Raw genomic sequence first — 72089 nt, 5'->3', positions numbered from 1 at the left:
GCATCAGGTTACTTTGCCAATGGCCACATATTTGGCCATTGGCATGCTGCCTGACACATATGCACCCTTTATTTGGAGCTGACATGGCTCCATTGCAGTTTTTGCAGAAATGTACTCAGTTGTCAACTGAGTACATTTCTGCAGCTAAAATGGCTCTTACACGGGCTGTTCTGGGCTTCCTAGATCGCTAATCATCCTCATTTGCATGCTATTCGGCTACAAGTGAGGTGATTAGCTTATCCACGCCCACTCCATGTAAGAGCCGTTTTAGCTTGTCTCTTACATGGACTTTGGGCTGTTCCTGGATCACAAAGGCTGCACGGAGTCTTACACTACTCTTAGACTCCGTGCAAGCCTTCGTGAATCCAGCCCAATGTTTAAATATTGCTCTTATAAACTTAGAAAGATAATAGAATAGTAGTAGGTTTTGCATTAGTATGAATTTTTGAAGGTATGAAATCTGAAACTCAAATGTCTGCCATTATTTTCTAACTTCAGTCCTTAATGATTTGCTACTAATTTGCCAGAAAACCACAATTTTATGAAAAACAGACCAAAAATGTTATGCAAAGATATAAAATTGCCACCCAATACAACTGGGAACATGTCAAAGAAGGGACACCTTTTTAAAATTAGTACTGTTAACTTGAGCTGCTGACAAAATAAGATCATCTACATGCATTTCTGAAATAAAAGTAATCTATAACTCTGATCATTACAGTTATTTATAATTGTAAACCCTTCACTTTATCTTCCAAAATTGCCATTTTGCAGAGGGATTATTAGGAGAAGAGAAACATTTTGAGCCAAAATTGGGGACAGTTGAGAGGTTTGGATATTCCTAATTCTATAAAGCAATTTATTTGCACATACCTCTCAACCTCTTAATGCAGGAAATCTGGACAAGGCCAAATATATTGGGGAAACATGCAAACAGTACTAAATATTGCTCTTGTATAAACTTAAGACAGTTGACAGAATAACAGGTCTTGCTTTAGCATGCATTTTTCTGAAGGTTATGATGTCTGAAACTCAATGTCTGTAATTTTTTAGTGACTTCATTCTTAAATGATTTGGCAGAAAACCACAAATTTTATGAGGAACAAATCAAAAATAAGAAGCAAAAATCTATTAATTCTGCAAAATTCTGGACAGTTGAGTGGTATAGTTCAGCCGGGGCTGTCTGAGTTTGCTGCCCCCCCCTCACAAAATCATGGTCGAATGGAGCGTCCCCCCCTGCAGCCATTTCAATGTCCCATTCCTTGGTTACTTTGCCCCATTTGCCATAAACACTGTAATGTGCATACTGCTTTACTTCTGCGATGATTATGGATTTCATTTGAACGTTTTATTTTATATTTTACAGCATAAACCCTAACAGATATCTGCTAAACAAAGCAATGCAGTCTCACAATGAAAAGAGACTTAGCATTAAAACTTCTCTGCCTTTGAAACTCACATTCATTGAAACAGCATTGAAACCCACATTCAAAAAAAATACATTTTGTCAGTGGCAGATAAAGATTAATTTTGGGCTGTTTTCAAATCATAGGCCCCTTGAACACGAAACATACACATGCTCTTTGATACACCATCCTGACTGTATTAATTTATATTCCTTGTACAATACAGTACAGTTGAACTGCCCAATTCAGAACATTTCCATCATAAAAGTCTACTCAAACTTCAACAGTCCACCAGTATCAGTAAATATGCACAATCTCTGAAGAAGTAAAAGCCATCTAAATAATTCCACATTAAAGAAATATGTTAACTAATGAAGAGGTTACTGCTAGCAAACAACTTTATATGTCATTGTTTCATCTACAAATAAACTGCCTGTTGCCCTTGAGGAATAAATTGCTTATGTTGCATTAAAAAATTATAATGCTAGTAATATCGCAATAGGAAATGGATGGCAAACTGATAATAGGTTCATAGTTACTAGGTATCTTCGCCAAAGAGGACTGCAGCATCCATCCCCTTTGCAACAGAGTACAGTATCAGCAATGGATCTATCTACTATGGGAGTAGAACCCACAGCCTTCTGCATCAAAAGCAAGTATACTACCTGTTGTGCTATTTACACTGCAAGCAGACTTGGCATAAGCAGCACTAAACCTTTGTTCCCCTGCAGCTCTCAGCTCCTTGTAAAATCTGCTTGACACTCATCTGTATCTCTGAACTTTGCAGCACAAGAAATCTGGACAAAGCCAATATTTATTTGGGGGGCGGAGCAAAAGCCCGAAAACCAGGGACACGTTTTAAACATTGCTGGTATAATGTTGGAAAGTTGCTAGAATAAAATGCTGTGCTACCACCATACATTTCACTGCCAAGTATTGAACCCAGGTCCCTGTGCAAAACAGCCAGAGCAACATACCACTATGCAAAATCATCTATTTTTATGAAAGAAAGGAAGACTGAAACTTAAATGGCTACCATTTAGTGAATTCAGTTCTCACCATAGCTGTCAACATCTTAGCACAAAACACCTGAACAAAGCAAATAATGGGGGAATACAGCCCCCAAACATATTCAGTGAGTTCAGTTATCACCATAGCTCTCAACATTGGCACAGAAAACCTGGACGGAACCAATAATGGGGGAATACAGTCCAAAAAATAGGGACAAATATCCACTGAGGACATCAGAGCTAACCCACACAAACACAGGGAGAACATGCAGACTCCACATAGAAGGCACCCCAGCCAAGAATCAAATCTGACAACCCACAGCTGTCAGGCAACACTGCTACCACTGCACCATTGCACTACTGTCAGTTTTAAGTAACAAAAATACAGAAACCACAGATTTTATGAGGAACAGAACAAATATGAGGCAAAAATCCACAAATGCTTTAGAAATGGTGGTGGGTAGGGAATTCAGGCTCTTGTCACTTGGGCCCAAGGTACAGGGTTCAAGCCTTATTCTCTACCCACCACCATGAAGCATTTTACACACACCTCCACATGAATGCGATCCTGTCTTATCCTCCATACTAGCCCGCGCATGCTGTGGTCTCGGTCTCCCACGAGATGTGAGGAGGCTGGAGCCTCCTGCTATTGGTCCAGCCTGTGGGCAATGCAGTCCGGTGTCCTTCCGGTTTGTGCGGTCATCACTGCACAGATCTCTGGGTTGAAAGGGTGGAGTTAACTCCCTTCCCTATACGGACTGCCTAACTGAGCATTCTGGGGCTCAGGAATGCTTGAGCATGCGTGCTTGGAGTTCTGGTCTGCCTAACACAGCATCCAAGAACTAAGCACGCATGTGCGGAGTCAGAGATATTATTTTATTTTTATATGTCCTACGGTGGACAGTGGGGGGACTGGGGACTTTATTTTATGCACAAGTGGGGGACCCATTTTACAGGTGGGAGGGCTACAGTCCTGCAGTCCTTTAACACGAGCCACCCCTGGTGCCCTTAACAGTAATGTACCTTAAAGATCAAATCTCAGAGCCTTGCTGTTCTCATTCATTAATGATCTAAATCATGATTTGCTGCAACTTAATATAGCAATGTATTGTATATAATTGACTTATGATAATTACACCTAGACTACCGATCACTGTCCGATCGCACAAACTTATGAGTACGACCTCTATGATGTAATGTAAACCAAAGAATTTCAAGAAAATACTGCAACTGACTGTTTCTCACTCTCTTTTTCCATAGGAAGAGAGTGAGAACAAGTCAGTAGCCACTAGCTCTCCAGCCATCCAGGCATGTCACGTACATGACTGCGGACGTGGCAGTCTGATCTCCTTCCATTTCTATGTGGTTACAAACCGCATAGACTTCTGGACATCACACTGATGCCTTCCCTCCTTAATCTGGACTGCTTTTACAGCAGTATGGATTTCAGAAACTAGTTTAGTTTTTTTTTTAAACCTGGAACTCACCAAGCAGGTGCAGTTTGACTACTGGGACTTCAGCAAGTCAATCGGAATTGCAGCTATGCAGCTAGCCAGCAGTGCATGCACCAGTAACATAATTTAGACAAATATAAATGTTTTATTTTTTAAAAATGTTCTTCTTTTTTCTTTTTCTTTCCACAGCTGGGAGGGGGGGGGTGCTGCAGTCCTGCAGTCCAATGGCATGAGTCGCCACTTGTTAAAGACTGAATTGTCATTTTCAACATTTAGTGATGTCTAAAAGTCATACTGTCACTGATGTTATTTGTGTGAATGATGGCTAAGTGTTTTCGCATGCAAAATAAAATTGAGAGTTTTCACCACAGGATGGAATATGCCATTTCCTACATGGTATTGATGACTGGCACCAATATGCAATGCAACTATCAGGGAAGGATGAAGTCAGAAAAGAGTTATTCATAAACCAGTGTAGTGATTTCTCAAATGTCTGGTTTTCCACAAGCAAACTGTTTGCAATTATGATATCTATTGTCATCTGCATGACACCTTCACTGAACACTGCACTTATGATATTACAAAGAGGCATTCCCATGATGAACTTGTGCTACCTGAATACAAAAAGCAGAGGAAGTCAAATACATGCTAAGCACTGTACTTTTGAAATGTACATTTATTTTTCCCTCTACCCATGCAATCAGAACTGTGCTATTTTTCCTGACAGAGAACAATTGCTTGGCTGTGATCATTGGAAACAGGAGGATGTGAGGGATGAAATAACTGTCGACAAGGCAAGGGTTATTGATAACATTTGCTGTGCATTATTTCATTGTAGTACCTCTGTACATGGAATGTCTTAAATGTTGCCAAATATTTAATCAATTGCTTTTGCACTGTATATATGCAGTAGGTTTCAGACATATTATTAGCAATCTTCATTTCCATGTGGGAGATGTTTATATAGGCACCTCACATATTCTTTCAGAATGTTGACAAAAAAATACATCAAGGTTCAGTCCTAATAAATAAATTTCACTTAAAACATCTTTGTAAGCTTCTCGTCTGTTACACGCTGTCAAAGTATAATTCTTATTAGCAGGGATGATTAACACATTACTAACTGACCAGTATTGGTAAAGAGACACACTTGCAAGACATTAAATAGCCAAAACTCTTAATCCATGCCCTTGCACTGCTCAGAAGTATGTACTTCATTGAGAAAACCAATACAATGTTTATCTCCACAACATTTCAAGCAAATTGAGTGATTCAGAATTGATAATGAGCTGAGATCTAATTAACATTTTTCATATGCCCAGAGAGGTTATTCTATGCCTTATAAACAGGACACAGAGATAAGGATATTCTATCATGCCAGGAAAATTGCCTATGTTTCTTAAGTGTTGCCATACAAGAAACTGACAGTGGTTTCAATCAGAAATGCATAGGAATGTGTGTGGAATCATTCAAGATATGCATTCTTCCAGACAACTAATGATTCTTAGTATATGTTCATAAATATTTGCACAGTATACCTGCACTGATTTTGAATATGTTCTGTTTAAGGCATCTCAAATGTGTTTCTTGGGGGTTGGGCAATATACGCATTCATGAGTTAACAATTCTTTAACATTTTTGTAGCATCCTTAAAATTTAGATTGTCTCTGACTTAAATGGCTTCTGTTGCTTTTGTCACATTAACCACTGTTTCTCTGCTAATAGTTGTATATTCTTGCATTTGCTATTGTTTGTTGTCTTCTGCAGTTTAGATTGTCTTTTTATTTGGGAAGTAAATGCATGTAGCATATTACAGTGTTTGCATTGCTGTTTATACTGTTGTTTCTATGATGCTAATCACCGACAGCATACTGATATGTATCCTGCCATAAGTATAAAACCCTGCATTGCCCACAAAGTTTATTAAGTTATTTTTTTTCCTGATATAGTCTTCTTAATCTATCAGAATTGGGATATGCACCCAAACTCAAAAAATAAGATGTGATCATCCTCATGTTAGCCTTCTTTCTCAGATGAAATTGAGGTCATAATATAGGTCCTCTGTCTCCATGGTGCATGGCTCCTTAATACGTGTTCTGTCAACAAGTCTTTCCATGACAGTGTCTCTCAGCAGGTGGTTAAAAATGTCAGAGCTGTTGTGGACAGGGTTGGGTATACCACATGATCCAAAAGAGCACCAATGACATGACTATAAAACAAGTGACAGAGCAAATGCACTGGAGTGAAGCACTATTGGTGGTTGCCCATTTACTGAATTACCATTCACTGAGACAGAAGAGTTCCTGCCAACTATTAATGATCCAGCAGCTCAGAAGTGTTTCACAGTGTGGTGCTGGATTTTGAGGCTGAGGTGGAGCAGACCAAGAGGATGTCCACTATTGGTGCAACAGATATGCCATTTAATTATTTATTATGGCCACCTTTACAAACAATAAATAAACTGTATAGTTATAATACCTCTATCAACTATTGTGACAAGGTACATCTGGCATTAATGTAAAATGATCATGGTATGGGCATACTTTGTATAAGTTACATGTCTTGCTTTCTGAGATTATAGCATTTTATTGTGTAGTTGAATTGTTTTGGCCTAGTTATGACATTACATGTTTATTTTTCTTGTAGTTTTGTCTTTCTTGGTGTATTCACAGGTCAGGCCAGTAGATGTCTATTATTTCCTATATGGTGCCTATGTCTACCATGTAGTGGTCAAGTATTTCAATTTCATCTAGCCCATGGTAAGTCAAGCATGATCTAAAAACCCTACAGCTTGGAGAGTGATGTCTGACAATAGTAGGGATACCTTCTGTTAGAACTTGTTATATATACAGGTTTATACTGGCTGCAGCAACCTTCAACATTTTTTAAAGCTTTCTTCTGACTCTACTCCAGCATGTGTTGAGTTTCGAACCTAATGTGAGCACAACATGTGTATGCTTGTTTGATATATATTGAGCACATGATTGTGTTTGTTTTATTTAAATTGAACACAAAATGTTTGTGCTTGCTTGATCTAAAATGAGCACGGCGTGTTTGTGTTTGTTTCTGAATTGATCTTCCATGTTTTTTTGCTTAATTAGCATAAATCACAGCTAATTATACAATCATTAGCATATTGTTTTGCAGCTGGCCTCAGTGTGCACTGCTGTTTCCTGAATTGCAAACTCCTTGGTTGCAGCAACGTGTGGCATACATGGACCTATTGAAATAAGCAGACATTCATAAATTTTAGCTTATGTCTCATTCTGCATTTGTTAAATCTCAGGCTAATGTTTGTTTTTATTTGTTTCTTACTACCAGTGAATGCTCCATGATTTAGATCCACTGACATTATCCATTTTATAAAGTTTATCCTAATTTTCATTAGCCTCTAAGCTGATTGTCCATGCAATAAAATATTCGTTCTAGCATCCAGAAAGAATGAATTCACTTGTGGTGTCATCACATTTAGCAAAGCTTGACACACATAAGGGAATTTCACAAATTGAGAGACAGGCATTTGTTTAAAAACTCAAAAGCAATGTTTGCCTAAAGTGTTAGAATAACCTCCCTCAGGTCTAATTCCTGCCAGGTCTTTATTCATACTACATTGGCTCCTGATTCATTTGATTTTGCAGAGGAAGTCAGGTTTTTGTACCAGTATCACAGTGGGATTATCCATTCTACCAAATTCACTAGTGAAACCAGTTATATTACCCCCTGGGCTCTGAGAATACTTCAAAAGACAAGGTTTCAGAGCATAATTATTCCATATTTGTCATGCCATAAGATGTGTTTTCAGTACTCTTATCCCAAAGCCCTCAAGCATAATAAATAGTTCATTTTTTGTGAAATCCTTTAGGAGAACATTCATGCTTTAGTTCTTTTTTTTTTTTTTTTTTTTTGCTTCTTCTTTTTCTTCCTGCTGTTCCCATAAATTCAGCATTTTGATTTTGCCATACAAAGCTGAACTGAATCATTTGCTGGCTATATGAATATAGATATCTTACTGTTGTGGTTTTTCTTTCTGCTTTTCACGGTTAGGGGTCGCCACAGTGGAACTCCGGTCCACTAATGATTGGCAGTAGATTTTTACAATGCCGAGGTACCAGCTTGATGCCCAACCTTCAACAAAGGCATGCCCATTTACACATGTCCACAGCGGCTTCAATATAGATATCTTACTGTAAAAGTCTTCATTTTTTATTAATCTATGAACAATTTTCTTTCTTATTTGCATTCTCAAACTATTTTGTCAAGGTGCTGGGTATGTTGCTAACTGAAGCCAATCCTGTGGAGCTGTCTTCTGGTGAATGACGCATACACACTTCTGTAGTTAATTGATACAGCTGTAAAGTGAGTCAACAAGCAAATAATTATTTTGAATGGTTCTGGTTTCTTTTTCAAAGTCTGTTTTGAAAGCAGTTTAGTCAGAGAGAAAAAAAAGCAAACACTCACATTCTGTGCAACATGAAATGATGAATACAGATGAAAAATCACCATTTATAATTATTTAGGTCTGAATACTGACAGACAGGTAAGAAAATATGTGTTATAAGCTAACAACTGACTACTTTGCATGTTTTTCTGTAAGCATCACTTTCAATGAGAAATAAAAACAGACACAAACGTATGCTGATCAGAGCAAGGAAAGTACAGCTGAGAAATAAAGTACGAAAAGGGTGCAGGTATTATATACCTCAATTTAGGACATTGTGAACATACAGTAACAGGAAAGAGAAGACTGGGAAATGTTTTATTGAGTCTTACTGGGGACCTGGAGGGAGACAGATATAGAGAAATCCATACCCCAGGCTGACTGTGTCCCTGTGTGCACTTAAGGGAAATTGTGCTTGATGCAGAGAGGTCTGCATCTGAAAATACAGAGTGCATCCATCTGTATTCCAAGTGAGCGCCTCTCTCCAGTATCAGTGGTGAGGATTCAGGCTCCTTGATTACTGGTCCAGAGTGTGAACATCACAGCATCTATCAGGGATGTTATATCCAACTGGGGTAAGGTGCATATTGTGAAAGTGTGCAAACTGATTTGCCTGACAATGAGTGTAATCTCAGCAGAGTTCTCCGCAAGTGGGTCACAGGTAAAGGCTCATGGACAACATTAAAAGAAGCAAGCACAATTATGAACAATATCAGAATAATACCACCAGTAATCCTGAGTCTCTGATATAACATATGTTATTTAGAGTGATCAGAGATGATTCTGCACAAACACACTTGTACAACTATTATGACATGTCTGCACTCTATGAGGGTAATCACGCACACTGTCCTGACACTGTAATATCTGCTGGAAGTGTTAGGAGGGGCACTATGATCAATAGAGGGTCTATATTGAAACTCTGAATGCTGAAAACAGAGAACAATGTTTCATTGACACATTTACAGCAAAAGCTGAAAATGTCGAAACCACAGAACAGCGATTTCTTTCCTAGGAAAAAAAAATCACTGTTCCAACCCCCCCCCAAAAAAAACATTAAACACTTCCAAACACATGCACACATAATCTAATCCTAATTATATCCCCCCAAAAAACAGCAAACAACTAAATACACATATGCACGTAACACAACCATACACCTAACGAAAAAAAATTGTAAACATTTTAAAACATATGCACTTACCTTAACCTGCACCCTAACCCTAAGTTCAGTAACTCTTGCACATTTACATAAACAGTTCCAAACACATACACACTTACTTTAACCCTAATTCTACCCCCAAAACAAAAGTAAACAGCTGAAAACACATACACATGTAACTCAACCATACATCTAATGCAAAATAAAAAACAGTAAACACTTTCATACATATGCACTTACCTTAACCCGCACCCTAACCCTAAGGTCAGTAACTGTTGCACATTCACACTTGGGACCTTTACCGAACAAGGGACCATACTACATTTCAGAATACGGCAAAGCAATGAAGCAGTAAAGCGACTTCTTTTCCAGGGAAAGAATTTGCTGAACAGCCACTTCGCTGTTTTGCCTGTTCGACCTACATGTGTCGACAAAAACGCATTTGACAAATTGCGTTTCCGTTGTTCTAATAGGAACCCTCAATAGAGGCTAGTTGACTGGTGTGCATGGTATATACATATATATATATATATATATATATATATATATATATATATATATATATATATATATATATATATATATATATACATATATATGTATATATATATATATATATATATATATATATATATATATATATATATATACATATACACACACATTGTCACAAATGTTACCCATGCCATTAATGTCAAACAGCTATGTATGCGCTTTGTGCATCACCAGAACACGTAGTACACATGCTTCTGGAGTAACAACTTCATGGGAGTTCTGCACCATCACACAGTAATGTTTGTGCCACAAAAATAATACCTAGGTATGGCCAATAAGATGAGTGACAGCTCACTGTGACAAAAGTGGTACACTTCAGTTACACATCACTAAAAGATGTGTATGGAGGTACATGAAGGAGGGTGCATTGTTCTCAATTATTTGTGTGATGAAGGCTGTGAACTATGGAGGCATTATGGACTCTGATGTGGATGTCCTTCACATACTCAGTAGTTGTATTACATACAAGGAAATAGTCAGCACTGTGACCATATGCTGGTGAACATTCCACTTACCATCTACCCCAAGACATGGGTGACATGCTGATTAGTCTGATTATATGGGAGTGTTGTCTACATTATTCTTGGGTTGTGTGTTTGTTTTCCTGACGTAACAAATCCCCCATGTTTTGTGTTATTGCAGGTGTTTTCATGGCTGCGGCAGCAATCTTTGGTGCGTGTTGATACTTCTGTACTATACTAATATCACAGTTGGAGTCAATGATTGACTACAATCTGTAGTCCTTCAGACATCTGTTTGGACACAGGATGTGTATGTCATCTGTGATGTCTGTCACATAAATAATGGACAGGAGAGTACCTAGCAGACAGACTTGATGTACAGACCTGATCACTAGACTTGAAATATAGGTCAGTATACACATTTCAACATATTTAGATGCCACACATGTGATACAGTGGTCTACCCACTTGGTGATGTAGGTGTATATGGCTATGTCTGACAGTGCTGAGTGAATACCTCAGTGTAGATTTGTGTCAAATGCTTTGGGTTTGTCAAGGTCAAAAAGATGATAGTGTTCTCATCATGCATGCCCTCAATGACCTATTTGAGGACATCTAGCAGATGTAACAGACACAATGTAGCATTAATAACTCACACAGGTTTGTTGCACACATCTGGGATATTATTAGTGTCCATTTAAAAAAGGTTCATGATGACATGTCAGTCTACCTCACAGATGAGGAGAGTCAGGATTTGCATATATATACTTGCATTGGGTGCTGACCCCCACAGCTCAGATGGATGCATATTGATGAACACTCTTCTACATGAACATAGTCTGTGTGGAGGGTGTGCTGAAGTGTGTATTCAACCATGTCAGGAAGGTGTATGCGATGAATCACGTGATAGGAGATCTGTGATATTGTCACAGCCAGTTGGTTCTGTGTGATAGGCTTGGATGAAGGTAAGGCAGTGCATACTGCCTATCCTCAAGTGGCCTAGGGTTTGAACACAATCTTCCTTGCAGATATCATTGAGAAACTCTCCCAGCTGGCGATTAAACCTTACGTCACTACATGGATAACCAACTGGCTCACTGACAGAAAATGTTTATTTATTTATTTGTGATACATTAATTGCAAGATACAGAAATGCAGTCTACATAACAGTTAAAGACAAAGCAGCATATGTGTATACATTGCTAACTGTAACTGAGTGCAGAATCAATATAGCCTTCAGCAGTTAATAGTTGTAGCTGTGAGAATGAGTTAGTTTAGGATAATATAAGGGAGTAGTAGGTAGCTTAACCAGGAGTATGGCAGAAGCAGAGCCAGTGTTTTGCTAGATGTTCCTTAAGGAGGTTTTTAACCTCATGAATGCTGGGGTTTTTAGCCATAGGCTGAGGAAGAGTGTTCCACAGTTTGGCAATTTTATGGGAAAAAAGGGCAGTGCCCTGTGTATTGTGGGCTTGGGTAATCTTTAACAATAGTTTATTTTAGGATCATAGAGCTCTGGAATTGCTGTTGGTTTGGACTAGATTTGTGAGTGTTGGGCAATTGTTAGGTTTGTGAATTATATTGTGGGCTATGGACAGTCGGTTAAATGTTAGAAGGTGTGATAGTTCTAACCATTTAAGTTGGGAGAGTACAGAGCAGTGTTGGGTTCTGTAAGAGAGGCCTGTGGAAAACTTGGTGATTTTATTGTAGCATGATTCCAGATTATTTAGGTCAGATTTACGAATGTTTGTAAATACTTGGGAGCCGTAGTGGAGGGTGGAGAGTAGATGTGTGCAGGCAGTGGCTAGTCTGGCATTGTCTGTAAGGTAAGGTTTAATTCTGTAAAGGGTGCCAAGTTTGGAGTGGACTTTTTTGATGGTGAGGGACATGTGGGTATCAAACCTTAGGTTATCATTGATTGTGACACCTAGAAGTTTGGTTTGGCTGGTAGGATCTATTTTGGTTCAGTTTCTGGAAAGGATAGGAAGTGGAATCAGACATGTTTTGGGTTTATTGTAATTGAAGACAATTAACTTGGTTTTGTTGGGGTTAAGTATGAGCTGATGGCTAGTGAGGTAGTTTTCTATGTCCTGGAAAGATTTTTGCATTTTTGTTTGTAGGTCCTAGGGTTGGGGGCTGTGCAGATTAATGCAGAGTCATTGGTGTATTGGACTATGAAGGCTAGTTGAGTTGAAGAGCTGAGGTTGTTAGTAAAAATTGTAAAGAGAAGCGGACCAAGTATAGATCCCTGGGGTACACCAACAGTGATGGATAGAAGGGGGGACAGGGTGTTCTCCCATTTGGTGGCTTGCTGACAGAGAGATAACTATGGAATCAGGACAGAGCTGTTTTGTTGAGGCCATGGGATGATAGTTTATTTAATAGGATTTGGTGGGAAACAGTGTCAAAGGCTTTTGACATATCAACGGATATGGAGGAGACCATTTGGCCACTGTTTATAAGATCTTGAATGGTGTTTGTGAAAGATAACATGGCAGTACTGGTACTACGTTTTAGCTTAAAGCCATGCTGTGTGGGGTAGAGGAGTTTGTGATTAAGGAGGTGGGCAAGGAGGTGGGAGTGAATGCATTTTTCTAAGATTTTGGCTAGAGGAGAGAGTATGGCTATGGGACGGTAGTTAGTTAGATCCTTAGAGGGGCCGCATTTGTGTAGGGGAATGATGTGGGATATTTTCCATAGATGGGGTACATATTGTTCAGAGATAGAATGGTTGATTAGAATTGATATGGGATATGTGATTGAGGGGGCAAGAATTTTAAGGAATTCATTAGGTAATTTATCAGCTGTTAGACAGCAGGGTATGAGTTTGGAAAGGAGAGAGTTTGTTTGGATTTGGGTGAAAGAGAAGGGGACAGGGGAGTCAGAAGAAGAAAGGGGAACAGTGAGAGGTTGATTAGTCGGATTACCAAGAAAAGATGTGATTGAGTTAATGAAGTGTGTATTAAATTAAAAACATACTGTGAAAGTTGGTGAATCAATTTGTACCAGTAGAGCTGTCACCACTGGCATAGCCCAGGGATTTCTGCTTAGCCCTCTACTGTTTGGACTCTATTTCTCGACACTTCAGGCTAAAGTATACAGCCTTTGGCTTACCACATTTGCTGATTCTTGAATACTAGGTGCAATCACTGAGCCGATCTTTGATGATAACATACTACAGGAGGGGCTAACACAGATAAAAGAGTGTTGACAAAGCTGCATGGTCTACAAATAAATGCAAAAATGTGTCTTTATTTTGTCCTTCTGCAAAGTGGAATTTCCCACTTATTACAGCATTAAGAACAGTCCTGCTATACTGAAACCCAGTAATGCAAGCACTGGGAACACACATACATAACAATATGAACTTAGACCACCAAATGTCCACACCAGTATTGAAAGCCTGTGTTGACTATATCATAAGTCATGCCATTGTATTCCGATCTCAGATTTATATTACAGCATCATATCTCAACCTCAGCAGAACACTAATATAGAGTATGGTGCTGTCTTTTGCATGTACCTCACCAGACACATGCATCGGCTGGAGAGACCTCAGATTACTCACCAAGAAATCACTGATCCTACAAACCATGCCATGATATATGTGGATATACAGAAATCCATGTCACTGTAATCTGTATCATAAAGGATGAGGCAACTTCTGCCTGGCCTCCACATTAGTCTCTGACCCTGCCCTAGTGAGAATAATGCACATCTACAAATCAGATATAGATGATGACATAGGTAGTTTCTGGTGAGGAGAATATGGCAATGACAGTGTCCCACATGCTGATGTAAAAGGCTCTGTGTAATATCAAGCAAGTCAACACACACACACGCACACACACAAACACACACACACACACACACACACACACACACACACACACGCACACACGCACATGCACACATGCACACACACACACACACACACACACACACACACACACACACACACACACACACACACACACACACACACACACACACGTGCGCACGCACACACGCACACACACAAGTTGACTGCAGTGAGAATAGAACCCCTACCTATCTAAGTACTTAGACTACATAACTATATGTTTAAAGCATGCAGCACAGTTCAAGTCTGACCTAGAGTGTCTCAGACAACACTTTATAACTAATGACATCAGCAGTGCCTGGTGAGGAGAACATGGCAGTAACATTGTCCCACATGCTGATATAAGAGGCTTTCTGTAATGTCAATCAGTTGCACATACACACACCCCAGTTGACTGCAGTGAGAACAGAACCCCTTCTTAGCTAAGCACACAGGCTACAGAACTCAGTACTTTACACAAACACCATGGCACAAGCCTCACTTTTGCAACACTGCAAGTCAACTTACAGTGAATGACATCAGTAGGGCATGCTTGAGAGATGATGTTGGAAGGCCTGCGTGAAATGGGTGTGTAGGCATGAGCAAGTATCAAAATGCTATCAATCCATGGCATTGGAGCAGTAAACTGTAGCACACACCCTTCTGTTCTTATGTCAAGAGACACACACAGTTGACTACAGTAAGAACAGAACCCCTACCTAAGTGCACAGTCTCCAAAACACACTATTGTACACAAGCATCACTGCACAAGTCTGATTTTTACATGGCTGCAGGACACGTTATAGTGAATGGCATATGCAATGGATGTAGGAGAGAAGATGATAGGAGGCCTGCATAGGTTCAAAGCTACATAGGTTCCTAGGAGGTTACTTGGCTCATGGCCCTAGGGCCTTTGCAAGCCTTGCTATGTAAAAAATTCAAGTACTCTTACTGAGCATAGTTAGATGTTCATTGTATATTGAGCATAGTTAGATGTTCATTCTTACTAGACTGATTTTTGTGATCAGCACTGACTGGCCCTGTCCATGAGGGACATAGCTGGCACCCCTAGGGTGAATTTATAATCACTCATCCAGTGGTCAAATTTGTGCTTGAATAGGGTCATTGAGAAGTGCTGCTTTATAGGCAGTGGGAGCCTAATACAGAGGAGTGTCAATCACAGGGAATATATATTTGTCTTTCCAGCATGTTCTGTTTATGTGGTCCACAAGTATAATAACCTCTGTTTATGTCACTGGCTAGGTTGTGATCTCTGGAACAAGTTATTCTTGTCTCAGTTGATTTTCACATGTCCAGCATTTTGCAGTAGGGCAGAGCCTAGACTGCTGTGTAGGCCAGGCACAGATCACCTCTCAGCAGCCTGTAAGATACTGAGTACAGTGAAAGGGATTTCAGTATTTCCATATATGTCATGTTATGGAGGGCCTATCTTCTCTTAGTTAGAAACCTCTGTTGCCTCTCCATTTGCTGCAGGTGTCTGGATGGATACATAAAGAAGGGAGTATTGTACTCAATGAATGGTCTGATATGAGTCAAGTACAGCAGAGCTATGACCTCCCTAGTCATGGATGCAATACCTTAGTTATGAGTTGGGCAATATAGATTGGGTGTCTAACCACTAGGGACACATAGTGATTGAAGTTTAGATTGTAATCAACCTGTGTTCTCAAGTCTTGCAACAGTGACTTGGAGCCTGCAAAAGTACTATCCATAGCATAACTAGCAGGGCTACTTTTTTGCCAAAGTGGACAATGAGGCATTTTCTTGTGTTAAGTTTCAGTCTGTGAGTTTGGCACCAGTCATTTGTCCATCAGGCCTTTCTATAATATGTTAACATCATTGAGGGACTCTGAATGATTGCACCCGGTTGACAGTCATTTGCAAATAGGCCATCTTCCTTCACCTGGACTTCAGAAAAATAGTTTCCAAACAGTAAAAGTCCCAGCACAGATCATTGTGGCATCCACTGTTAACTGGTATACTAGTGGAGGTGGACTCCCCAACTTTGACAGTGTGCATTCTGTCCATGAGCCAGGTGGCTACCCATCTAGTAATGCATTTGTTAATTCCCAGATGGAAGAGTTTCTATATGATACCTGAATGGGGGATTGTGTAAAAGGGCTTGACTAAAGCAAGATAGGCGATATGTCCAGTAGGGTTAATAAGCAAGAAGATGTCCTATGGCAGGAATGTATCATCATGGAACTTATAAACAAAGACATTGGTAATCTCCAAACTCTGGACCCCACCCAGTTTGGGTTTGTAAAAGGCAGATCATGTCTCCTAAATCTGATAGACTTCTTTGAAGTAGTAAATAAGGGTAAGGTGGTTCACACAGCCTATCTAGATCTTGCCAAGTCTTTCAACACCATCCTCCACTCTGGAATTATAGATAAATTCACTAAACTAGGTATAAATCCCTATGTCACAAGATGGTTTGCCAACTGGCTCACTGACAGAACCCACACTGTGAAAGTAGCAGACTCCAAATCTGACTTCAGACTAGTGACAAGTGGAGTACCACAGGGTTCAGTCCTGGGTCCTCTCCTGTTTATCTGCTTCCCTGAAGTACAGGCTAACACAGAAGGTCTTTGGCTAATGAGGTGTGCAGATGATTGCAAACAAGGAGCCATAATGGAAACTCCTGACGATGTGGACATCAAAAGGGCTTCAGTGAGACAGATACCTGGTGTCAAAGCCATGGCCTCAAGCTCAATGCCAAAACGTGCATTGTCATCTCCTTTGGTAAAAACTCTGTACCCATGAACTACCACATAAGTGGTAGTCTACTTAACACTGAACATGTGATGAGACCTTGGGACACAGGTGGACAGTAGTCTCCCCTTTGAGAATCACATCACCACAGTAGTCAGGAAATCCTTCTACATGGCATGCCTCATCATATAAGGTTTCTCATCCAGGAAAAAAGAGGTCATTGTGCCCCTCTACTCATCACTCGTTATACCCATTATAGAGTGCAGTGCCACTTTTGGTATGTACCTCAAAAGCCATCTACAGCAACTGGAAAGGCCACAGAAATACCTCACAAAGAGGATTACTGGCCTCAAAGAGATTCCCTATGCAGACTGTCTCAAAAAAACTCCAGCTTTACTCCATCACATATGGCCTACTCAGAGGTGATCTCTGCCTAATATACAAAGCTATGTCAAACTCAAAGCTGTTGGACATGCTCCACTTAAAGAAATCCCAATCCCTTCAAGCTACACGCTTTAGGGACCTAAACCTTGCCACAATAAACAGAACATGCTGGAGGGATAGATTCCTGTCCCAGAGACTTCCCATACTCTGGAACAAACTACCTATCTATATTACATAAAGCTCCACATTAGCACACTTCAAGAAAAATCTTGATGATTGGATGGGAAATAGGAAATTCACCCCAGGGATCACCTCTGTGGCACTGTTCGACAGGGGCACAGGAAAATAACTTTCTTGGGTGATGAAAGCCAGGGTACCTTTTTGGGTAGGCTTATATAGGCCCTAGGACCAATAGCCTAGTACCTACCTATGAACCTATGAACTGACGAAAAATGTGGTGATCCTGTTAAGCATTTAATGTGTTTTGTTTGTGGATGGTTTTAATCTAATATTAAATGTTTGTCTCATACATTGAGTGTCATTTCAAGGTTTATACCTGGTAGCTTTGTAGTGCCTTCTTTTCATGGTTAGTGGGCTACAAGCATTTGCTTAGAGTTTTGGCACTTGTTGCTTTTAGTCTTTTAGTTAAAATGAAAAAGCAATCTATGAAATTAACTTTACAAAATGGTTGTTAGTACACATTACAAATTTCTACATAGGTCTGGATTTTAACTCACACTCCAATGAACTTTAAGAACACAGTAAGGGTGCCTTATCCATCTTTGCCACACAAACAGCTTTGTAGCAAGGAGCTGGAACTTAAATAAAAGGGAAATTAGTTCAAATGAAGAAAAGCAATGTATCAAATAAACAATACAAAATGTCTGTTAGTATACATGAAGTATTTCTACATAAATCTGGATTTGAACTCTCACTCACTTCAAAGAACCTTCAGAACACAGTAAGGGTGCCATATGCATGTTTGCCACAAAAAGAGCTTTGCAGCAGGGAAGTGAAATCATTCTGCATACAGCCAACTGCAACATCATCCATGGTACTAACAAACCATCTAACAGTTATTTGTACATGTACTAATTTTGGATGTAGTGCACTAAGTGATCATACAACCATTTAAGACTATAGCTTGCAAAAATGCAGCTCTGCCTTACCTCTTTGTGTTTGTTGCACATTCTTGCCTTATCTGACCAGAAATCTGAGACATGCAGTCTGTAAGGCATTCTATAGCCTTGTCCTTAAAATGTGTGAGAATATTACATGGCAATAATATACAATTGTGAACAAATGAAGGGGAGGTTGGATGTTAATGAACAAAACCTGTGAATTGTGTGCTACTTACTTACATTTCCAGCATTGATAAAATTACTTTAATATTGTAACTCTAACTTGACACACCCACTGGAGATAGGGCAGTCTGCATTGCTGTTCTGTTTTCATTCTCCAAATGAGTAATCATTCACAGTTGCAATCCATCAACAACAAACACTGAGGAAATTCTTGCACTATGTTTACATCTCCTATATGGAGCCAAATATTTGGGACCCAGCAATTCCAGTGAGTTCATACCTCATTTCCATCCTCATTTTTCTGACAGCCATGAATCTACATCATAAAAAGGCAACTGGGTAGATAGGGAACCTGAAGGTGAGGAGACTTGTTTACATGGAGAACACAGAAAAGATGCTAGTACCTTGGGATATATCTGCACAGAAAATTACAGAGCTTGAGAAGGTATGCTTGCGTTATTCAGCTATATACTGCATATGCTGAAATGTCATTCAGAAAAATCTGTTTGATATGTTATATATATATATATATATATATATATATATATATATATATATATATATATATATATATATATATATATATATATATATATATTAGCAAATGCTACACTTTTATCTGTATGCATTAGTTAGAAGTATACTGATGGCATGTGTATGTTTGTCAGGACATTTCACAGGTATACATGATTGGAATTACCTTAAAATGGAAAGTTCTGTGGAAAATTGGTAGACATGTTACAGGAACATTTTATTTGATAACACTTTTAGCATTTCAATTAATGTTTGCTAGCAAAATATGTAATTTGCCTGTTCTTTTGGGGTGGGAGAGCAAAGCTGCATTTCAGTTATGGAACAAACAAGGATATGTTGCTATTGTCCCTCTCCCTTTGTTTGTTATCCAGTCTGTTGTTAAAATTTCAAATTTCTAGACTGTTCCATGTTTCTGCAGTAGGTAATACTGAAATTCTGCTTCTTCTGTTTTATCTAGGAACAGTTATTTTTTAGTTATGTGATGCATATCTGTATTATCTTTCTGTTGTGTTTTAGGACACCTAAGACTATGATACCAAGGTGACACATTCCCTGAAAACCAGCCTTCAGTGACCCTGAAAATCAGGCTGATGTGGAAGCTTTTAGGGAACGTGTTGCCTTTCTGCTTAAGAAGGGATGCGAGTTGGAATTGTGGATAAATGCTCTGAATTGTGGCAGGCTCTCCAACAGGAGGTCAAATTTATAACAACAACAAATAAATTAATTAAAGATTTAAAATTCCAGGATAAAATTATGCCTTGTGGTTTTACCGAGTTTATCTGTTTTGTTTGTTTGAAAGTTACGTGGATGGCGACCGGATGCCTTGTGGTTTTACCGAGTTTATCTGTTTTGTTTGTTATAAAATTATGTTGTCAGGGTACTGGGTAAACAAAATGACAGTAGCAGATAATCAGGTATTAAAAGAAATTGATTTAACAATAAAATCGGTCTCTTTTCAAAAGTTGATGTATACGCAGTTGATGATTTGGAATAATGCTTATTATACTCATCTTAGGTTACATAAATTTAATCCTAGGAATTCTCCAACTTGTCTATATTGCACAAATCAAACGGCAGATCTTCTTCATATGTTCTGGAGCTGCAAGTGTATATATAAACGTTGGAACTCTCTTAGAACACAACTACAAAAGATGGGTTATCAAAGTTCAACGTTATCATGGAAATTTATGATTCTACACGTTCCTCCAAGAGAGCTCTCTAGGTCACAAAGTATAATATGTATGAATATTTTTTTGCTGATGAAGTTATATATAGCTACAAATTGGTTAGAACCAGATAAGACATCATGGGATAATTTCAAGCTTGTAGCTATAAAGCATATATTAGCACATAAATTACTCTTGAAGCAAAGTAACAAAAATATTAATAACCCGAAAATATGGGAAAAGGTTTTTAACATTATATTAGCATAATACTGTTATTAGGAATATATTAAAGTTTGGATGTATATGTGGAGGAAACAAGGTTTTGAAAATATGTATGATATGTATGGACGCAAATTACTTCTACAAATGTTGTGGCTTTGTTTTTCTTCCCTGGTGTCTTCTTTTTTGGAATAATGATGATTTTTATATGGAAGCATTTCATGTAGATATTTTATATAGTTTTGATAGTAATAGTAGTGAATTATGTGTGTGATTTTATTGTATTTTGAAAATATATATCAATTAAAAATTTATTATGAAAAAAAAAAGAAGGGATGTGGAGATATGTCAGGCAGAATGCATATTTGGCAGCAGAATGTTGCAGATGTCAATACAGTAGGCAGACACAACAGGGCACATGATCAGGTGTACTATATGGCCACTGACATGATCTCATCTGCACTGAGGACAGCAGCTGCAGTGGCCCATGATAAGATGGGTAACTGGTTGTCCTGCTACAGAGACACAACTAACAGCAAATGAACAGTTCCTGTCTACTGTCAGGGATCCAGACAGCTCCCATGAAAGTGCAGAACAGCATTCCCTTGACATTGGTGCTACTATTTCAGGGACAGGAAGTATGTTCCAGAAGGAGCTTCCATGTAGGCTTTTGTATCTCAATTGTTAAATACTGTTGTATAGTAAAATATTAACATTGATGTTTTAGTTCTAGTTAACAAAAAATTGGTTGGTGGATTGAAGATTGCTACAGTTACCAACACATTCTAAACGATTACACATGGAGCTTAGGTTGGGCTTGTTATCCATGTTCTTGTTGAAAATATAGTTAATGGGCATGTAAAGGACAAAATGTTTTACACCCTCTGTTACTGGTAATTGTGATGATGTTGTCTTACCATTTGCTTAACTTCTTGTGAGACCATCTGGCATAGGTAGCCTACTATCATCTGCACATGGCAAGCCAAATATTTTTATGTCAGTATTGATGAGCAGTTCAAAGAAATATTTTATTGTGTTATGCTGATATCAGGACTGTTGTGTGTATTGCTGTACTGTCTAATAGTGGCACCACTGTTATTTTGTTAGCATATATTGTACTATAGTATTGTAGGTATTAATTTTTCCTATGTTTGCTGCTTATTATGCCAAGTGATCCTGACAGTGGAAGTGTGGGACTTCTACCACCTGATGTCAGAGTATCAGCAGATGCTGATGATGATGTTAGCCAAAGGAAGAAACAGTTGGGGGTACAGAGGTTGAATCTGACGCTGAGGATGACATACAGCAATCCCTTGAAATTCCAATGGACACACCAATTAGGCCTATGCCTACCCATTCCAGTGATACCCCCCAAGATATTGGACAGGTGGAAGTGGAGAAAATCAATCAGGGAAGTGTGGTTACTGTGACTTCATTGCCTGTTAACTCTGGCTGTAGCCAAAGTGTGGGCAAGGTGCCATGAAGGAGGGTTGTTAGGGGTCCTTGGAAGAGGCCTGCTGTCCATCCTACACCTGATCCAGCTGTCTCTCTTCTTGTGCCACTCAACATATGTTTAGGGCCATTGTGGTGTCACAGGCACATAGGTTCTCCAGAAAAATACTTAGGGTTGAAGATGTGGCACAGGCTAAGCCAATGTGAGGACATATTGAGCATGACTATGTCTGCCTACACCTACAGCAGCTGCTGCTTTCCTCTCTGATGTATGGCTATGGTGACGTTGCTATTAGTGGTGGGATCTGTGCGTCTTCCCCTTGTTGATCCTGCTGAAGCTGTTTTCTCAGGATGATGTTGTGTAGCATGACACATACTGTGAATATTTCAGTACATGTATGTAATGCAAGGCTCGGCCATATGTATCTAGGCACTGGAACTATGATTTCAGCATCCTAAACACATGCTTTATGATATTTCTGGTTTGAGAGTGTGTCTCATTATGGCATTCTTCAGCAGGTGTATGTGCATTTCTGATGCATGTCATAAGCAATGATTCTAGTGCATAACTTGTATCCCCCAGTAAATGACTCTGTGAAAATCCCCCCAGTAAACAATTTATACAGTTGGAAGGTGTGCCAGATATGTGAGTCACGGTAACTTCTTGGGACCAGCACATACATTCAAGATGATTCCCTTGGTGTTACACATGACTTGGCAGTTAATAGAGTGGAAGCCCTTTCTATTAATGCAGAGGCTTCCCTTTTCTTCAATTCATACCTTAATGTCTACATGTGTGCAATCTATGGCACCCAGTACTTCAGGGTAGTGTGCTACAGAGTAGAACTCCTGCATATTTCTGCCCCTATCCTCAGAAGTATGTGCAAAATTTATGTGGTCACTTCCATGTTGGAGCATAGCATTCAGGAACTGATGGAGGATCCTGGATGCTGATGCTTGTGACACCTCCAGCATGCCCAGTGTTGCTAAAATTCTAAGTGCTACACATAACTTTGTCTCCACTGAGATGGGTTAACCTCAGTTTGCTCTGGTTCTGAGTTAAGGGCAACAGAGTTTTCAGAGTTCCAGTAGTGTTTCTCTAGCCACCCTGTAGCACTCTACATTTTCTACATCATGTAGATTTTGATAAATTACCTGGAGTCTGAAAACTCTTCTCCTTCTTAACGTTGGCCTATTAGCAACAGCAGCAGCATAGACTTCAGCCTGTTGCACATACACATGAATTAAAGCAACGGCAGCCCCTAACATTGTATCTGTGAAGATTTTTTTCTGTGACTGTATTCCAATAGGTTTTGGAATTTTCAGAGAAAGCCAGCACTGAGTCTACACAGTTGCTTTATAGCTTGTTAAATAGCTCCTCCATCTTGGATTGGTTGATTAGTATGTAATTCAGTTGCTTATGTTGTAATTTGCATGCCACAGTGCTTACCTTGTTTATGCGGCTGAGTGCAGCTTTACACGCTGTGTAGAGCTGCTTATTGAATCAAAAACAGTGTATTACCAGTGTAAATGGACCATGTAAGCTTTATTGAATCTGGATGATTGTCTCTCATTAAAGAAATTTAAATGTCTCTCAGCTATGCTTCTGCCATTATTTAATTAGGCTTTCTAACATTGTAGCACATACATCTGTACTTTTTACTAAACAATTAGTTACACCACTACTCCAGATATCCTATGCCCTAAGAAACAAAGAGCAATAAAACTAAAATACAATTTTGTAATGATTACAAAGAAAGTGCCTTCTGTAATATTAATCCTGCAGCATTAAACATATTACTTGAGTACATTAGGAAAGACAGCAACTTTTTAATTCTTAGGAAACCTCTGGTTGAATAAGTCAACAGTTATGCCATAAATATAAGTAAAGGATTATAATATAGTGTCTAATCACAACCATTTTATTACATATTGAGACACTGGCATCGAGATAAATGAAGCTTGAAAGAGAAATTTTGACATCCATGTGGGCACCGCATAATAAGACCTTTCAAACAGACATTCCCCTGGATTTACTAATCTTCCATGCATGACTAGCTTAGTCCTGCATGGAAGCGGTTGTTTAGGAGCAGAACAGCAGCACACCATGCATATTAATGAAGGCATGCTGCCTGAGCTCCTAATCTTACGTGGAGCATGTAAGAGTGCACAGGGCATGTCTGAGAGCAGAGGTTCAGAATATACATGCCCCTGTAATGAAGAACAGCAGAAAGCCACAAAAGAATGAGCGAGACCGCTCATAGGTGTCCACATATCACCAGCAACATTCCCCCACGTGTACAAGAGCAATATAAAGATACTTTTTTTATGAAACAGATGAAACTTAACCATAGGTGCGCGGGTTTGCCCATCACTTAGCTACAGTTAATGCAGCTTAAATGGCAGAAGAGGATAAAAAGGAAGATATATGCAAATGAAGCAGTATAGCAATAGTGTAGTGGGCAGAGCATTTTCCTTATGCGCAGTGATTCCCGGTTCAAGTCCCACTGCATCACATTCCATTTTCCATGTCAAATCACATTATGACCAATATTTTTAGTTGCATAACCTTGTAAATAACATATATTTGTGAACATATATTTGTGTACTTGAAAATTGCAGCTGATACACTAGCCTACCCAATTTCAATTCTAATCAACTGTTCCATAACAGAAGGCTATGTTCCCCCAATATGGAAAATATCTGACATCATTCCCCTCCACAAAGGCACCCCCTCCACCAACCTCACAAATTACTGCCCCATTGCTATCCTCTCCCCTCTCTCCAAGATACCTGAAAAATGTATCAACACCCAGGTCTCCAACTACCTCCTAGCTAATAATCTCCTCTCCAAAACCCAACACCTAGGTCTTTAACTACCTCCTAGCTAATAATCTTCTCTCCAAAACCCAACATGGTTTCAGGCCGTATCACAACATTACCTCTGCTCTGCTCTCCTTCACCAACACTATACTTCATCACAAAAACAATGGCATCTTCTCTACTGCCATATTTCTAGATCTTTCAAAGGCCTTTAACATGGTATCTCATGAGTTACTACTCTCTACTCTCCCCAACCTCTCCTTCTTACACTGCGCCTGCAACTGGTTCCACAGCTATCTACATGGATGCCAGCAATCAGTAAACTGGGATGATAACCTATCAGCTTTCCTCCCAGGTACTCTCAGAGTTCCCCAAGTGTCCATCCTTGGGCCTCTGCTATTCTCACGTTTCACTAACAACCTACATGCTGCCACCACACAAGCATCTCTTATACAGTACGCAGATGACTCTACTCTCATCTGCTCTGCCCCCACTCTACCAGAACTACAACAAATCACACAGGAATCATTCTGTTCGGTAGAAAGCTGGCTATCCAATGCTCAGTTCCTACTCAACCCAAGTAAGACAAAACTTCTCCTGTTCCAACCTTACAAAGCCACCCAAAACACCCCCCACAACATTCTCGCCAAAGACAATACCATCATCTCTCCATCAGAACACACAAAATAACCTGGTGTGGAAATAGACAACAAACTTAGATTTAACACCCACATATCTCTCACAATAAAAAAAAGTTCACAAGAAACTTGGATTATTATATCGAAGCCGCCAATTCATAACCAAGGCGGCTAGAATCTCCAGAGCCAATTCACAGCTTATCTCCACCCTACTCTATGCATCCCCCATACTAATCAACCTTAGACAGACAGACCTACACAAGCTGGATGCTTGTTACAACAAAATTGCTAAATTTACCACTGGAACCTCCTACCACAGCCATCATTGTATCTCCCTTAAAGAACTAAACTGGCTAGAACTCCAACAACTCCTTCACTTTACTCAACTCACCCTTGCTCATAAATTTATTAACCACCCCCTTAACATCCCTTTCCTTCAAACCCTTCTCCAACCCTATCACTCCACTAGGCCCCTAAGATCAAGCAACAAAAATCAACTCACTGTTATCAAACCCAAACACTTAGCAGGAGAAACCATATTTTCATGTATCATATCTAAACTTTGGAATAATCTTCCACCCTCTATAACTACTCTACTTTCCAGCAGCCTTTTCAAGACTGTGCTCAAATTCCACTTAAACTTGCACTGGTTTTGTCCTTGTTCTAAATCCAGACTAACACACTTCACCCTTACCCCCCACCTAGACTCTTAACCCAATTATACTACCGCCACAACTAATCACAGTCAGAATTAGCTAGTTGTCTTTACATACTTTAAAATCTTGCCTGACAACTTTGTTACTAATATAAACTACAAGAAACTATCTTCACTTGCAGCATTTACTGTATATACTGTTGATAATCAATATCTTGTCATTGTATTAAAGCCAACAACCTGTAATTTTGTTTACTATTGCTGCAACTATGTATCTCTATTTATCATGTACAAGATGTGGAGCTTTTCTGCCCGGGCATCTGCTGAAAAATAACCTACATCCAGTCAGAATTTCCCATTAAACAAATGTAAATAAATAAATAGATAAATGAATAAATAAATAATAAATAACTGGAATACTGCATTAAATGCAGATGTGAGATGTCAGTGTCAAATGTTGCAAAGTCCACATGTGCCCCATACAATATATCTACACAGGAATTAGGGATACAAATGGAAGGTAAAATGTGTAATGAATGATAACTTTATACAGCTTCCAAATCCACCACCTTCCCCAGAACCATTAGACATTACTGTCTAAAGTAGTGCAGTGGTAAGCGAGAGTAAGCAAGTGTAAGCACTATTAAGCAGTAGTAAGGTGGAGTAAGCATATGTAAGCACAAGTAAGTGGGTTTAAGCCCGTTTGCATGGGGGTAAGCAATGCACACACAGGTTAAGCAATATTGAAGCTAACTCTCTGTAAGCATATTTAACCAAAGGTTAGCATAGCTTACCCTCACAAACCCACTTACAAGTGCTTAAAAGTGCCTTAATCCCCCTGTATCCAACATCCATTCTGCCCAGCAACAAGGTAAACAGCATTGCAGGTCTTGAACCTAAGACCCTACATATTATACTCACAGTAGTTAACCACCGAGCCATCACAGCAGTACATAAGAATGACATATCACCAAACAAATCCTCACTATAGTAAAATCAAACAGAACATGTGAAAAGAATCAGTATACAGTCATATGTTCTATAACTTACTACATAACATAAATATGTGAACTGGAGTACAGAAGTAAGCCCAGATGTGAGGTGTAATTGTAATAGAGTGTTGAAGTCCCCTATTAAATGCAAGGACCACATACAGTATATGTACACATAAATCATAGATACCAGACATATATATAATGTAATTAATAATAAATCAATGCCAAAAAGCAAATATAATGCAAAGTAAATATTAAGCAATGCTAAGCATTGCAAAGGCCAGCTTAGTAGGTGTAAGCAATCTGTAAGCCAGTTAATTCAATTTGCCCAGTGATATACCCCTTAAGCAATGCCAACCTTAGATAAGCAGGTTTGCCCATAGTTTAGCTTATTCAAAACCATCCAATTATGGCAAAGTGCAGGGAATCGGCCCTACTTAAACCCAACATGTGGGAATACATCTCATAAATGGTTGTGACTTTCCCTTGCAGGCACCATTTCAGGAATGGGAGAGGGAGTGCACTTTTGGGTGCAGCACTGGGGCATCCAGGAGTCCAGAGTCATGGCAGGACTCCTTGTCAAAGGCTATGAGCAGAGACTGCTGCAAGGCCACTATCTGGGTTCCCAATATAAGGCAGATGCCTGGGACCATCTCGCCCGTGACCTCACCTGTGCCATTGGCATACCCCGAACTGGTGAGCAGGTCAGGCATCACTATGCTGACCTGAAGCGCTGAAAGGGGGATCACTTGGCTCAGTTGATCAAAGAGGCTAGGATGGCAGGGGTTGTCCCAGCCATGTGTAAGTATCACTCCACTATCTGTTTAATAATTGCCAGCTCATGTATATCATGGATAGGTATGGCTAAAGATTTCTCTTATGTCCTTCACAGTGGCAAGTGAGCAGGCCGTGAACCAGAAGATGCATGGATGTCTCCTGGAGAGGTTGCAACATGAGGCAGGTTAGTAATACTCTTGCATGTACTGTCATAGGAAATAAATCTAAAAGTATTAGTTAGTTAATTGCCAGTATAAAACCTGTATTCTTTAAGGCAAGTAATGTATACACCAGAGAATATGGCAGGAAGAGTCTCATATAGTTTGTATGTAAATAAAGGCATAATTGCCTGACAATAAAGGTCTAACTGCTGGACTGCATGTGTATATCCTGGTATCATATGATAATGTAGATTTGCAATCACTTAATAGTACTGTTGTATTAAGCACTGTTACCCACACTGTGCAACATAAATAGAATGTGTAGGAATGTCTGTATTCTTCTTCTTCTTTCGGCTTTTAGGGTCGCCAGAGCTGATCATCTGTCCGCTCATGAATGTCAGTGGAGGTTTACGGTGTTGAGTTGCCAGCCAGGCGCCCAACCTTCCACATAAGGTACACGCATGCACACACTCACACCTAGAGCCAATTTCAGTGTGTACAATCCACCTACTGTATGTCTTTGGGATGTGGGAGGAAACCGAAGCACCTGGAGGAAACCCATGCGACCACAGTGAGGACATGCAGACTCCGCACAGAAGGCACCCCAGCCGAGAATCGAACTGGAGAACCTCTTGCTGTGAGGTGGCAATGCTAACTGCTGGACCACCGTGGCCACCCATAGGAATGTCTGTATATGACTAATATAATCCCCAGAGGTCATTTAGTAAAACTGAGAGAGACATAGACAGAAAACAGTGAAAAGACAAACAACAAAATCTGAATAGCACATGCAACTGAGATGTGAACTGTTGTATATTTAGCGCACACACAGCTATGGTTTGAATCCTGGGAGTGGTAGTAGTCTGCATACAGAATCATACCCCACAACTGTTCATATATGTCCAAAATGTCCAGTAAATTGGCCCATATCTGCCACCTGTCACTCTGTCCCCCTGGGAAATCAGTGGGATGATCCAAGATGTATAGGCAGCAAACAAGAAATATAACTGATTGTCACACATCTATAAGAACAAACCTGTCACTCTAGTAACTCCCAAAACTGTTATGAGAGTAATAAGCCAAGTATGTCCTATCTACACCCTCATGTTGTCAAGCTGTGACCAGAGTGTGTACAGTAACAGAGTGAGATGTATGTGCATAATAGTAATGTGGAAAGTGGTACTTTTTGTGGCAATATTCAGGTAGTGCTAACAAACATTGCTTCCACAGGTCTGTCAAATATGAACACTGTGCCCTGAAATAAAAGAATGATACCCTGTACTGGTACTGTTTACTTTGGTTTTGTATGGCATTGTGAGTGATGCAATTGCCCTGAATAATAAGATATTACTCATCACTATCACCCACACTGTGCTACATACTATAACTGTCTAGAAAATCCTGTATAAGAGTGTTGTAATACAAGGTCAGAATGTAAAACCACAGGAGATTTATAAGACAGAAATCAGATAGGAGATATGCAGCAATATCTATACAGCACACATAACAATGATAGACAGTGTTTTAGTTTTAGCAGACATAGCCATTATCTGAATCCTGGGAGTGGAAGTAGGTTGCATACAGAATCATACCCCGCAACTGTACAATTAAGCCCAGAATGTCCAGTATATCGGCTCATATCTACTGCCTGTCAACCTGTTCCCCTAGGAAATCAGTGGGATGATCCCAGATGTTCAAGCAGCAAACACATAAATACAACTGATTGTCACACAACCATAAGAACAAACTTGTCACACTAGCAACTCCCCAAAATGTTATGAGAGTAATAAGTCACATATTCCCATCTACACCCCCATGTTGTCAAGCTGGGACCAGAGAGAGTGTGTACAGTAACAGAGTAGATGTATGTGCATAATACTAATGTGAAATCTGGTACTTTGTGTGGCAACATTCAGGTAGTGCTAAAAAACATTGCTCCCACAGGTATGTCAGATATGAACACTGTTCTGAGAAATAAAAGCTTGATACCATGTACTGGTACTGCTTACTCTGGTATTGTATGGCATTTTGATTGATGCAGTTGCCCTGAATAATAAGGTATCACTGATCACTGTCACACACACTGTGCTACATAATATAACTGTATAGGAAATCCTGTATAAGAGTGTTGTAAGTCACTAAAGGTTGAAGAGGGCAATAGTCTACATATGTCCTGGTTCACCTGCATATGGTAAAGACATGGCCAGAGTCTGTGCAAAAAGAGATGGACAGGTATGTGCATAACATAAGCAAAACCACAAAAGATGTTAAAAAACAGTTCCAAATGCTACGAAAAAGACCACCACAGCTACAAAAGTAGGAAAATTTAATACACACTTAGCGCTTTGGCATAAAATGCCTTCCAAGAGTAAAACACATCATAATACCTACACTTAAATACATCCACTAAATACCTTAATTGACAATCAACTCAATAAAACAATTAATTATTTAAATTACATATTTCCAATTACACTCTCTATTAAGCCCAAAGGGCTCCATTGTGCCATACTTTAAAATAAGCAATGTTTCCATCTGTAACAGTTTATTCTTAACATTTTTATGTTCCCCAAGTAATACATCTACCTTCTCTAACACACAACCTTTCAGATCATCAATCTTAGAATTATGATAAAGTAGAAGATGAGCACCTAAAGGACTTTCTAATCTCTTGTTTTTTATGTCCCTAATATGTTCCTGAATGCATACTTTAAAACTTCTATATGTCTCCTATATAATACAAATTGCAAGTACACTTTAATGCATAAACCACTCCCTCAGTGCAACAGGTGTAATGGCATCTAGGAGTGAACTGTATTCTGTTAATATATGTAAAATAGGGCACTAAATATTTACAAATTGAGCACTTATTACAAGGAAAAGTTCCCTTTGCTTTTATTCCACTTACGTTTATATTACTAGATGGCAGACAAAAATGATTAAGTACAACCATATCCTACCATATCTTTCAGATTTCTGGCTCTGTTATAAGAGATTTTAATTTGCTCTGGTAGCAAATAACACAATTCCTTATCTCTTAATAACATGGGCCAAAACTATTTTACACACTGTACCACTCTATTTGTAAGAACATTAAAATTAGTAACAAAATTAATTTCCTTTTGTATCTGTCTACCCAAAACTCTACTATTACTATTTTCAACTATATAATTTTCCCTATTTCTAAACAAAAATATATCTCCTTTTCTCTTTTGTCCATCTCTAAGTTCAAAAACTTTTACTTTAGCCTCCACTACCTGTTGCTCATCATAACCTCTATTGAGGAACATTCGTTCAGCCATATTTATTTCTGACCTAAAGAGTTCTTCTGTACTACACAATCTGTTAATTCTCAAAAATTCATTATAGGGCAAAACAGCTAACAAATGCCCAGGATGACAACTATTTCCACACAGAAACTGTTTTCTATGTGTGAATTTATTATATAGACATGTACTCAGTCTATCCAGTTTAATGTCTGAAAAATTCACACTGTGACCCAGTTGCATTCCATCAAATTTTAGGCCCTTTGAATTAACTTGTAAATCTTTTACAAACATAGCAGCATCCTCCATTTTTCCTTGACATAAAAAAATCAAATCATCGATAAATTTCAAATATAAAATAACACTTGGTTTATAAAAGCTATGTGGGTATATATTATCTATTTCAAATTTAGCCATAACTAAATTTGCGTACATGGGGGCAAATGCAGCCCTCATGGCCGTACCCTGCAATTGTTGAAAAATTGCACCATTAAAAGTAAAAAATTATTTTTTTAAGCAGAAAGATATCAATTCAATGAGAAAATGTGACAGGTGAATCCCCCAAAAAATAAAAAAGAGATTGAATACCTATTTCATGTTTTATATTTGTATATAAACATTTAACATCTAGGCATAGCCAGAACATAGAATCATTCCACTGCTTAGTTTTAATCCTACTCAAAAAGTCCTGGCAATCCCTAACATAAGAGGGGATTCCTAAAACATACTTTTTCAAGTTAGTGTTAACAAACAATTCCTCCACAGGTATACCAGGTAAAAGGTGTATACTGCAGCTAAAACCAGTCCATGTATATAGTTGTTGATAGCCATATCACTGTCCAAACTAAGGCAATAGGGTAGTGTAGTAATACTTGTAAGGTACTGATAACAGCACTGACTAGGAAAGTAATGCAAACTACAAGAATATTCTAGTTATTAATTGACATCTTTCTCTGCCCCCACCATATCTCCAACAATACAATAATTACCCATCTCAACTAGTACGTGATAACTCCACTGTAATGTTGGGACATATGTCCTATTGTCTGATAATTATATAAATCTGTTTCTATGCATGTGCTATGTTGAAATACTCCAACATTGGTGGCATGGTACCATCAATGTACCTGCATGCTGTTGTTATTACCAATGTGGTCCCATATATGCATGTGTTCTGTTTTCTATGCAGCCATTCTATAACTGGTGTCTGGGTTAATGGGAATATCTATGCATGCTGTTATACCTAATCCTGGAATGTGCTGACTATTACTAACCCACATATATTGATAAACCATAAACACCATAGCAAGTATGGGAATGCAGGTCCCAGCGGACCCACCTGTCCCACCTCAGCTGGCCATGGCACTGTTCACCAGCATGTCTGGGGCCCAACCCGGGACCCTCTTGTCCATTTGTCCTGCACCACCTTTGGGTGGAACGACCTCAAGAGATGGGGCTCACCCCCAATGGGAGCAGGTGCAGACAGGAATATGTCACCCGTTGTCAGGTACAGGTCATGGTGCATAGCTAGCTCTGCAGGGAGGTCAGAGATCTGCTACACCAGCTTGAGGGCCACATTTCACGACTAGAGGGTTCACCTGGCTCACTGACTCAGCCCCCAGCATAGCCACCTTTGAGGCTGTGAAGGTACAGTGATGCCAGCCCATGGTTGGGGACCTCAGTCTAACTGATTCCACTAGGGGGCTCATGGGCTTCTGATTTTCCAACATCCCTCCCCATCAAGGTGTTTATCCCGCCACGTGTCATATACTGCCCATGCATGCGTCTTGTTTGTCTTGTCTGTTAACCTACCCAACCTACCTCCCCAAATATACCTACCATCCCTCCCCAACATCCCACTCTCACCTGAAAAAATAGGGCAATCTGTTCCCAAAAAGAAATATCACCCCAAACATAGCTGTCCATTTCACACACATGTCCACTGGACACATGTAATCTGGTCTAATTGGCATCACATGTTATTGTTGTCCTCACCCCTCTCTCGGGGTTTGAGTGTCCAAATCTACCTCCAAATTCAGTGTATATGCACAGCTGTAGAAGAAATTGACAGCTATGGAACTTCCCTACACCCTCCTGCACATCCCTAGCTATTTTCCCTGCTGTCTTTCCCTCTTTGTGCCCCTTTTTCACCACTTTCCTATCAACCTTTTTTTCTTTTATTTTAAAAAAATTAGCGCAGGGATAAGCAGGAGTAAGCACTTTTAAGCAGCAGTAAGCTGGTTCAAGCTTGTTTGTGCAGTCGTAAGCAATGGCTACACAGGTTAAGCAATTTGGAAGCTAACTGAGTATAAGAAAAAGTAACAGGAAGTTAGCAGTGCTTACCTCTGAGTAAACCCGTGCAAATGCACTTACAACTGCTTAAACTTGCCTTAATCACTCTGTATCCAATGGACCTTGTTCTGCCCAGCAACAAAATAAACAGCCTTTGCAAGGCTTGAACCCAAAACACTAAACACCACAGCCAAAGTGATTTACCACTAAGCCATGTCAGACATACATAGCCCTCATCTTTTCACAAACATATCATCCAGCACAGTCATTCAACAGTACAGGAAGTGTATTTAAACATGTAGATGTATGTGTTTGTGTGTGTGTGTGTGTGTGTGTGTGTGTGTGTGTGTGTGTGTGTGTGTATTTATATCTAAATAGATATAACGTATCTACATATGTATATATATATATATATATATATATATATATATATATATATATATACATATATACATACATATGCATACATCTACAGATATATATGTCTACATCTAAATGACTATATATATATATATATATATATATATATATATATATATATATATATATATATATATATATCTACAGACATATATCGACAGATATAAAAGAGAACATAACAAAAACATATATGTCCACATGCACCGTTAATGGGGTTGAGGAGGCCCAAACGACATATGTCTTGTATGTATAAATATCCCCCCCACAGCCAAACACATCTGCCCTGCAATAAAATACCAACTGTTGCAAATCCCATAACCAGGACCTTACACAACATGGGCACAAGATGTTAACAGTACGCCATCCCACCTATATGATGTCAAGCTGGTATCAGTAACATAACATGCAGTACAGTCTGGCTACCTTAGGGGAATGTAAAATGTGGATGCAATCAACATTCCTGAGATACATATACACAGACACATATACACTGATACATATATATATATATATATATATATATATATATATATATATATATATATATATATATATTCATATATATGTATATATATATATATATATATATATATATATATATATATATATATATATACATACACACACACACACACAAATATGTATAGGATGATACATATGTGGAAGGTGCACACAATACAGAACAGCCACTATGCCTACAGTTGCCACCTGACCAACTGGACAGTGTATGAGCCACCCATACAAATGACAATTGTTGCCTGCAACATATACCCACAGAGAGGTCAAAGGATATAACACCACACACAGGTATGCATACATGGGAAAGCTTTATTTGTGTACTATTACAGTTGTATATGCCATGTCATATAGCTGTTTAAATTCTGACATACATATAAACGGAGTAATGCAAATAGGAAACAGTTATATTAATACAGTAGTCTGGAAAGGTTGACATATGTTGCTGTCCAAGCTGAAGCCTTCAAGTAGTACAATAGTAAAGACAGACTAGGCCACAGGATAACACTCAATCAACAGTAAGTAATGCAGATGTATAGACCAGCAGCCTCTAACTACACTCTGCGCACAATCCCTAGGGGGTAAAGACCTCAGTTGACACAATGGGATGTATCTATTACATAACAAGGCATAACTGACACCATCACAAATACACTGACAGAACAGTCTGTATGGCAGGAAGCAGTAGGCCTGCATTTACCCAAAGTGAATTGTATGGCAATGTACATCCAGATATTTTAAGGCAGCTTACCCCTGATACCCCCACGTGTTGTAACAGCCTAGGTTAGTTATGGTGCATCCACCCATAGACTGAATAATACAGGGCTATATACCACTGTTACATACACTGGCCTCTGGAGTGCATAAGGGCACAAATGTATTGTGTAGATGGATCTCACACATATATGGATCCAACCCCACAATATGTGTGGGGGACACAACAGCAGTGGACTGTTGCCAGGAATGGCAGCATGACATACTCACAGCTCACTACATTACAACCCCTGACAGCATGCCATATGTACAAAGCCTGGTATGTAGGTGGAGGACAGAGACTGGAACACAGGCCCATATGTGAAATACTGTTGTCATACACTAAGCAAGTCACTGGTATGACAGGATAGTCTGAAACATACCCTTAGTCAAGAATATGAAGTTAGAAACAGACATGGATGTAGCCATGTACTGATAGCACTCAACACACACACTACCAGTGATATATCTGACACAAGACCTGTGTGGTGGACAGACAAAACATAATAGGCACACCTCTGGCCATCAAGTTGATAGGCCCACAGTTGAGAGCTATGCAGACAGAATGCATTCCAAGTTAAACTAGTATGTACACACAAACCCTGTAACACTGCTGCTAAACAATGCATACAGCAACACTACTCACACTCTGTCTGCAGTTCTGGAACCCCCTACAAATATGTAGTGGGCCTGAGTGTGCAGGTTCTCTTGTAAGAGGTATTTCTATCTGCTGTCAGTAACACTGCTCTGCACACACAAGGAGGATGTCCACCATACAGGAAAGGTAAAGGGACCATGCCCACATGATGGAGGGATTTATAGCAGTTGGTTGCCATGACAGTGATAATTGGAAGTACTACACAGCATGCTGCATGCAGGCAGCAAGTGGAGGACACTGACTGGTGCAGAGGACATCACCTGATACTGTGCATCACCTACAAAATCCATGCTGCAATCTATTCAAAGCAGCTCAATCCATTTACTGGAGGGAGACTGAGAGAGAGAGAGAGAGAGAGAGAGAGAAAATGGAAGAGAGATAGAGTGATTGATAGGCAAAACCTAAAAAAAAAAAAAAAAAAAAAAAAAAAAAATCCAGCAAAATATCCAGCAGAGACATCATTCCCACAATAGGTATGTAAAGTATATATACATGTAAATGACTGTGGTACTTGGTCCATAATAATGGGATAGATGATGTGGAATGATTTATATATGGCATCAGGTGTTGTTGTTGTAATGATGTTCAGCTGATCAACTGCTACGGACAATAGAGTCTGTCCCTGTGGGCAGTGAGCCATACCCATCAACTGTGCAGAGCAGCACTGACTATTAAGATGTTAGCTCTCACAGTGTGTGTTGTGTAAAGAGAACCATATATATTACTGTGACCAATAGCTGGTGGTGGAAGTAATGCCATAATGATGGACATGTGGGTTCTACAAACCACCTCTTGCAAGATCCTCAGGTTAACCTGTATTGTAGCATGCAGGAATGCCATATGTGTGCAATAGGTTACCTGCAATCCGACCCTAAATATACCAGCTAATGTAAGGCTGTGTCCATATGTGGCACCTGTCTGTGTTGTAGGATATATATATATATATATATATATATATATATATATATATATATATATATATATATATATATATATATATATATCTACATGTATGTCCACAAATATACAGATACCCATGTGTAGACATATATATAAACACATATATACATCATATATATCTACACATATATAGATATATACCTATATGCACATGTCTACATATATACAAACATACACGCAAACATATATGTATGTAACTACATGTCACCTATATTACCACCACAGTGCTGCATGCTATGTGCGAGGGAACAGCACACATAGCAATATACACAGATATCTACAGCTTTCAGTGTATGCAACATGGATGGGTATGTCACATAATAACCCCTATTTGGGACCACATTGCCCTTGTCTGTGAAGTATGGAATGGGAATATGGGGAAGTATGTCAGGTATATTTTTGGAGGTGGTCAGGGTTGGTAGATATAGAGGATAGCCTACAGGGGTGGCATGTAACACATGTGGTGTACAAACACCCTGGATGGTGTGTGTGGTCTGTGATGTGGATGCCCCATGGGCACCAATATGGACACAATGGGAACAAGCCTCCCACCCACTGCTACTCACAATAGCAGTCCACATACCAAAGGTGCCTGGCCTGGAGGCTGAGCAGGAGGAGCACGTGGGCCCTTTGAATGTGTACTGGGTGCCTCAAAGTGATGTAGCACATCCCACATGTGTCTGTGGAGCGCATTATGGAAGAGACCCTGGACCTGACCTCGGCGGACAAGATCATGTCTGTGTGTGCCCCTGAGGGGGGGGGGCATCCCATGAGTTGGTTCCACCTGAATGCATTGCTGGACCAGTAGATGAGGAGGCTCCAGGATGGGTCACAAATGTGATGTGGCCTGGTAACATGGGCAGATGAGTTTGGAAAGGTGGTTCTGCTGGCCAGTAGTAGATATACATGCTATTGTGTTACTGTTATAGAACATATGTCGGTAGTAATAAGTAGTATTCACAATCCTGGAACTTGTCCAACAGCATGCATAGATAACCACAATAACACAGAATGTCAGATGTGCAGCAGCCACATTGCAAGCATACCACAGGCATATATGGAACCATAGTGGCCCTGACAATGGTATGCAGGTGAATAGTCTGTAACAGGCCAGCAATGATAGTGTCCACACAGGGCACATGCTACAAACAGATTGCACAAAGTGTGGTACAATACAATATCTGCCCCACTGGTAGGTATGCTGTAGCCATGCCTATTGAGTTGTGTGTACAGTTTGTTGTTGCTGATATGGTGGGGGGGTGACAGTGATGTGTATTAAGTATTGTGGTAACCTTGCTGCATGACTTGCTTACACCTGTGTCCATCTTTATGTCTTTCAGGCAAGATGTCCCATGGAAGGCTTCTGGCATACTCAGCAGCAGAGAACGACATTGTGGTGAACCACCTCATACAGCACTACCCTATCTTGTTTGGCGAGGCTGCCCATGATCAGCAGGAGTGGACCGCCCTGTGGAATGACCTAGTCCACAGGGTCAAGGATGTCGGACTGCACAACCGCAGTTATGAGCAGGGCCAGCATCATTGTTCTGACCTGCTTCGCAATGCCTGTTAGCATGCTGCTGCAGTCCGGTGGGATAACCTCACCATGGGGGGGGCATGCCACTCATCCCCCCTGACATGTGTGGAGGAGCTTCTAGCCAGCCTCGTGTCACCTGCCCGTCCACATAGCCACCAACTGCTAGATACCTTTGTGGAGGTGTGTGTTACCTACACACCAGCCAAGGAGCATGCAGGTAAGGCCTCAGGGCACATCAGCAGACCACTGTTGCATATACATCTTCATCTGTACAGGTAGACCATGCATATCTGACATGTCATAGATATAGTTTGTTGCTGCATAGTAGTGATAAACAGATGTGCATATGTGGTAGTATTGTGGACATGTACTGCTAATGTATTGTAATGCTGCACCCACCCTGTAGCAATGCCACAGATGTGGCCACTGACTTTGCATCTCTTACCCTCTTATATAGGGCCATCCAGTATACCACCAAGGCAGGAGCCTGTAGCTGGTGGGTATGGTTTATGTAGATGTTTGCCAATACACCGGACATGTAATGGCTATGGTATATTCCATGCACACATCTAACACACCTACCCAGAATGCATGCTGTACATGTACACGTATTGTTGCTGTTACATGCACGGCATCACAGTGGTGACAATGATGGGATATTAGAAGGGTATGCCAGACACCTGCAAGGTAACTAACATCCTGTCATTGTGGAATGTATCCACAGGGAGTACAATAATGGTGGGAGACGTGGCCTACAGTAGGGACATGTTTGGAACAACACCCATATACAGTGCAACACCAGTGTATAAACATGTAGGACAATGGCAGCTGTTGCAGAGTTACACTATGGCATAAGGTATTACTGTGGTCCACATCATCATCTGGGACTAGGCTGTAACATGTGGTGCTCAGTCTATGGGACACTGCAAAGTGAGACACATGTGCAGGCTTTACTTGTAAAGCTTCTGCAAATAGGCTGAAGGTGGGGGGGTGTCAGCATGACACACCACTGCATTGCAGGAGGGATCCTAAAGATGCTAAGAATGGCTGTAGCCACACATAGTCAGGTTCAGGAACTGTGGCAGACATAACCCTACCCCCACAGCAATAGTGACAGCAGGGTGTGAACACCAAGGGATGTGAACATGAGTAGACCTTGCAATCATGCAGATTAGGGGGACATTTGTAGGGCAGACTGAACATACACTGGCAAATGCAGATGGCCCACCCTAGTATACCCCTGCTAGGAGTAGTGACTGCTGTAGTACACATAACAATAGGTGCAACAAACCATAATGATAAGGGTGTGCACACATATGCCCACACGGAGTGTGTGCGTATCGCGGTCAGCATCTGCACACCTAACTCATTCCGTAGACACTGCATGTGAAAGTACAGGACATATGTCACATATGGGGCTCATGTACTGTTAAGATATGCGGTGATGTGTTCCCATGGCAGATCAAGAAAGGATGCATCATATCAATAAGGGTGTGTACACCCCCCATAGTCACAGTATGCTCTGATTGTTGTCAGTGTTAATAGTATTGGACTGGTCATACATGATCCGCTGATGTTGAGAGCTGTAAATCAGACATCAGGCAGTCACAAATGACATCTGTCCACATATCATCCCAGGTATGTGTTGCTGAAAAACATAGGGGCTGTGAGCATTAAAGTTAACATAACTGACACAGTACTACACATTCAGCAATGGGTTGTACACTTGTGAGGTGTGGTGCACAGTACACGGCAGGGTGCAGAATAGGTGCACGGCAATACTGTGTTCATGGGTGCAGTGGTATCCAGGGGAATGGCATCACATAGTGACACAGCACATGCATCACACACATGTATACTGTTGCTAGCATGGATTGACTATAGCTGCACTGCATATTGTTGTGTACCATATGTTATGCATGTTGACAGATAGGTAATAGGAGGACTGTGTGTGCTATCATTGTGCAACCTCACTTGTATGTGTGTGTGTGTGTGTGTGTGTGTGTGTGTGTGTGTGTGTGTGTGTGTGTGTGTGTGCATCCTGCTGGGTAGTTATCTTGTTTGTAGGGTCACTCTGGAGAAGTGGAGGGAGGTTGGTGCATGTATGATGCATGTGTGCATGTGTGTGTGTGTGTGGGTGGCCATGTATGCACATGTCTGATTCTGGGATTGTTCATACAGCAGTACCTCCCTTTGGGATCATGCAGTACATGGACATGGATTGCCACATTACACACAAGGAATATTTGTCATGTATGTAATCACAGGACAGATAATAGTATAATAAGGTCTGTAGCATGGAACAGGCATAGAGAGAGAAGGTAGACACCAGGTATACCCTTAATATCCCATTCAGCAGGGAGGTGACCGACAACCCACATGTGAAGCACTACAGATGCATTGGGGAATTACTAGTCAACACCAGGGAGTGTATCCATATATTACAGTAGTCACATGATAGGCTGATTGAGCAGCATATCTTGCATGTACTGAGCAATACATACACATGACACTCAAGTGCGTGATATTATGGAGTGAACATAGTAGCCCATACATATAGGGGCCATGGTCATGATGTCCAGACATACACAGGGTGAACACTGAATGACAGCAGTGAGGCCATCTAATACCACTACACACAGGACAAGAAGGTAATGTAGTAATAGGTCTTGTGTTGTGATCACTTGTCTAGGCATTTAGAGGACTGATATGTTAATGAATGGTATCAATGAGTATATGTTACCAAGTGTGATGCAGGATGGGGAACACATGGAAATATATGTGGGTCTGTCTGTAAAGTCACTGACAGGTAGGCATTACAGTGGTGTGTGTGTGTGTGTGTGTGTGTGTGTGTGTGTGTGTGTGTGTGTGTGTGTGTGTGTGTGTGTGTGTGTGTAATGTTATGCAATGCTGTACAGGTCTTAAAATGTGTTTACTGTTTTCCCCCACAAATGGCGAGGTGGGTCAGGGTCACTCTTGCATGCAATATGATGTTGGTGTCCATGCAGACACCAAAGATGATGATAGTACTGTTGAGGCACAGGTGGGGTTGTCAGCGGCTAAAACAGTGCCATCATTTGACATCCCCCTTTTATCCACCCCCAACTCTGCACACAGTTTCAGTGCCTTTACATACCCCATCAATAGTGGCCATAGTGGAAGGACAGCTGGCATTTGGTGGCAGTGCACAGGAAAGTGTGGTAACCATGCCTACTGTTTCTGGTCTCAGCAGGCATAGCTGGATGTCCAGTAGTGCACCACATAGGCAGATGTCCCAGGGTGCTCATGGTAGGGCTGCTGGTCATCATGCCCCTGGCAGATGTGACAAAGCTGGTACCAGCAGGTGCATGTTTCAGGCTGTCATGGTGGGGTAGGCATGTATGGAACGTTACACCAGAAAGAGCCTGAGGCTGCAGAAGGCTGCTCTCACATTTGCAAGTGACAACACCCGTGAACTAGCTGGTGCCAGTTGTGCGTTAACTGAGTTCATGGATAGAAGATCTGGTGAGATGATAGCCCTCATCTACCATGGTCTGCCATGCTTGAATGTGTGTTGGGAGTGTGGCGATGGCCGCGTGGATATAGGCCAGCAATGCCAACAGCTGGCAGTCAACATGGATTTGCAGGGACACCTAGGGGCTCCTGTAGGGGCAGTACCAGCTCTGGCACTGTGGGGGGCACTGCCCACACCACAGCAGGCCATGGGCACATGGTCCTGGCCAGTCTCAGGAGCGACCTGGTTCCAGTGGACATTTATCATCATCAGGTGAGAGTAGCACATTGAGGCCTGTACCTGGATGTGCCCATGGAACCCCTGGCAGGTGCAGTCCACATGTCTGTGGCCAGAGGCAGTGAACTGCACACCCTGCTAGGTATGGTCTGCAGCTGTCCATAAACACCTGTTTAGGGCAGCCACATGTCAGAACTGTGTACTTGCATACCCACACACTATACAAACACACCTAGGGCAACCCCATACCTACACACACCACATCACCATGACCAGTTCACCTCATTACACCCCTCACCCACACACATGGTGTCAAATGTATGGCCCACCCTCGGCCTCTGGAAAACCAAGAACACACCCTGTGCATATGATGATACCAGTGCCACATCCCTGTCATCCATACCATTGATGCAGGTACAGACTAATATGGTTCTGATGAACACAGTCACTGTGTTACAGTGTACCACAGTACTGCAGTGTAACATGTTGTAAGGAGTAAAGTGTAATGCATATATGTCAGGTAGTGTAGTCATCCAGCAATGATGTATTATAGCTGTTAGTAACACCTGGTTGATTGTGGTCTCTATAATGTTATCCATTTGTGTTGAAGGTGTACATGTATCAGCACAGGGATGGTCTGCAGTCATATTCCACAATGGTGCATGGCACTGAGGTAACACCATGGCTGTGACATATCTGGGGTACAGTTGAACACATGTCACAGTTTTGTATAACAGTTATTGCCTGTGCCACATGGACATGTGACCCACTGGGAAGTGTATAATCTGCAACCTGATATAGACCCATCAACATACACGCACACTCCTACTTAGCAACACTGGGACTAGACCCCTACCTAGGTATGTAGTGATACTGAAGTGTGTGGCTTTCATTCCACACACCACCCAGTGTTTAGGGTGAGGTGTGTTCAAGGTTACATGTTGCATGCAGAACATCCCCAGACATGTACAGTATGCTAATGGGGGATGTAATGGGTGTATATTGATGTTACATAGTGTGACATACCATCATATACACATTAACAGACACATAACAAGCAGACACACATCCGAGAGACCTGGGTCTATTGCTGCTAACTAACCTGACCATGTGTCCAATGTGTTACAGGTAGGCTGCACACAGCACATGCATAACTGGCCTGGATTGTGGTATCATTTACCTGTATGGTTGATGGTGACAGTGGTAGTCATAACGTGGTACGTGGGACATATACCGGGTGTACCTTGGTGTAATGACAGCGTACACAGCACCCAAATCCCCCAGTGGATATTGAACTCCCTAAAACCCATGATGACAATCTGACATACCAACCATCACACATTGGCCACAACTGCGATACAACCCATTGTATATCCCAACAGTGGTGCTACAGGGATATGCATCTAATGCATATGCCACATGCATTGTAGGGTGTTGCATTATCATGCCTCACCTATGAGCAGCAACAACACTATCTGTACTACTGTGTGGCAATGGGTACTGTAATAGGAGTACGTGGTCTCAGAATTTCTCTACCCTACAGATATACAGACATGCACACATACACACACTTGCCAGAGCACAATGGGTATCCCATGCCTATCAACCCATTTGTACAACACTGTTGTGCTGGTACTGCAAGGCTCATGTAGCCAGTATGGAGAGGAGCGTAACAGGCTACATGTATTGTCCCATAAAGCAGCAGCCACAACTGACTATGGCAATCGGTGTTGTGGTGGTTGTGAAGGCCCTCATGGAATTCCCAAGTACAGGTGTGCTAACACACACACACACACACACACACACACACACACACACACACACACACATACACTGCTATACTCAGACATGCACATGTACACATGTGTCAATACTGCGGTGCATCGCTGCAGGTGATCATAGCTGTGTACCTAGCTATTGTCCAAGGAGAGATGGGTTGTGTAGGGGTTGTGTGTACAGTGGTATCTTGCCACCTGCCATGTAGCAGAAGGAAATCTATCGACAGACACTACTGTGGTGACCCCCAGGGTAAGAGTGACATGCATCAGCCAATCCATCAGGTGCCTTCCGCACATGGTCACTGAGGTGATCAAGTTGACATGTATGCAACATGCATTACAACAGATCATTAGTGTCTGTGATGGAGACCTGTACCCAAGCATGTTCTGTTGACTGTTGTAGTGTAATGGAGGTACCCATGGCATGTGGTGCGTACAGGGTGTTATCTCCTATATGTGCCAGTTCTTACACAGCTGGGCAGACATGTTAGTGTCAGTAAAGCTTAGGTTGCCTGTACATATCCCAGCTGGGTACCTGCCATCTGCACATCTGTACAGGGACTGACATTCATCGGCTTGGCAAGTAGCTATGCAGTAGGATGAATGTGTTAACAGATAGACAATTGACAACAATATGTATGCCATAACTACATGTCAGAAGCCCCCACTAACATGTGCTGTACAGACGGTAGTCTACAGTTACATTCCACATGTCAGATCATTAGCCAGTAGGGGTCATATACTGTGGCATAGCTCATACACCAGGGATACAATAGGCCTGAGAGTCCAGCTATGCCTGCAGGTGTGCCTGTTGTCAGTATTACATTTAGCACTCTACTATTGCCTGGGTAAGCACAGTCAACAGTAGTACTGCCATGATACACTACATGCCAGTGTGACAGCACGTACCCTGGGATACTACCCCTGTATGTAACACATTCAAATATATAGCAGTGCTGTACAGGCCTCATATACGTCTGTGTCCCACACATGACACTGAAATCCCTTGCTACTGTAATGACAGCACATAGGCACAAGCGTTGTACATGGCACTACATACACTTATTACAGATGTCATTACCCTGCTATGTTATCAGACCGGGTGGTGTGAACTGGTTACCAGGGCTAAGCCCTGCTTAGCAGGTAACAACATTTTTGCAATATAACAGCTAAGCTAATTAATGCACTGATAAGTGAAGCATACACTGTGTAAGCAACATACGTTTACCTATAGCTTAGCTATGTTTCTATAGCTATAATGTATGCACATCCTATGTGTACAGATATACCTATTTATGTAGATATATATATATAGATATCTATAACTATATGTGCATACAAATCTATTCCGATATACATAGTAATGTCAATATATATCTACATATATATTGACAGTACTAGGTATATCAGAATAGATATGTACATACATATCTATTCCAATATACCTAGTACTGTCAATATATATATGTAAATATCCATAAGTATATGTGCATATGTATCACTATCTGTATATGTGTAAATATATATTGCTGTGTATATGTATGTATGTATATATATATATATATATATATATATATATATATATATATATATATATATATATATATATATATATATATATATATATATATACATATACATATCCAGCTATGTATGTTGATATGTATATGTGTATATATCTGTATAGATATATGGATAATTTTATATATATATATGTGTTCACCATATGTCCTGAACATGGGGTGGAGCCCTACTTTTGCCCCAATAGTCCCAACCTGTTAATGCAAGGGGATATCAGGTATGTATTGCAGGTATATATGTAGACTATTGCTATTGTAATAGGGGTTGTCTTCACAGACATGTTATGTGTGGGAGTTCACATCTGCTTTTAAAATGTGCACCATTGGCTACTGACAGACATCTTAAGGACATCATAGTACAGTACCACTGCTAGTACACTAATGATCCTGTGGACTGCAGCAGAGATATGGCCAATAAATGTGGGCAGTCTGACACACTCTGATCAGTCCAGAGGAATACACAGAACCCCTTAGTGCAAGACATGTGGACCAATCCTGACAATGTGGATGCTCACAGCCATGTAGATGGGTATATCACGTAAATACTGGTATACATTTGCCCCAAGAGGTTATGCATTTACACACCCCTGTCTGTCCTGACACATGATAACCACTGGTACAGAGGTGCCATGGCCACATACTACCCACTAGTTAATGACATACATCTGTACAGCATCCCACTGCTTTGCTGACATACATGACTGTTATGGTGGCCTGGGAGCAGTACATCTGGCAAGTATCTGGACATAACATCACACTGGGTAATTACACTAAGCTGCTAGGCATGTAACAAAGCACTGTGCAGGCTACAAGCAGACTGCCCCAACACTGACCTACATTTCTTTTGGGGGAATACACATGTACCTGCATATATATAGCAGGCTCTACAGGCATGTCATAGCACAAAGTAACAGATACCTGTGTGAAAGTGCATAGCCGCAACCAATGTGAAGACAGCCTCATCCACATATGGTAAGCTTGTGTGATGTTACTGTATATGGAATATCTGATCAACACCATCCTCATATGTGCTACTCACACACTAACTCTGCATATACTGGGCCACTACACAGTGTGGTCAAATGCCTGTCTGTGGTATGGGACATGTGTGTGTTTGGTCCTACAGACATGTAAGCCAATAGGTTAACATACAGTGGAGCAGCATGTAACATGAGATAGAGCAGGACCAAGAACAATGACATCAACCACAGTATGTACACAAGCCAAGGTACATATTCACAATACACACTGTCAACAATTACCATACATACAGAGACCTGAGTACTGTACTCACAATTACAGAATGCCCAGGTTATGTCCTCAAATTTAACCCCTACTATATGATCTGCAGTGGTGGTGCTGCGGTAGCATTGTCGCCTCACAGTATGACATTGTCCTGTTCGATTCTCAGCTAGAACGTCTTCTGTGTGGAGACATGCGTGACTGGGTGTACCTTCATTGAAGGTTGTGCACCAGAGCTGGCAACTCGGCACGTAAAAATCTACTGCCAATCATTAGCAGACCGGAGTTCCGCTGTGGTGACCCCTAACCGGGGAAAAGATGAAAGACACACACACACTATATATCACATGTGTAGCAGTCTGATATCTCACTTTCTTGTTATCAGATATGATGTCAATAAATTATGGTGTACAGAGCATATGTACCTCTTATTGCATGACATATGTACAAAGGTTGACAGAGTTGTGACTGGAGACACAAGCACAAGGCCAATATTGATATGTTGCTGTGATAACCTCATACATTTACTGTTGTAACAGGGTTTGTTGTAACATATGTCCTATGAGGGATGTGAAGTCAGTAACCCTCATGGCTATCACCATGTACTGACTACAATCCTCACACTATGCTTCTGCAGTTCACAGATAGGTGCTCTGTGAGTAACACAAGAAACAGAAGGCACCACACACTGTCCAGTCTGCAGAGGACCCTACAGATAGGGGTTTCCTTAGAAACATAGCACTGTCATGACAGGTATTAAAACATGTAGACCCGCCATATCCACATACACCCTGTTAAACCAACATTATTCCAAATGCAAAATAGCAACACTTACATTCTGTAGTCATGTCAGGCACACCCCCTCCTGTGTATTGGCCTGTTTCCACAGTGTATTTTGTTAGAGGTAAATCCCCAATCCATCTGTGATGCTGTTTGCCAAACACCAGATCTAGGTCCTGCTCACCGTGAATGAAAAAGGCCCAACACCAACATGCTGTCCCTAGATATTGGAGTGCGTTTCCATGCAATTGGCTATGGGAATGTTACCACAGCTGTTCCACATGCAGTTAGCTAGAGGAGGGCTGCAATTTGTGCAGATGCCATCAGCTGATCATGAGCATCACTTACAAAACACATGCTGCTGCCTAAGCAGAGCAGGTGTAGTTCTCCACATCCACTAGAGAGGGAGTGAGAGAGGCAGACAGAGGCAAGGATAAGTCAGGGAGGGGGTGGGAGAGTAAAACCTAAGCATGTTTGTGTCACACACCTACCAGTACAGGGTATCAAACCCCTGACTGACTATGTATTGTGATCACATGTCTATGCAGTTATTGGATGCACCACATGGCTTACATGTTGAGGATCTCTTCAAACATATATGTGATGGTGAGCGACATCTGCAACAGTGATATGGTAGTGAAATGGTAATTGTAGTTCATGTGCCTGTCCACATGAACAGGTGTCAGTGTCAACACAGCCACACTCTTTCAGGGACTCACACACATTGACACACTTGGCAGGGTCAGGAATACACTTCCTCATTAGTTAGTTTGCCACAATAGAGTACTGTGCAGGTATCACATGCACCACAGGGGTTATTTAGAGGTTATAAGGGAAAAGGGTATGTGGAGGTGTCTGACATCAGACAGCATGCTTCAATATGCCAATGGGGGTTGTAGTGAGTGTGAATGTGGTCAAAAGTATCATAAACCACACACATAGACACAGGGTGCCAGTACTGAAATGCATGCATGCATTGCTTCATGGGTGCATAGTGGTTGAGTGTGCCAGATGGCTATACAAGGCTAGGTGAAGGGTATACCTTGGCATCAGGCCACATGACAATGGCCTGCAGTGTGGTTCAGGGATGTAGTGTCTAGATTGGCCCACACAGGTGGATATTGTATTCACCATCCAGCCACCTGGCTAGCTATTATATGTGGCTAATGCTGTTCAATGCTTGCCATGTATCTGCTCTTTTGTCCATGACATGGAAGCTGTCTGGGATGTGCACACATCCCACATGCATGTACAGAGACATGTGGAACTGTACCTGAGGTGTCTGTCCTATTTTGTGTACACAGATTGTTATAATCAGATGTGCCTGTCCTGGCCTCATATGCTGGGAACAGGTAATGGACAGCAGGTTGACCCTGCACCTACATTGATAGCATGATACATGTATTCCCTGGTGTCAGTGGCATCTGTCCATACAGGGCATGTGTATAAGGCATGGCATGTCCTTTATGGGTCACATTTGATGGCACCACAGGTGTTGCAGGCGTTCAGTGGGGAGCATAGTGATGGCCCACTGTCTGCATGTACGTGTGTATTTTACTGATGGGACAGGGTGCCATGCCCTTTGCCGTCCACTGCAATCACACCGTGGTTACTATCGGTGGGCAATATGCAGGGTACTACCAACATAGCAGTTGTTGCCTAGGCAAGTGTGCTTGTCTATGAGACATGGGTTGAGAGTGTTCTCTGTGTAATACATGGGTTGCTAACTTTGTTTGGCAGGCCCTGATGTCACATGTAGGGGTATGGATAGCCACCCCAGCCTCTTGGCTATTTCACATCTGTTATCCTTGAAAGGTAGACATTGTGACATATAATAGGGCCACCATTTAAAAAAATTGCAAAACCCACTCCACAATGAGTCCAGTTGTTACACACCCACAGCCACCTCCACACAGGATACAAATGACAAACACAGACACACACACACACCTGCCATGTCTGGGATTAGAACTCCTACCAAACTAGTTTATTACACTACAGCATTACACAGTTATAGAATGTGCCACAGCAATTACTGGATGCTTTTTCTCCAAAGGTGTATTTCACAGTGAATGACATCAGCAGGCTTGCCAAAGTAGGGCATTTGATCTGTAGTGAGTGTGACTAGCCTAAAATGCATTGCTCCCTACACAAACAAAGAAACATTCACACTTTTATTGTGTGGGACTTGAACCCCTACCAAAGTACTATTGCACACTATGGCATTACGCTATTATAGGATGCACTATGGAGATTACTGGGCTACATTTTTTCCCAAAGGTGTATTTCACAGTGAATGACATCAGCAGCCTTGCCAAAGTAGGGCATTTGACCTGTAGTGAGTGTGACTAGCCTAAAATGCATTGCTCCCTACACAAACAAAGCAACACACAAACATCCACACTTGCCATGTGTGGGACTAGAACCTTAACAAAGTACTACATTACACTACAGCATTACGCTGTTATAGGATGTGCCACAGAGATTACTGGGCTACACATTTCCCATAGGGGTATTTCACAGTGAATGACATCAGCAGCCTTGCCAAAGTAGGGGTAGTGAGTGTGACAAGCCTAAAAAGCATTGTTCCCTACACAGGCAGGGAAACACACACACACACACACAGTTGTCAGGTCTGGGATTAGAACTCCTACCTCTCTCGTTTATCACACTACAGCATTACCCAGTTATAGAACATGCCACCGAGATTACCAACTTGCACCTTTCCAAAAGGTGTATGTCACAGTGAATGACATCCACAGCCTTGCCAAAGTAGGGCATTTGAATTGGAGTGAGTGTGACTAGCCTAAAAAGCATTGTTCCATACACAGACAGGGACACACAAACACACAGTTGCAATGTCTGGGATTAGAAGTCCTATCTAACTAGTTTTTCACACTACAGCATTACACAGTTACAGGATGCACCATGGAGATTACTGTGCTACACCTTTCCCAAAGGTGTATATCACAGTGAATGACATCAGCAGCCTTGCCAAAGTAGGGCATTTGAATTGTAGTGAGCATGACTAGCCTAAAAAGCATTGCTCCCTACACAGGCAGAGATGCACACAAACACACACACACAGTTTCCATGTCTGGGATTAGAGCTCATACCTAACTAATTTATCACACTACAGCATTATGCTCTCATAGGACACACCACAAAGATTACTGGGCTACATCTTTCCTAAAGGTGTAAATCACAGTGAATGACATCAGCAGCCTTGCCAAAGTAGGGCATTTGAATTGAAGTGAGTGTGACTAGCCTAAGAAGGCATTCCTCCCTACACAGACACACACACACACACACACACACACACACACACACACACACACACACACACACACACACACACACACACACACACACACACACACACACACACACACACACACACACACACACACAGTTATCATGTCTGGGGTTAGAACTCCTGCCTAACTAGTTTATCACACTATAGCATTATGCAGTTATAGGATGTGCCACACAGATTACTGGGTTACATCTTTCCCAAAGGTATATATCACAGTGAGTGACATCAGCAGCCTTGCCAAAGTAGGGCATTTGAATTGTAGTGAGGGTGACTAGCCTAATACACATTGCTCCCTACACAGACATGCACACACAAACAGTTGCCATATCTGGGATTAGAACTCCTACCTAACTAGTTTATCACACTACAGCATTATGCAGTTGTAGGATGTGCCACAGAGATTACTGGGTTACATCTTTCCCAAAGGTGTATATCACAGTGAATGACATCAGCGGCCTTGGCAAAGTAGGCATTTGAATTGTGAGTGTGACTAGCCTAAAAAACATTGTTCCCTACACAGACAGAGAGACACACACACATACTTGCCATGTCTGGGATTAGAACTCCTACCTAACTAGTTTATCACACTACAACATTATGCAGTTTTAGGATGCACCATAGAGATTACTGGGCTACTCTGTTCCCAAAGGTGTATTTCAACGTGGATGACATCAGCAGGCTTGTCATAGTAGGGCTATGGGGAGGCCATTATGTGTGCATGGGCCATAACCCATTCATCTAGAGGTTGACAAACCACATGCAAGCACACACAGGGTTATATTCCACAGGTACATGCATACAGCTGCTAGATGACTACTGCCTTTGACAGTCATGTTGCACAGCTAGCACTTGCACCATATAGTCTGTAATGCTGATGGATACCAGTTGCTAATTTCTACAGTGCATGACATTTACCTTACACCTCATGTGGTTTCAGCCATTTGGCTGTGTTTTGGGTGGGACAGGCCTCATGATGGTTGGCTCTTTGTCACAGTCACTCTCTTCCACACATTCTATGTATGTCAACTTTTGGCATATTATAGTCTGTTGTCCTTGGATATATATCTGTATTCCTATCCAATGTGTGTGCAAAGCATGACTAGTGCATACTAAGGAGTGTATGCACTAACATCTGCAACTGTCAGATATGTATGGAAAACTGTTGTTTGCAGACATGGGATTCATTTGTTTAAGTGTTTGAGCATGCCCAGCATGACCTTTCAGTATGTTGTTGTCTGACATTGCCTTCATTTCTCAAAGTGTGTGACCATGCCCAGTATGTCCTTCTGTATTGAATGTGTGGATCCATTCCAGGTAGTTTTCCTCCAGTGCAGAGCTTTGTGTTGTACACCTACAGGTAGAAAAGTGCTTCTGCAGGGTATCTGTAGATCATTTGGCAATATGGGGTCAAAAAGTGCAAGGGATAATGTGTACTGTAGGTGATTGTGTCTGTGCTGCTTCTGCTACATGGTACTGGTGTTAGCAGAGATATTCAGACATGTGTACTGTTATACATTGTGATGGGTTATGTCCTCATGTATTGTCAGGTGGGCATTCTTGCTCACAGTGATGCCCCATGGAATAAGGGTGAAAGGAGCTGTGTCCGCTATTGTGGTCAAATGCCACATATTCATGAACAGTTATGCCATTCTGGAGGGGGAGCTGCAGACACTTGTTGCAGGGTCTGTCTATCTGGTTCAGCACCTTGGTATAGTGCTGGCAGATGATCCCATACTTATACATCCATTGACATGACAGTATGGCCTTATCTTGATGTGGCAGTACCTCACATCTGTACAGATTCACACAGGTTACCCAGAAGCAGGGGTAATAAGTCAGGACATTACCCCTATTGTGGTGTACTGCAGCAAAAGAATGTAGTGGAATCTAGGATATCCAAAAACAAAGTCCAGCAAACCAAAAGATGCCCAATGCTAAGAGTAAGAACACTTTAATTCCAAAAAAAAAACAGATAAAACCAAATAAAAAAGGTAAGCACTTTCACAATTGCTCACTTTTTCAGACCTTAACAAACAGTATGAAAAAACAGGCCTTTAAATACAAAAAACTTCCAGTTAATTAAAACCAATTAAAATTATTGGGTGTTAACACTTATCAGTGAACTAAGCCTCTCTTCTTTAGGAGAGGCTTTAAAGCAACAGCACTATTCAAACCAGGTAGCACATATGCTTTAAAGTTGAAAATCCATTTTAACTCAGCAAGTTCAGTCTCATTACTCAAATCTCCTTCCTTTAAACTTTCATTTAATTTCTGTAGTACCAAGAACTTAAAGCTGTGACTCGTACCAGCTTCAGATACATGTTTTACTAATACATTTGTTAATTTATTATTTTGTATAAAAGTCTGATGCTGCAGAATCCTGTCCTTAAACATACAATTTGTTTTCCCAATGTAATATGAATCACATACTTTACACTTAGCCATATAAAACAAAATTTTCGTACAACAGTCTGCATAAAAGGACAGATGCATAGGTTCTATACTTAATGGATGCATGATCAAGTGTGTAGACCATATATAACTGTATGCCTTGCAAGACCGTCATGCATGAGTGCCCTTACGCTGGGAGATGAGGTGCCAATATGGTTCAGTGTGTTTATAACAGAGTCGCTGTTTTAAGTTCTTGGTATTTTTAAAGCAAAACTTAGGAACTGGTTCTATATGTTCACTGATAGAGGGATCAGTCAACAGGATGGACCAATTTTTCTTTATGATTTCATACACTTTATTAACCTCTGCTGAATAGGTGAAACAGACCCTATTTACAACCTTGGTGCTATTAGCCTCTGTGTCCCTCACTATACTTGAGGAGCTGTCAGAGAAGTAAGGTTTTACTTTAACACCAGCTGACGTATTCAGTTCTGTAATTTCCTTATTTATTTCACTGCCCTTAAAGCCCCTCTTCTATAGATCTGCCTTTAGCACTGTTAAAGCGTGCTCTAAAAAGTCAGCATTAGTATGCAATCTCATGCACCTAAGAAACTGATTTTCAACCACGTTCCTAATAACATAGGATGGCTGCATACTAGAATGATGTAAGATGTTATTTTTCCTACATAGTTTCCTATACATATTAGTGGACATGTTACCTAACATATCTTTGCTCACAGTAACATCTAAAAAATCAATAATGTCAACAGAGTAGTGCAGAGAAAAAGACAAATAATTAGTTGAAGTCTCTAACATGTCCACAAAGGCTTGAACCGCATCCATAGTACCATCCCAAACAAAAAAGATGTCATCCACAAATTGCTTATAAACACATTCTAGATCCCAATTGGATAAAACTAAGTTTGCATATGTGTTGGCACACACTGTGCCCATTGCTACCCCTACAACTTGTAGAAAGTATTCTGATTCAAAGAGAAACAAATTATTCTCTAAGATCAGATCTAGCAGGACACAGATCATGCTAACCTTAGAGTTAGAGAAGCCACCTTCTTTAATCAAGAATTGCCTAACCCGCTCAACCCCATCCTCATTGGGTATCACAGTAAACAGTGATTTCTCATCTAGAGTAACAAACAACATTCTTTTGATGTCATTACTTGATCAACCCCTAGCCCAGTTGTATAAATGCTCTAGAAACTGTTTACTATCTCTCAAAACTGTATCAACTTTGTCCAATACACCTCTCAGTTGTTTGTCGACTTATATCAACATTGGCTCAGTGAGCCCTCCCCTTCCTGACACTATGGGGCGATAGGGAGGATCCTTGGTATCTTTGTGCACTTTCGGCAATGCATAGACCTTTGGTATAGTGGGGTGCTCTATATAAAAATAAGTGTAGAGAGAATAGTCTATCTGCTCTGTCATTAGTACGTCATACAAAAAGAAATTCAGCCTGTTAATTATACCATTAACTTGAAATTTCTGCAATAACACATACACTGTATTGTCAAACAACACATCATGCATTTTGTCCAGATAGACAGACTTATCCAACACTACAACTCTACCTTCTTTGTCGGCTGGTCTAATAACTAGGTGCTCTGCTCTAACCAATTGATTCAGTGTCTCATGCTCATTAGGTGTTAGATTAAAAAAACTGTTATTACTTTTGTCATTAAAGGACCTTCTTAAGTCATCCTCATATAACTTAACAAAAGACTATATAGCTGGAGAGTTAATTGGTGTGAATGTGCTAGGTTTCTTAAAAGTGCTGCAGACTTCAGTATCACTACCTGAAAAGATTCCTGGCAAACACTTTAAGATCTAAAATCATCTCCACAAGGTCCATTTTCATAGTAGGTATAAAATAAAGACCTTTGTTCAACACAGATAGCTGTTCTACTGTGACCTCACTAGATGACAAGTTAAAAAACAAATTATTCACTTCTGACTGCATGTTATGGGGGCTTTGGAGTAAGTCAGAGGGTCTGACTGCATCCTGTCTCTCTTTCTGTGACCCCTTGACCTCCCTATATGTTTCTCCTGCCTGATGGATAGTGCTTTTTCCAAAAAAAATGCAGACTTCAAGTTAGTATTCTTATTGGGGACAGAGCTCTTGTCCAAAAAAAAAATACTAGGAATTTTAGGTCTAACTACAGAGTCTAAACTCTTCGTATTAACCACCTCTAGAGCACAGCCTGAATCACGTAATACAGAATCATTAGATAGATGTACATCAGTACCATCACTTACTACAGAATCATTAGATAGATGTACATCAATACCATCCCTCACATCAACCACAGATAAAGAAACTACATCTGAACTGCTAGCAGCTTGTAAACTAGTAGCAACAGACAAGCCCATACCTGTTCCTTCACTTACAGAGGCTAAAGATACATTAACAGATGTAAACTCATCAGATTTGTCCTGATCTGAGTGAGCTTTAAATACAGTACTATCCTTAGCTACAGCAGGCAGAGCATCAGTACTTACAGTTCTATTAGGTGATTAACCACCTATAGAGATACAGTCAGAATGAGCAGTTCGTTCGATGGATGTAAAAGTTCCAGATACATCCAAAGGTTCATTCAGTGGCTTTAAATCCACTCGCAAGGTTTCTGTACTTAAATGTTTAGTCACAGGCATTTTTTGGTGAAGGCTGACATCACCTTTTCCCACAACAAGTTTTTGAGCATTAGCACAGTCTACAGTTCGTCGTGCATCACCGACAACTCCATTAATGGCTCTGGGTGTCACACGTTTAAAGGGGAGGAGTTTGAGCAGCTATTGGATGACTTATTACATAATGTCTCTCTTTATGAGAGCAAATTAGAGAAAGAAAAGACTAAGAAGCTCCGCAGGAATTTTGCAGACTTCCACAATGGTGATGTGTTCTCCTGGCTGAGGTATACTCAGCCAAATGCCCCTACCGAAAGTACATCATCGTTAGATCAATGTATCACAACTGTGACACCCAGAGCCGTTAATGGAGTAGTTGGTGATGCACAATGAGCTGTAGACTGTACTAATGCTCAGAAACTTGTTGTGGGAAAAGGTGATGTCAGCCTTCACCAAAAAATGCCTGCGACTAAACATGCAAGTACAGAAACCTCGTGAGTGGATTTAAAGGCACTGAATGAACCTTTGATGTATATGGAACTTTTACAACCATTGAACAAACTGCTCATTCTGACTGTATCTCTATAGGTGGTTATTCACCTAATAGAACTGTAAGTACTGATGTTCTGCCTGCTGTGGCTAAGGATAGTATTGTATTTAAAGCTCACTCAGATCAGGACAAATCTGATGAGTTTTCATCTGTTAATGTATCTTTATTCTCTGTAAGTGAAGGAACAGGTATGGGCTTGTCTGTTGCTAATAGTTTACAAGCTGCTAGCAGTTCAGATGTAGTTTCTTTATCTGTGGTTGATGTGAGGGATGGTATTGATTTACATCTATCTAATGATTCTGTATTATGTGATTCAGGCTGTGCTCTAGATGTGGTTAATATGAAGAGTTTAGACTCTGTAGTTAGACCTAGAATTCCTAGTATTTTTTTGGACAAGAGCTCTGCCCCAATAAGAATACTAGCTCGAAGTCTGCATTTCTTTTTGGAAAAAGAACTATCCATCAGGCAGAACAAATGTATAGGGAGGTCAAGGAGTCACAGAAGGAGGGGCAGGATGCAGTCAGACCCTCCAACTTACTCCAAAGCCCCCATGACATGCAGTCAGAAGCGAATCATTTGTTTTTTAACTTGTCATTTAGTGAGCTCACAATAGATCAGCTAGCTGTGTTGAACACAGGCCTTTCTTTTATACCTGCTACGAAAATGGACCTTGTGAAGACGATTTTAGATCTTGAAATGCTTGCCAGGAATATGTTGAAGACTATATTTTCAGGTAGTGATACTGGAGTCTGCAGCACTTTTAAGAAACCTAGCACATTCACACTAGTTAACTCTCCAGCTATAGAGTATTTTGTTAAGTTATGTGAGGATGACTTAAGAAGGTCCTTTAATGACAAAACTAATAAAAGTTTTTTTAATCTAACACCTAATGAGCATGAGACACTGAATCAATTGGTTAGAGCAGAGCACCTAGTTATTAGACCAGCCAACAAAGTAGGTAGAGTTGTAGTGTTGGATAAGTCTGTCTATCTGGACAAAATGCATGATATGTTGTATGACAATACAGTGTATGTGTTATTGCAGAAATTTCAAGTTAATGGTATAATTAACAGGCTGAATTTCTTTTTGTATGACTTACTAATGACAGAGCAGATAGACTATTCTCTCTACACTTGTTTTTCTGTAGAGAACCCCAGTATACCACAGGACTATGGATTGCCGAAAGTGCACAAAGACACCAAGGATCCTCCCTATTGCCCCATAGTGTCAGGAAGGGGAAGGCTCACTGAGCCAATGTCGATATATGTTGGCAAACAACTGAGAGGTGTATTGAACAAAGTTGATAAAGTTTTGAGAGATAGTAAACAGTTTCTAGAGCATTTATACAACTGGGCTAGGCGTAGATCTAGTAATGACATCAAAAGAATGTTGTTTGTTACTCTAGATGTGAAATCACTGTTTACGGTGATACCCAATGAGGATGGGATTGAGTGGGTTAGGCGATTCTTGATTAAAGAAGGTGGCTTCTCTAACTCTAAGGTTAGCATGATCTGTGCCCTGCTAGATCTGATCTTAGAGAATAATTTGTTTCTCTTTGAGCCAGAATACTTTCTACAAGTTGTAGGGGTAGCAATGTGAACAGCGTGTGCCAACACATATGCAAACTTAGTTTTAGCTAGTTGGGAGCTAGACTGTGTCTTCACCAAAGATCTATATAAAACACATGTCATGTTTTATAAGCGATTTGTGGATGACATCTTTTTTGTCTGGGATGGTACTATAGATGAGGTTTAAGCCTTTGTGGACATGTTAGAGACTTCAACTAATTATTTGCCGTTTTCTCTCTGCACTACTCTATTGACATTATTGATTTTTTTAGACATTACTGTGAGCAAAGATATGTTAGGTAACATGTCCACTAAAATGTATAGGAAACCATGCAGGAAAAATAACATCTTACATAGTTCTAGTATGCATCCATCCCACATTACTAGGAACATGGTTAAAAATCAGGTTCTTAGGTGCATGAGATTGCATACTAATGCTGACTCTTTAGATCAAGCTTTAACAGTGCTAAAGGCAGATCTATTGAAGAGGGGCTATGAGGCAGTGAAATAGATAAGGAAATTAGAGAACTGAATACATCGACTGGTGTTAAAGTAAAACCTTACTTCTCTGACAGCTCCTCAAGTATAGTGAGGGGCACAGAGTTTAACAGCACCAAGGGTGTAAATAGGGTCTGTTTGACCTATTCAGCAGAGGTTAATAAAGTGTGTGAAGACATAAAGAAAAATTGGTCCATCCTGTTGACTGATCCCTCCATCAGTGAACATATAGAACCAGTTCCTATGTTTTGCTTTAAAAATACCAAGAACTTAAAACAACAACTCTGTTATAAACACACTAAACCATATAGGCACCTCACCTCCCAGCGTAAGGACACTCATGCATGCCGGTCTTGCAAGGGATGCAGTTATATATGGTCTACACACTTGATTATGCATCAATTAAGTATGGAACTTATGCATCTGTACTTTTATGCAGACTGTTGTACAAAAAATTTGGTCTGTATGGCTAAGTTTAATGTATGTGATTCATATTATATAGGGAAGACAAATCATATGTTTAAGGACAGGATTCTGCAGCATCAGAGTGATATATGAAATAACAAATTAACAAATGCATTAGCGAAACATGTATCTGAAGCTGGTACGATTCACAGCTTTAAGTTCTTGGTACTACAGAAATTAAATGAAAGTTTAAGGGAAGGAGATTTGATTAATGAGACTGAACTTGCTGAGTTAAAAGGGATTGTCAGCTTTAAAGCATATGTGCCACCTGATTTGAATAGTACTGTTGCTTTTAAGCCTCTCCTAAAGAAGAGAGACTTAGTTCACTGATAAGTGTTAACACCCAATAATTTTAATTGGTTTTAGTTAACTGGAATTTATTTTTATTTAAAGGCCTGTTTTTTCAAACTGTTTGTTAAGGTCTGAAGAAGTGAGCAATCGTGAAAGCTCTTAACTGTTTTCATTTTTTTATCTGTTTTTTGGAATTGAAGTGTTCTTACTCTCAGCATTGGACATCTTTTTGTTTGCTGGACTGTTGTTGTATACGGGCAGGTTTGTAGCCAACCATTTATGTATTTGCAGCCAGGGATAGTGTGTGCATACAGCTGTATGCCGGACGCTGCACATTCCATGCTGCCCATGCTCCCACCACCCCTGTATTATTCTTTCCTCTTCCATACATTATGCATACATTCTCTGATATTTTCCCTAAGGTTATTACCTCATCACTGCTGTGTTTTGGTGTTGGTTCACAGTTCATGCAGTGGGACATGGTAGACATGTTACTGTGGTTTGTCCACATAGCCTTGCATATGGCTTATTTGGAGTGCATTATGTTGTTACTTGGGTGTCCATGACATAACATGCATTGGCAGTACGTGTAAGACACAGACCTTTGGCAGAAGCCTGTAGGCCATTTGGTGGTGATGCAGGCCAGCTGTAGCAGGCTGTTGCATTCTGTCAGTCCTACAGTCCCCGACCACCATACAGTATATTCCCCTGGGGTGATAAGGGTAGGTGTGCTAGGTGTTCATGCCAATAGTTTCTATTAATATTGATCAGGTGGTGTGGATGCTCTCAGGGTGCTACCTATAGCTATGGTCACACTTGCATGGGACACCTGCACTGCATGCTGCATTCTTTTGCTATTTCCAAATACAGGTGGGGGTCATATTGTACCCATTCTCAACAGCAAGGATATGATCAGAGAGGTATCTCTGGGTGGTGTTTGGGTGAGCTGGGTGCATGTGTGCTATGGACACTATTTGCATCTAACTCACAGATATGCATGGGTCATTTCAGTTAATCTTTCAGATGATGACACATATTACCACTATATATTTACAGTGGCTTACTGCTAGCTTCTGTTATACTGGGGGAAATTGTCTTTGGCACTGCAGTTGTGAGGACTTGGCCCTGTCATTGGCAGTAGTGGGCAATGACCACCAGGTCCAAACTCAACATGCAAACATACTGACCACTCTAACTCAATATGTAACACACACCAGCATAACACACACATGCCTGGATATTGTCCGACTCCTACAATCTATCCTGCTACTTTGACTACCTCTGGTCATATAAGCTCCACTGGTATTATACCTACACATACATGTTACTACATGTCTACATTGGATTGAGGGGGCACACCAGAGTGTTACTACATTTCTAAATAGGATTGGGGGCACACCTGACTGTTACTACATTTCTAGATAGGATTGGGGGACACACCTGCCTGTTTCTACATTTATACACAGGATTGGGGAGCACACCTGACTGCTTCTACATTTCTACATAGGATTGGGTGAGGAGGCACACCTGTCTGTTTCTACATTTATACACAGGATTGGGGGAGGGTGGCACACCTGACTGTTTCTACATTTCTACATAGGATGTGAGGGGGCACACCTGAATGTTTCTACATTGCTACACAGGATTGGGGGATACACCTGACTGTTACTACATTTCTACATAGGATTGGGGGGTACAACTGACTGTTACTACATGTCTACATAGGATATGGGGGCACAACTGACTGTTTCTACATTTCTACACAGGACTGGGGGGGCACACCTGACTGTTTCTGCATTTATACACAGGATTGGGGGGAACACCTGACTGTTTCTACATTTATATACAGGATTTGAGGGGTTACACCTGACTATTTCTGCATGTATACGCAGGATTGGGGCACACCTGACTGTTTCTACATTTCTACATAGGATTGGGGGAGGTGGCACACCTGACTGTTTCTACATTTATAGACAGGATTGGGGGGCACACCTGACTGTTTCTACATTTCTAGATAGAATGTGGGGGCCACACCTGACTGTTTCTACATTGCTACACAGGATTGGGGGGCACTCCTGACTGTTACTACATGTCTACATAGGTTGTGGGGGGGCACACCTGACTGTTTCTACATTTCTACACAGGATTCGGGGAGGGGCACACCTGACTGTTTCTACATTCATACGCAGGATTGGGGGGCACACCTGACTGTTTCTACATTTCTAAATAGGATTGGGGTGGAGGCCCACCTGACTGTTTCTACATTTATACACATGATTGGGGGCACACCTGACTGTTTCTACATTTTTAGATAGGATTTGGGGGGCCACACTTGACTGTTTCTACATTGCTACACAGGACTGAAGGGCACTCCTGACTGTTACTGCATGTCTACATAGGATATGGGGGGCACACCTGACTATTTCTACATTTATACACAGGATTGGAGGGGCACACCTGACTGTTTCTACATTTCTACACAGGATTGGGGGAGGGTGCACACCTGACGTTTTCTACATTTATACACAGGATTGGAGGTGGGCACACCTGACTGTTTCTACATTTCGACATAGGGTTGGGGGAGGGGGTACACCTGACTGTTTCTACATTTATACACAAGATTTGTGGGGGGCACACCTGACTGTTTCTACATTTCTACATAGAAATTGGGGGGCACACCTGACTGTTTCTACATGTATCGACAGGATTGTGGGGGCACATCTGACTGTTTCTACATTTTTACATAGGATTTGGGGTGGGGGCACACCTGACTGTTTCTACATTTATACACATAATTGGGGGGGGGCACACCTGACTGTTTCTACATTTATATATAGGAATTGGGGGGGCACACCTGACTGTTTCTACATTGCTACACAGGATATGGGGGCACACCTGACTGTTTCTACATTTATATACAGGATTTGAAGGGGTACACCTGACTGTTTCTACATGTATACACAGGATTGTGGGGGCACATCTGACTGTTTCTATATTTCTACACAGGATTGGGGGGCACACCTGACTGTTTCTGCATTTATACACAGGATTGGGGGCACACCTGACTGTTTCTACATTTCTAAATAGGATTGGGGTGGAGGCACACCTGACTGTTTTTACATTTATACACAGGATTGGGGGCACACCTGACTGTTTCTACATTTATACACATGATTGGGGGGGCACACCTAACTTTTTCTACATTTATACATAGGATTTGCGGGGCATACCTGACTGTTACTACATTTCTACATAGGATTGGGGGAACACCTGACTGTTACTACATGTCTACATAGGATATGGGGGTACACCTGACTGTTTCTACATTTATACACAGGATTGGGGGGCACACCTGACTGTTTCTACATTTATACGCAGGATTGGGGGAACACCTGACTGTTTCTACATTTCTACATAGGATTGAGGGAGGTGGCACACCTGACTGTTTCTACATTTATACACAGGATTGGGGGCACACCTGACTGTTTCTACATTTCTACACAGGATTGGGGGAGGGGGCACACTTGACTGTTTCTACATGTATACACATGATTGGGGGGGGCACACCTGACTGTTACTACATGTCTACATAGGATATGGGGGGCACACCTGACTGTTTCTACATTTATACACAGGAGTGTGGGGGCACACCCGACTGTTTCTGCATTTCTACACAGGATTCGGGGAGGGGCACACCTGACTGTTTCTACATTTTTTCGCAGGATTGGGGTGCACATCTGACTGATTCTACATTTCTACATAGGATTCGGGTGGTAGCACACCTGACTGTTTCTACATTTATACACAGGATTGGGGGCACACCTGACTGTTTTTACATTTTTAGATAGGATTTGGGGGGGCCACACCTGACTGTTTCTACATTTATACACAGGATTGGGGGCACACCTGACTGTTTTTACATTTTTAGATAGGATTTGGGGGGGCCACACCTGACTATTTCTACATTTATACACAGGATTGGGGGGCACACCTATCTGTTTCTACATTTCTACACAGGATTGGGGGAGGGGGCACACCTGACTTTTTCTACATTTTTACACAGGATTGGAGGGGGGGCACACCTGACTGTTTCTACATTTCTACATAGGGTTGGGGGAGGGGGTACACCTGACTGTTTCTACATTTATACACAGGATTGGTGGGGGGCACACCTGACTGTTTCTACATTTCTACATAGGAATTGGGAGGGGGGCAAAGCTGACTGTTTCTATATTGCTACACAGGATTGGGGGGACACTTGACTGTTACTACATTTCTACATAGGATTGGGGATGGGCACACCTGACTGTTACTACATGTCTACATAGGATATGGGGGCACATATTACTGTTTCTACATTGCTACACAGGACTGGGGGGCACACCTGTCTGTTACTACATTTCTACATAGGTTTGTGGGGGCACACCTGACTGTTACTACATGTCTACATGGGGTATGGGGGGCACCCCTGACTGTTTCTACATTTTCACACAGGATTGGGGGGCACACCTGACACTTGTACACATTTGCTATGACTGTGCTGGTATGTCAGGTACTCTATTTCATTCTGTTTTCTAACCTATCATGCTGACTAGTGGCATATCAGTGTACTACAGGTCTTATATTTGATTGACCTACATATTAGTTTCTGACTTCCTACACTTCAGAACTAACATCCCACTGCCTGACCTGATGTAGTCTGTCTGTGTAGGCCTGGGGGGTTACCCATAGGCATCATTCAGAGGCCTTAGCACAGCCTTTGTTTGTGTTTGTCTACACCTGTCCTGCTGGCTGAGACTGTTGTTGGGTATGTGAACCTCCCTGACTGGCATGTGTGTGTCATATGGACACACATGTGGCCCAGCACATTTCCTGCAGTGGGTTCTGTCACCATGTATAGTACTGGCTACTCTGGTGATACCAGTATTAGTTACAGATCTCATGCTGCCACTATAGGTGTCTACTATCTGCTGGCATCCCATTCAGCCAGCCAATTCCCTTGCATGCTCACGTCCATACCATAGATACAGGTAACAACACAGACTACAATATTCAGCAATTGGTAAGTTGAGTGACTTACCTTGTGGGTGTGTCAGCACTGAAGGTGGTGCTGGTGGGCTGCCTTTGTCAGATGTTCATAGTACACTCCCTACACATGGTTGAGCACAGGTAGTATCATGTTTGGCATCCCTTTTACTGTATGTGTGAGTCAGAGAGAGGTGTCATTCCCTGGGTCCCTCCTGTGTCAGTGTATGTGCTATGCGCTACCTCTTTGCCAAGGCCAGGGCATACTGGGCATGTCTCCTTCTGTCTACTGGGGCAGGCTCAGGTTGTTCCTCTTCTGAGTCACTCTGTGCTTGTGCAGGCCTGGGCAGTGGTGGATGGCTGTGTGGCCTGGCACATGCTGTTCCTGCTGCAGCTGTTTCTGCAGGATCATATTGTGTAGCATGGCACATACAATGACAATTTGATTACATGTAGCTGGTGAGTACTGCAAAACTCCACCAGATGTGTCCAGGCACTGAAATTGTGACTTGAGTATCCCAAACACATGCTCTATTAAAATTCTTGTCTGTGCATGTGAATTCTTGTTAGGGTGTGTGTGCATTTCTGATGGGTGTCATCAGCCATGGCTCCAGTGCATAACCAGGATCCCCCACTAGGTGACCGTAATGAATATCCCCATTGTCAAATCTCTGGTACAGCTGAGTCAAATGCCAGATGTGGGAATCATGATAGCTTCCAGGGCAGCCAGCACGCACATTCATTATTATGCCCTGGGCATCGCACATGACCTGGCAGTTGATAGAGGAGAAGCCCTTGTGGTTGATGTAGACCCTACCCCACTCACTGGATGGTGCTTTGATGCATATGTGTGTGTGCAGTCTATAGCACCCGCTACCGCAGGGTATTCTGCTATTTGGTGGAAGAGATGCATATTACTGGTCAATGCTTCACGGGTGTTGGGAAATATACATGCTCACCGGCATGTGCTGACATGGCATCCAGGTACTGGTGGAGTACCCTGGATGCTGATGCCTTTGAGATCCCCATGATATCCCCAGTTGGCCTTTGGAAGGTACCTGTAGCTAGTATTCTTAGACCTACACATACCTTGGTATCCACTGGGATGAGTTACCTTCTGTTAGCTCTATGTGTGAGGTGTGGCCAGCAGAGCTCAACAATTTAGTGTAAGAGGTCCCTTTCCACCCTATAGTGCTCCACTATTTCCAGCTCATGTAGCCCCTAGTCGGTTACCCTGGGTCTGTACACTCTTCTCCATCTCCTCACTGTGGGTTGGTCGACAGCATTCTCATCCTTACCACCCTCAACCTCTTCCACATGTTGTTGTATGATAGCTATTGCAGCGCCTATCATTGTGTTGTTTTTGTTTGTTAAAAGTTCCCTGCTTGTATACACCAGTGGTGTAGAGTATGTGGCAAAAACCAGAGGGATAGGTGTTTGCATAGTTTATAGTAGTGTTCTGGGCTGGGCTGGTCTGCTGCCTGTGTAAATGGCTGATTCTGATACACTTCACCTGCCAGCTATGCTATTTCTTCTAGATTACCTTCCTACTGCAGTTTTCCCTTCCCACTACCTTCTTGTTTAAGCCCTGGGGTGCACTGTGCAAACACAGTTCTCAAATGTGCAAAGAGCTGCTATTTCCTAGTTTACTTTTTTTTTCTTTAAAACCCAGTGCACAGCGCACACCCGCTTAGGCAATGTTAAGAGTGCTAGGCAGCCTCAGGCACACCCCCTTGCTTAGCTCTGCTAAGCTAAGGGCAAACCCGAGCCACAGGGCTCCAATCTGTTTACAGTATGCCTGACACACCCCTATGATGTCAGCTAACTCCTAGGCTTGCACCAAGCTATTCCTGCTCTTACACTGTTGGGTGCTGACTAGCAGGCAGTGGAAACTGGGATTCAGTATCATTCACCTAATTTGCATAGGATTGCCTGCTGATGCATAGTTACATGTCCCACACTGAGTCTCCCACCTTAGCAACCACTATTCACTGGCCATGTTGTCTTCTTCCTGCCATTGAGTCTAATGGCAAAATAGTGATTTTTGTTAGAATGCTTATTTTAGGTTATTTTTCACCCGATCCCGTTTGCGCACCGCTGCCTTACGCTTAAACAGCCGAGATCAGTTAAAAGAAATAAAAGTTGATTTTTTTATTTTTGCAACTATTTTCCATACCAATGGCCTTATATTTGGCCATTGGCATGCTTTCTACACAATATCCACCTTTTATTTGGAGCTGTCATGGCTCTGTTTTGTAGTTTGCAGAAATGTACTCTGTTACTGGCGGAGTACATTTCTGAAGATTACACTAGTCGTGCACGGCTGGCTTCCAGGTTCCTGGATCACAAATTCACCTGATTTGCATGGATTTCTCATGCAAATGGGTAAGTTGCATCCAGGGGCTGAATCCATGCAGGACTAGTGCAGGAGCATTAGTGTACGTCCCTGCAGCTTATTCCTGGATCGCATGGCAGACACAATGCCTGCTGGAGCTCCTGCACTAGTTCTGCACACCGTGCAGGGCTTGCTGAATCTGGGGGATTATCATGTTTATTTATAGAATATGGAGCTTTTTCTGTTCTATTTAGTATCACTTACAGAAAAAAGTGGAGAAGGATAGTTGTGCAAAGTGATTTACAGGTATGAAAGCCATAGAACATGTATCTCTGCCACACATTTAGCAAGTGGAAACAAAGTATCCCTATGAGTAACTAATGGCTCTAGAAGACTGTTGCAACAATGTATCTAACTATTTTAAAAGCTATTTCTTTTTCTTCTGTGTCTGTTTTTTTTTTTTTTTTTTTGGTGGCTGTCACCAGCTACTGTTATGCACTAATGCAAGACTAGAACTTACTGGCACTCAGACATACTTAAATGTTAATAGATGGATGTTTGTCAACCTATCATTTTTTTCCCAAATTCAAAGTCAAGTCTCACTGCTGCATGCACTAATCACACTGAAACCTGAGAATTTAATAGAACTGCCTACTAAATATAATTCCTAGAGTATTAGCAGTTGTTTCTCTGTTAGTAAACCTGTTGATTTAATCATATGTCTAGATTTTTATAAAGCATGACTAAGAACTGAGTGTTAGTTTGTATGTGATATAACAATGCATATATTGCTGGATATCTCTTTAAACACTTGTTTTTCATCCTTCTGGTATTGCTTTAGTCAGGGTTAATATATGAATGAATAAATGAATAGGTTCATAGGTTCATAGGTAGGTACTAGGCTATCTGCCCAAAGGTATTTATAAGCCTAGTCAGAATGTGTTGGCTTTCGCCACCCCCTTAGATTAGTTCCCTGTGCCTCTGTCCAGCAGGGCCACTGAATTGATCCCGAGATAAACTTTCTGTTTCCCATTCACTCGTCAAGATTTCTTTTGAAGAGTGTTAGTGAGGTGCCCTGCCTAATGTAGATTGGGATCTTGTTCCAAAGCATGGGAAGTCTCTGGGACAGGAATCTATCCCTCCAACACGTCCTATTTATTGTTGTGGTGAGGTTGAGATTCCTAGAGTGTGTGGCTCATGGGGATAAGGTTTTCTTTAGGTGGAGCATGTCCATTAATTCTGGGTTGGACATGGCCTTGTATGTCAGGCAGAGATCACCTCTGAGTAGGCAGTATGCAACCGAGTACAGCTGTAATTTCTTCAATTGAGCTGAATAGGGCATCTGTTTGAGGCCAGTGATCCTCTTGGTGAGGTACTTCTGAGGACTTTCCAGCTGTTGCAGGTGTCTTGTAAGGTACATCCCAAATGGGGTATTGTACTCTATGATGGGTCTGATGAGTGATGAGTAGTGGGGCACAATGACCTCTTTTGATCTGGATGCGAACCCTTTTGTGATTAGGTGGGCCACATAGAAGGATTTTCTAACCACAGTGGCAATGTGATGATCAAAGGTGAGATTACTGTCTACTTGGGTCCCCAGATCCCTTATCACGTCTTCCGTATTTAGAGGACTACCACCTATGTAGTAGTTTGAGGGTATTTTGTTTTTTTCCAAAGAAGATGACTATGCACTTTTTGGCATTTAGCTTGAGGCCATGATTTTGACACCAGGTATCCATCTCCGTGAGACCCTTTTGGAGGATGTCTGCATCTGCTGGAGAGTCAATTATAGCCCCTAGTTTGCAGTCGTCTGCAAACTTGGTCAGCCATAGTCCTCCTGTGCTTGCCTGTACCTCTGAGAAGTATATGCCGAACAGGAGTGGTCCTAGGACTGAGCCCTGGGGAACTCCACTTGTAACCGATTTAGAGTCGGACCTAGCTTCCGCAACTCTTACCATGTGGGTTCTATCCATGAGCCAGTTGACAACCCATCTTGTGACATAGGGATTTATGTTCAGGCTGGTGAGCTTGTCTATAATACCAGAATGGGGAATGGTGTCGAAGGCCTTTGCGAGGTCTAGGTAGGCTGTGTGTACCACTTTTCCCTCATCTATAGCCTTGGTAACTGTCTCAAAGAAGTCCACCAGGTTTAGGAGGTATGATCTTCCCTTAACAAAGCTGAACTGGGTAGGGTCCAGTGTTTTGAGGTTCCCAATGTCTTTGTTAATGAGTTCCATGATGATGCGCTCCATAGCCTTGCAGACCAAGCTAGTCAGGCTTATAAGGCAATAGTTCCCGGGGTCTGTTGTGGCTCCACCTTTGTGAAGCAGAATAACTGCTGCTGTGTGCCACTATATGGGTATGTAGCCTGTGGAGAGGCTGAGTTTGAACAGTGTGTTTAGGTGAGGGGTTAGTTCATCTTTGAGCTTATGTAGGATGCAGCCTGGGACACCATCTGGTCCCATTGATGCTGTGTTTTTGGCTTTGGAGAGGGCTGTTTTAACCTGAGTGTCTGTGATTTCAGGGACTCTACATTCTTCTGGTATGGTTATGGGCCCTCTTGGGGGTGAAGTTTGCACTGAACTTGTCTGCCAGGATATTGGCAATATCGGTTGGTTCAGTGTATTTTGTGCCATTCTGCCCTAACTCCGAGCAGATCTGAGCATTGCCACTTAGATTCTTGACATAGCTAAAGAATGCCTTGTGGTTATCTTTAGAGTCCTTGGCAATTTTTCTTTCAAAGCTCGCCTTGGATGATTTTATGAGGGATCGAAGTTTCTTGCTGATACTGATCAGGGATGAATTCCCTTCTTGGGATTTTACTCTTTTCTGTACTAGTTTCCTCCTTTTATTGTGTAGCTTGTTTATGGCAGGAGTCCACCAGACTGGTTTCCTTTTCTTGGAGGAGTGAGTCTTGGTTTTGCTTGGGATGGCATGATCCATGCATTCTTGTAGGTGCCCATAGAATGCATTAGTGAAGGATTTTGCAGCTTGGACGACAGTGTTATCCTTCAGCATGGGGGCTTTAAAACTTTCCACCTTGGTCTTAAGTAATGTGAAGTTTGCTTTTGAAAAGTTTTTCACAGTGTTTTTTTTTTGTCCAGGGGTGGGGGCGGAATGTGGATATCCAAAGTGATTTGTTTATGGTCAGATCTAACCAGCGAGGGGTTGACCTCCGGTGTGGAATACCGGTCGCCCATGTTGGTGATGACCAGGTCGAATATGTTGTCACCTCTGCTGGGTGTATTGACCAGTTGAACCAGGGCGTTTGAGTTTATAAATTCTAGGAAATGTTGGGCAAGGGAGTTAGTACTTGAGTAGTTCTCCCAGTTAATGTTTGGGTAATTGAAATCACCCGATATTAGAGTGTTTGGTAGGACCTTTATGTTTCCCAGTATTTCCAAAAATGTGGAATGGGGGTCCTGGGACATGGTGGGTGATCTGTAGAAAGCTACAATTTGAATTTCAGTTTTGCCCATTGTTAGTTGCATGTGGATGATCTCTGAAGCATCGTGCCGTGCCACTAACCTGGAGGTGTGGGTATCCTTGGTGAATATGGATATGCCCCCGCCTTTTGTATTTCGGTTTGGGTTCTGGGCCGAAATGTATGGTATGAGTTGTAGCCTGGTAGGGCTGGGGTGCTCTCTGGAGCCTTAAACCAGGTTTCTGTTACTGCACATATATCAATTTTCTCCATACTGAGGAGTGCCTTGAGTGCATGCATTTTGAGGTTCAGACTTCTGGTATTGAGTAGCATTACCCTCAGTTTTTTGTTACTTGTGCTATTTATGGTGGTGGGTTTGTCTTTTGAGTCTTGCCTAAAAAAGGCACTATGGGGGTGGCAAGAGCCTTGGCCAGTATTCGAAAGCCTAAGGGTGACAGGTGCAAGCCGTCTCTAGCAAAGCAGCGTGCCTTATCGAGCATGTCTTCCCAGGTGGACAGACACTGGATCCCCTTTGAATGACACCAGAAACTTAGCCAATTGTTGAAATTGAGAATTTTTTCTTTATACCATGGTATCATTCTTGGTGAGGGCAGGATGCTACTCAGGGTCAGGGTCATACCGGCCTGGGCCTCATGATCAGAAAGCTCTTCAATGTCTCTTTTCATGTAGTCCAGAGAGGTACTGCTCAGGTCATTCACACCAAAGTGGACAATGACAGAGTCATATTTGTACTTGTTCTGTAGTGACCTAAGTGCTTGTGTTATGTGGCAGATCCTGGCACCCGGCAGGCAGCTAACAGTAATCTTCTCCTTTTTCAGCTTAGTGAGTGGGATGTCAGTGTGCCTGACTATGGAGTGACCTATTACTAGTATGTTGAGTATGTTATATTGCCTTAAGGGCTGTGATTGCATGGCACACTGGTTTTGTGACGTATGTGTTTCATGGTTTCTGTTGGGAATAAATAAATACTGTTGCCCTGTTGTACTAATATAAAAGTGAAGTTTTAGTTGTACTTTTAACTCAATTGCTGATTGACCTCTGAGATTTGTGAACCTTATCAGTAGGCATATTTTTAAGAAGGCTCGCAACATTTTGTGTACTTCATAGCAATTCTGTGAAGTGGCAAGAAACATGTTACTTTCAGTTTTTAATATTCTTTTTCTCCACTATGCCTGTGGCTTACCATCCATATAACCCAGGGCTTTCTATTTTCTCTGTCTTCCCACTTCCCTATCATCTCTTTAAAAAGTTTTCCAGAAAAGTGGGGGCTATAATACCAGGCACTAATGTTGCAAGTAACACATGCATGTCACTCTTTCTATAACACAAGTTGCTACTTACCAGCACCTTGTGAATTTCACTGACAATTGTTTTGTGTATTCTTATCTGCCAATGCAAAACGTCACCAAGACATTAGATTAGTAACACTACTTCACTTAGGATTACCAAACTGACATTGGCTACATACTAAAACCCTCCCCTTCTGGCCTCTCTAGTATTCAAGCTGCAAATTAGTATGAATGCAACACTGGGTATCTCCTGAAAAAAAGGCCATTGGTTTACTCTGATTAAGTCAGTCAACATTTTCAATAAAATGTAAATATATGAATAAAATATCAATCGTAGGTCATCTTGGCATGTTTGTGCTATGCAGTGCTCAAACTTGCTTAACAGAAAAAAAAATACATTTTAATATATTTTTCCCAAATATACTGTAGGACCCTGTGTTGGGTCCATACAACAGTGCATAAGTGCTGTTGCCAAGCTCATGTGGCTATGAACCATGTATGATCTAAGCTGTCAGCAGGATTATGCATGCAAATGAGGTTGATTTCCTGAATTTTTAAAAGGACCAACCATGTCTGCATATCCACTTCATGTG

The sequence above is a fragment of the Protopterus annectens genome, chromosome 4.part0 (genome assembly GCF_019279795.1).
Source record: "Protopterus annectens isolate FY-2018-M chromosome 4.part0, PAN1.0, whole genome shotgun sequence".
In the NCBI taxonomy this organism is placed as follows: domain Eukaryota; kingdom Metazoa; phylum Chordata; order Ceratodontiformes; family Protopteridae; genus Protopterus; species Protopterus annectens.
The sequence above is the reverse complement of the archived record's forward strand: the minus strand, read 5'-3'. Positions refer to the sequence as shown.